Source organism: Ranitomeya imitator, chromosome 1 (genome assembly GCF_032444005.1).
Source record: "Ranitomeya imitator isolate aRanImi1 chromosome 1, aRanImi1.pri, whole genome shotgun sequence".
NCBI lineage: Eukaryota > Metazoa > Chordata > Amphibia > Anura > Dendrobatidae > Ranitomeya > Ranitomeya imitator.
The window spans coordinates 362555953-362620004 of NC_091282.1; the positions used below are offsets into that span (position 1 = coordinate 362555953).

Genomic DNA, 64052 nt, shown 5'->3' on the forward strand with positions numbered 1-64052 from the left:
AATTGCAAAAGAAATGTAGGCTTGGAATACAAGAATGTGTTTTATTAAATGTGGAATTATTAGAAACATAATTAGAAGTAAATATATTGTTTATTATTGGTGGATATAAAGTTGATATAATTAATAACAGTATGATTATAACTGTTTAAACAGATAAATAATTTTTTTATTTTTTTTTATTGAGAAAATAGACTATACAGCATTTCCTCCTGTTTTTATCCTAGATTTGGATATACTCATTCCTTTACCCTTTTAACCCCCGCTCCTTGCCCTTCCCCTGCCTATCTCCCATTACAATAAATATGTGTTAAGTGTAGTAAAATATTGAGAAGTTATACTTAAAAGATAGAAGTGACATGAGACATGCACAGTTGTTATTGTTGTTAAAAAAAAAAGTTTTTTTTTTCTTTTTGAAAAAATAAGTAAAAATCTATTGAAACAAAATACTTGAAGAAGTCACATCCTTACGCCGAACAGGATATGCCCTTGAGATTGGTGTTTCAACAAGACAACAACCCTATACACACACCAGTAAACGAGCAAAATCTTAGTTCCAGTCCAACAAAATTGAGGTTATGGAGTGGCCAGCCCAATCCTCAGACCTTAATCCAATAGAACACTTCTGTGGTGACATTAAAAATGCAGTTTCTGAGGCAAAGCCAACAAATGCCAAAAAATTGTGGGATGTAGTCCAAGCATCCTGGGCTGGAACAACAGTTGACAGGTGCCAGAAGTTGTGTGTTTTTTCTTTGTATTATTGCAGTCTGTACAAGCCGGGATGTGGCCTCCCTTTTCTGGACTGAAAACTATATAAGGCCTCCCCAGACTGGTGTTCCACAGTTGGGCCCAGTCCTTATGTCTGCCGTTATTCGTACAATGAGGTCAACATTGACACATGGTAAAGTTTTTAATATTAGACAGTGTAGGACTGTCCTGATCAGTTACATTGTCGTGGTGGGATGGCTTTTATGCTATTTTTGATCAAAAACAGTATTACTAAAAATTCTGTGTTATTTAAATGCACTTTTTGCTTTTTACTTAGTTACAGCAGGGTTTTTGTTAATTTTTTCTCTTGTAGGTTTTAGATGTTTTGTGGCGAATATGAACCTGCGTTTGTGTTGCATGTGTACCAACTCAAGTCAAGCAAGCACTGTTTGGCTTTTTGACTGCAAAATAGGCTGGAATCGAGAGAGCATGCCATGTTGCTTTTGGAGAGCCCCTGATATGTAACAGTGGAAACCCCCCACATCTGATCCTATTATGAAATCTGAGCCCCCACGGAATTTATCTAGATGTGTGATGAGCACCTTGATCCCCCAAGTGCTTCACAGAATCGGCCCAACTGAGGCTCCATAGGCCAGTGACGTCACTCATTGCTCTGCAGTCGGCCATTTTCCACGTGCATCTAGGGACGCCTCTGGCGCTACACGTAGCAACTGTAGTCTCCAACTAAAGTACCCGCAGCTATTGACATCGGCTGACGCCGGGAATCACACGCTTACCCTCCGGGTGGACGGGAACTGCCTCCAGCTGCAGCGGACACCTATGTATGCAGGTCCGATATCTTGATCTTAAGAAAGCAGACCAGCCGTTCCACGTTCTTCACACGGCTTCATTCAATAGGTACGCAAGGTAATACAGCACCAACCGTTACCATTCACTACTTTGATATTACTATAAAGGCTCAGCAGTTTAGCCACAAGTGGGTGGATTACATATACAGAGGGTCAGTGTATCCCTCCCTTACTGTATATATGGTGGCCGACTAACTGGTGTATACATCACCAGTGTATAGTAAGTGGCGGTTGCTCTCAAGCATAAGGAGATTCTTTATGACACACTAGGACCGTGAACTTGGTCTAGTCCTAGCCACTTGTAGCACGGTATTTCTAATTTTTTTTATTGAATATGAACATGCGTTTGTGTTGCATGTGTACCAACTCAAGTCAAGCAAGCACCGTTTGACTTTTTGACTGCAAAATAGGCTGGAATCGAGAGAGCATGCCATGTTGCTTTTGGAGAGCCCCTGATATGTAACAGTGGAAACCCCCACATCTGATCCTATTATGAAATCTGAGCCCCCACGGAATTTATCTAGATGTGTGATGAGCACCTTGAACCCCCAGGTGCTTCACAGAAATTTATAACGTTGAGCCATGAAAAAAAAAACAAAAAAACACACTTATCTCCACAAAAATGTTCCTTTAGCTCCAATTTCTTATTTTCACAAGGTTAGCAGGAGAAAATGGACCTCAAAAATTGTGCAATTTCCCGAGTACGCCAATACCCTGTATGTGGTGGAAAACTACATTTTGGATGCACAGCAGGCTCAGAAGCGAAGGAGTGATGGTTTGGAGGGCAGACTTTGATGGAATGGTCTGCGCATGCCATGTCACGTTACTATTTTCATTTCCTTCTCCTCTGCTTCCCATCAGGTCTAATGGGTGCACAATCTAATATATCTCCCTGTTAATGATGTTATCGTATGAGGCCTTCCTGCTAGTTTCAGTCTAATTTGTGCACTGCTGGAGTGCGACCCCCATTGCTTGGCGAAGCCGATGGCGTCTCCACAGGCGGCGGGCTGGTCAATTGACATCGGCTCTGTTAATCTGTTGATCCCACGTAGGTATCACTGCACGTCATTGTGGCCACTCCCCCTCTAATGACTCTCTCGGCTATGCTGACAGCTTCAGGTGTTGGCTCTACATGTGCCAATGAAAGGCAGTGTTTCTACTACAGACTACCGAAATGGTGTCTGATTGGCCCCTTTTACATGGAAGCCATCGATACTCATCTGACAGTTAATCCACTGTGCTCCACCACTCCGCTATCCACTATCTTATGTGACACATGCTATCACATTATCGGGCCTCCTGATGAGCCAAGGCAGGCGAAACGCGTTGAGGCGTTCACTTTAGATGGCGGAGTGGTGGAGCACAGTGGATTAACTATCAGATGAGCATCGATGGCTTCCATGTATATCGGTGCATATGAAACTATTTATGCTGTTGGAGCTTTTCATTAAGACTGGTTATGCAACAGGGGAACACATGATTAGTGCTCCTGCCTGTTTAAATAATGAAGTGTATCCGTTTGGAGTGATTTCACTAGGGATAGTCATTGTGGAGCGGGGGCGCCACAACGTTCCCCCTTAGGGTGTCTACCTCCGCAGCCAGGCAGGGGCAGATATAGGTGCCTCAGCTAGGGTGGTACAGTTGTTCCCCATTAGTTTTCACTGTTTTTTTGTAGCACTTTTGTTATTTGGTTTTTGTTTATTTCGGTTGTTGTTTGTCACTATTGGTGGGGTTGGTTGCCTTGCTTTTAACTAATAATAAAAAGTTGTTTTATATATTGATGATTTCTATATGATTTTGATGATTGTACCTCGTGCCGATACAATTCCTTTGAGATTATTTCAGAAGTACTGGGACCCTCACCTTCCCGAGTGCCAAACTTTAGGGGCTTGATGACTACCTCCTGAAACTGAAGGAAGGTCCCCATATCACCTGCAGATCGAAACAGCACAAAAGCTTTGTACACTGCCATCTGTACAATGTGCACAGGCAATGTTTTGTACCATACTTTAGCTTTTCGCATGGCACTGTGTGGTTTGAGGAACTGATCTGAGAGATCAACACCCCCCCCCCATGTACTTATTATAATCCCGTATACAATCTGGCTTTGGGACTTACGTTTTGTTACGTCAGACAGATGAATGGTGGTCATGATCAAGAAATCCATCTTATCCTTGTATTTGACCACCAGCATGTTGCCCTTTCTCATGCATATTAGGGAAGCATCTGTTTTTTTTTTAGCACGTGCCATATGCAACTGTCCCTCTGAGGCCGGGATCACACTTTCGAGTGTGATGTGAGAAACTCGCATATAAATACCCAGCACTGCTGCCAGCACTCGGACTGGAGTGCGGCTGCATAGAAATACATGCAGCCGCACGCTCCAGTCTGAGTGCTGGCGGCAGTGCTGGGTATTGATGTGCAAGTTTCTCACATCACACTCGAAAGTGTGACCCTGGCCTGAGAGAGAGGGTCTTGAAGAGTGGGATGCTGGTGTAAAAGTTAGCTATGTAGAGTGGATAACCCTTAGGCTAGGTTCACATTGCGTTAACGGGTTAACGCTAACGGACTGCGTTGCACGGCGAAAATGTCGCAATTAACGCCGTGCAACGGGTCCGTTAGCGCACCCATTGACAGCAATGTGATTTCTGCTTGTAGCGCATCGCTAGCGCATGCCATTTTCGGCACGCGCTAGCGATGTGCCGTTCTTTTGTGACGGACCTCGGACGCTCGGGGATCTGCGCTAGCGGGGACAGCGAACGCGGGCACAAAATAAACATTGCGTTAGTGCAATCCGCTAGCGCTATGCGCTTAACGGATTGCCTAACGCAATGTGAACCTAGCCTTATGCAGCCGTGGGTGCAGCAATTCCCACTCGCCCCCAGGACAGGAGGGTGGGGGTCAATATGGGTGTCCTTCACTTTGTTGACCCTAACTTTGTGGGTGTTCTCTGAGGTACTCTTGCACTTGTCCCGGCCCTCTTACTGGGCAAGTATTGGCAGAATTTTAGCCTCTTTTTAAAATTAACCAAAAATTCATCTATAGAGGTGTTCCTTTGAGGGTTGTACGCCTCAGCAAATTTTTTGCTGAAGTGGTCAACTACTGGCAGAATTTTTTATAGACGATCAAAAGTTATGACTCGGGGAGGACACTGCGTATTATCACTATAATGAAATTTTTTTTTTGATAGCTTCAAATTGTGTCCTTGTCATGTCTATATGGAATGCTGGTGTACTGTAGAGTATATCAGTACTCCAGTATTGTCAAAGTTGTGGTTTTATGACAATGCCCATATTCAGCACAATGCCCCAAAAGGCCATAATTTCTGTTGCATTTACAGGGGTCTATCTGGTGTATGAGGACGTGGAATTTTGGGTGAAAAATTGATGGGCATACAAATTTGTCTAAGATTTATTATTTCCTCGCTGAAAAAGTAATTGAAAAAGTGAATTTCAGTGAGGCTAGTGGTGTCAAACTGGATTCCTGAGCTGTCCATGAAATCTGGAATAAAAGGCTGATAATTTTCAGGGGGTGGAGTCCATATAGGAACGATTGCCTCTTTCCTAGAGTGCCTTACTGGGGTTTCCTCCTCACTAGATGAGAAGGAGAAAGAGGAATGTTGGATTTTCCTCACTGTCTGAATCAGTGTTGGAGGCAAGGAATAGTGTCTTGCTGAAGGGGCCATTTTTATTTTATTCTTCAAAACACTGGGAATGTGGGTGTACGTGGTGCTTGTATAAGTTGACTGTGTGGGGCTTGTGTAAATGGTAATATTTATGCAAAACAAAAAATAGAGAAAATATTTTAAAACAATTTAGAAGAAAAATGTAGAATAAAAAAAATGAAAAGAAAAATCAGTAGATGTAAAAAAAAAAGGCTTGTATAAAAAAATTAGTGAGTTTCACTACATTAATGCCCTACCAACAAAGTTACTAGACACTTTTTTTTTTGCAAAAGAAAAATGGACATCAGTAACACGTACGCTCCCCTAATACCCGGCGATCGTGTTTTTATTTTGCAAAAAAAAATAAAAAATTACATCCCTACCTATAAAGCTACTCTGTACCAACTACTTTTTTTTTCTAAAAGAAAATCGGACGTCACTAACCCCGTAACGTCTGCTACTCTAATGCGCCACCTCCCTACCTATAAAAAGGTACACTGTGCTATTTTTTCTTTAAAAAAAATAAATACAAATTGGACGTCACTTACACTGCTACGTCCACTACTCTATATCTAAAAAATATAAAGTCCCTTGGGGCAGACTTTTATCAGCAGCGTTACTAATTGGAGCACTGCGGCCATGGGAAAAGCACAAATACTCAACGCAGGATGCTGCTGGGGGGAGGAAAGGCAGAAAAGTGTGAAATACAATTGAGAGCGGGCAGTGTTGGAGGTTTGGGGATGGGGAACTGCTGCTCCTGTGATAACAGGTTGGTCACACAGGAGCCAGCACGCAGCACAGGAGACAGATTGCAGGAGGTAGGAGATCACACTGGCCACCAATGATATTCTCTCTTTCAGGTAACACAGGGGGTATACAACAGCTCTGCATGCCAACTCTAAGGTAAACTTGGTGAGCATAGTAGATTAACCCCCTTTGGTGCTGATTGGTCAGTAACAATTGTTCAGCCTATCAGCACCAAAGGGGTTAACCAGCCGAAGTGATGTCACGATCATCCCATCCATTGTGACTGGTGCTGTCTTAGACAGCACAGCATGGCTCATTGTTTTGTTTTTTTCAAATTTTGAGACATCACTGTGATTGGCTGGTCAGAATTGACCAGTAAATCACAAAGATTGCTGATGCAGGTGGGAGGCAGTACAGCCCCTCGGGGCGACGTGCAGGGATGGCCTGTTGTCAGAAAACAGCGGCACCCTGTACATGTAGTTTGCTTGGAAGGACAGCAGCTCAGACAGTGCAGTACATATTCGGCGCATGTCGGGAAGGTGTTAAAACGTTTGCCAATCTCAAAGCCGGCACGAACGTAGCACTTTCAGATTCGTGTTCTGACGCCGGAGTATTTTCCACAAAATTCAGTAAATGACCAAGTTTCCACTATGGTTGCCATCTTTCCGGCAGTTCCGATTGCGGCAAGATCATTACCGTTGGTCACAGTGCTGCTGGGACACACTGTCAGATATCAGAGTGCCCCCGCAACTGTAACCTCCAGACAGAGAGCCACGGATCCCACGCTGTCATATGACAGAATGAGCCCGCAGCTGCGATTGGAAGTAAAAAATTTACCTCCGGTCACTGGCATTAGCTGACGGGTCTACTACTCCCATCAGCCGAAGCCTGCTGCTGACAATAACAGCGAGAGCAGGCACGGCTTATTGGAATTTTCATCAGCCAGCGACCGCGTTCTAAATAATTAAAAAGAAAAAAAACGCTGTGGGTTCCCCTGTATTTTTAATAACCAGCCAGGAAAAACTGACAGCTGCGGCCTGCATCCCTCAGGTGTCAGCTTTGCAAGGTTAGGTTGGTTATCAAAAATAGAAGGGTCCCCACACTTTTTTTTTTAAATTTAAATAAATAATAATAATAAAAAAAAGTGGGAGTCCCCCCCATTTTTGACAAGTCGCGACTCTCTGACCGGCAGTAATGATTTTACAGCCGATCAGAGGCGGTGTTTGCCGCGCGGTCATGCACATGACAGCGTGACAAACACTGGATGTTGTGGCCCCCCCATTCAAGTGAATGGGGCCTGGATTCAGGTACAGATCTGGTACCTCAACCTTATCTTTAACTGTTTGCCAAACCCGAACATCCAGGGGTTCGTTCATCTCTAATTCTCACCAGATGTCAGTAATAACCCATGCAATGCAAAGACAGGCAAAGAAATCAAACCATGGATGGATGTCCATAAATTATGTGTAATAATGGGAAATGACACAGGAAAAAGTATTGAACACGCTTACTGAAATTTAATACTTTGTAAAAAAAGCCTTTGTTGGCGATGACAGCTTCAAGACTCATCCTGTGTGGAGAAATTAGTCGCATGCATTGCTCAGGTGTGATTCTGGCCTATTATTCCACACAAACACTCTTCAAATCCTGAAAGTCTCATGGGCTCCTTCTATGAACTCTGAGCTTTAGTTCCTTCCATAAATTTTCTATTGGATTCAGGTCAGGTGATTGGCTCAGCCATTCTAGTAGCATTTCTCCGATACGAATTGAGTTTCCTTGGCTGTGTGTTTGGGATCATAGTCTTCTTGAAATGTCCACCCTTGTTTCATCTTCATCATCCTAGTAGATGGCAGATTTTTATCAAGACTGTCTCTGTACATTTGTCCATTCATCCTTCCTTCAATTACATGACTTTTTCCAGTGCTCTATGGAGAAAACCAGCTCCACACCATGATGTTCCCACCTCAAAACGTCACTGTTGGTATGGCGTTTTAACATGGTGTGTATTATGGCATCCAAAGAGTTCAATTTTGGGCTCATCTGACCAGGCTATAATCTCCCGGTATTTCCCAGGCTTGATAAAATGTTGTTGAGCAAACTTTAAACACGCTTGAACATGCTTTTTGTTTAGCAATGGAGTATTGCGTATTGAGTGTGCATAAAGGACATGGAAGTTGAATGCATTAGTTATGGTTTTATTTGAAACAATTGTACCTGCTGATTTCTTGGACAACTCTTCTGATTATTTTTAGTGAAATTATGGTGTTTTCACTTCCGGATTATCGCACCAACAGTGCTCACTGGAACCTTCAGTAGTTTAGATATTCTTATATTGATGCCAACAGTACATTTTGCAATAATAAGGTTGCAAAGGCATTGAGGCAGCTCACTGGTTTTATCCATCATGAGCTATCAGTTGAACCAAAGGATATTATTTTTCACTAAGTGGCAGGATTGCTTTCTACTTACTGATACATTTTTAGCTAGTGTCATGACTTTCCATGGCTTTTTATCACTCTCTTGCTTCTTGTGTTCAATACTTTTTCACTGTGGAATTTCTCAATATTACACATAACTTCATTCATGGACATCTGTGTTTTGATTTCTTTCCCTGTGTGGATTGGATGGCTTGCTACAGACATTTGCTGAGATTTTCATGTCAATAGCACCTTTAGAAATATATCTACTTAGAAAATTGGAGACATGTTCAATACTTATGGTGTTACAAACCTTGTTCTGAGTAGTCTATCATCTCTGTCAGACCATAACAGCAGTAGCGCATTGTATCCTTCTGACCGGAGCATTCAATCAAGGCTGGCTGTCTTTTCACAAACGCATATATTTAGGTTATGTGCACTCCAAGATCTGTAACAGCATTCCCGATAGGCTGTGGAGTGCATAGATGGTGTATGTTGCCGGCGCTGATCCTTTCTTTTGATCTTGTGAACAGTGCACCCAATGCTCCCATCACGATGGCTGCATTATTTACTAACTGAAAATGGAGCATCGGTTCTGACGGTAACACCAGCTATGTGCTTCACAAGCTGTCAGCGCTGGCTGTAGTATCCATACTTTCAAAAAGGAGCAGCGTGTGCCGCACTAATGCTGTCTATGCGCTCCCTGATTGTGTAAGTAGAGCTGGTTACGGGGATCCAGGCATAAAGACTAATGTTCATATTCCAATTAGGACTTGTTTTCAGCTCTCAGGCCCCCTTAGGGAGCACAGAGATAATGTTATTGACGGCACTGACTTTCACTTTTGCTCTAGTGTATAATAACCACCCAAACACAATGATAATGGACCTACCAGAGATAAGCACCACAACAGGAATATATCACTTAAAATCTGCTTTTATTACATCATTAGAGTAGCAACAATACAATCATTAAAAAAATATATATCATATAAAAACAAACAAACAATCAGTACGCACCACAGGACATATGAGAATAATATAATAACAGCAAATACCCAGAATATATAAGTTTAGATCCCTACCACGGATGAAAAAATATATTCTATTATTGATCACACTTGGTCTAAAAAAATGATCTATCTAAAAAGGTGCATATAGTAGGCAAAGATGTCAAGCTAAAAACAGGATTACATAGCAGAATTTATATGTGCTGTCTATTAGTGCTTATATATAAAGAATAGTCCTAGTCTTTAAAAATGCTAAGTGCTGTGTTTATAACCAATAATCCAATGCGTATTACTATGTAATATATATATTATTTACCTATAAAATCCAAAGATATAATTCCGTGCAAACAACTAAAATGGACTGCCAATTACTTAAAAGCATGTGTGAATGTGTAAAAAAGAAAACAACTAGAAAGTGCAATGTGCCAAGACAATTTATATATATATGAATATATTATATAAGCATCTGCAAATGCCTACCAACTCAGATAAAAAAGTGCTAAATGCTATGTAGAAATATATGACCAGATGCTCCTTGCCACAACAAATGCCTATATAAAAAATGAGCCTAAAACCAATAAGTGCTGCGTGCTGTGCTTAAGACACCCATATATTAGTGCCAAAAGAAGAAAGATGTCAGAAGAGCTGCCTACCCACTGCAGATAATCATGAAGCAGGGGAGTACTTGAAAACACAAAGTGCTCGGAGGGGATCTAAAATAGTATTATCATCGTTTAATACCTTGGGTAGCTGGGTCCTGTGGTCGCACACCCCCTCCGAGCACTTTGTGTTTTCAAGTAGTCCCCTGCTTCATGATTATCTGCAGTGGGTAGGCAGCTCTTCTGACATCTTTCTTCTTTTGGCACTAATATATGGGTGTCCTAAGCACAGCACGCAGCACTTATTGGTTTTAGGCTCATTTTTTATATAGGCATTTGTTGTGGCAAGGAGCATCTGGTCATATATTTCTACATAGCATTTAGCACTTTTTTTATCTGAGTTGGTAGGCATTTGCAGATGCTTATATAATATATTCATATATATATAAATTGTCTTGGCACATTGCACTTTCTAGTTGTTTTCTTTTTTACACATTCACACATGCTTTTAAGTAATTGGCAGTCCATTTTAGTTGTTTGCACGGAATTATATCTTTTTGGATTTTATAGGTAAATAATATATATATTACATAGTAATACGCATTGGATTATTGGTTATAAACACAGCACTTAGCATTTTTAAAGACTAGGACTATTCTTTATATATAAGCACTAATAGACAGCACATATAAACTCTGCTATGTAATCCTGTTTTTAGCTTGACATCTTTGCCTACTATATGCACCTTTTTAGATAGATCATTTTTTTAGACCAAGTGTGATCAATAATAGAATATATTTTTTCATCCGTGGTAGGGATCTAAACTTATATATTCTGGGTATTTGCTGTTATTATATTATTCTCATATGTCCTGTGCTGCGTACTGATTGTTTGTTTGTTTTTATATGATATATATTTTTTTAATGATTGTATTGTTGCTACTCTAATAATGTAATAAAAGCAGATTTTAAGTGATATATTCCTGTTGTGGTGCTTATCTCTGGTAGGTCCATTATCATTTTGTTTGGGTGGTTCTTACCCTTTAGTGGTGGTGGTCATCACATATTTTCACAGAGTACCTAAAATCAATACACAAATAGTTTATATATTTATATCTCTTGTAAAGCATATCTTTTGATATTGTGTGGTACTTCTGTGTTTCAATAATATCTAGTGTATAATGCAGCCATGGTTTCTAATACGGTGAGGTACGTGACTATACTTTACCTGTACTGAAGTTTGGTGCAGGTAAAGTGTATACAAGCTCACAATTGTGTGAGGAATTGTGATGAGCGAGTGTACTCGTTAATCGGGTTTTCCCCGAGCACGCTTGGGTGATCTCAAAGTATTTATGACTGCTCGGAGATTTAGTTTTCCTTGCAGCAGCTGGATGTTTTGCGACTGTTAGACAGTTTGATTACATGTGGGGATTCCATAGCAACCAGGCAACCCCCACATGTACTCAGGCTGGCTAATAGCTGTAAATCATTCAGCTGAGGTGATGAAAACTAAATCTTCGAACACTAACAAATACTCGGAGGTCACCCGAGCGTGCTTGGGAGAACCCGAGCAACGAGTACACTCGCTCATCACTAGTCAGGAATCATAGTAGTCAACAATAAATATGTTCTTCAGGTTGGCAGAAGCGGTTGCTACATTGTCCATAAAATCAAAAGGGAGCATCAGTGCCGTCAATAACATGGTCTAACTCTCCAAGCCAGAGTATCAGGAGGGTGGACAACAGAGGTCCCAATATGATGATGAACGACATTCTATTGTCAGCGCTCTTGACACCTTGGGGAGTGTATAGACATTGTTATTGCCAGTACCGATGCCGTTTGATATTGTGGACAATTTAGCCAGATCCTCTGAGGAGCATATAGACCGTGTTGGGTTTCCTTGCAGTCACTGGGTTTGGGATGTCACTGAAAGTGTCAGGATAGTGACAAAAAGTAAGGAACTCTGGGAAAAGAAGGAAGAACAGCCTAAAGAAAGTCACGTCATGCTGGGCGGTTGACCCGCCAATGCATGTGCTCCAAGTGAAACAGTCACAAATCTTCTGCTTACTGATGTACTATCAGAAATCAGCGCTTTTACAGGACAGCACAGAGAATGCTTTGTAGTTTATGGCTCCCATGTAGGCTGTGTTTTGGTTTATTCAGTTTTGTGGGACAAGCCCTTTACCTAAATACGCAGTACATTTTTCTTAAAAAAAAATGCATTGCAAAATGTATTGTCTTTGCACAAACTATTGACTTGTGGAAAACATTAAATGGGAGGTTTCATAGTAGCGTAAAACAATGTTTTGTGGTGGTTGAGCGAGATGAAAATAAGTGCCTGAGCAGCCCGTGCGAGCTTAACGTCAGTCACTTCAGGTTTAATTTTGTGAATGCATTACCAAAGTGGAATGACATCATAAAAGCACTATTTACACTGAATCAAATACCAGGCGAGACACCTGGAACCGTATATAAAAAAAAAAAAAAAAAAAAAAAAAAAAAAAAAAAAACAGTTCTCATCCTTTGTTCTCTCCCAAGACAGCGGAGGCAGTCACATATTCTTTGGTTTTGAAATCACTCCATCTGGATACTGTTGCTTAAATCGAGCTACTACATCTGGATCCAACAAATGGATCCCGTCCAGCTGATTCCCTAAAGTGATCCTAAAAAAAGAGAAAGTTTTAAAATGCTGGAATTAGATGCTGAATTGAAAGGGGTGAAGATTTTCTATATAATTGTTACACGCTCAATCACAAGACAAATGCTTCTTAATGCAAGGAAACATCTCTATGGCTGGAGTCATACACAGTTTTGCTCTGATTATAGTAGTTTTACAAGTCCTTTATGCTGTGATTAAATAGAAATACATCATGTTCTATTCACCAAAATGAGAACGATTTATAAAAACTGGTGCAAAGGTAACAGAGCTGCTGCCCATAGCAGTTCATTCTAAATACATTTTCTAAGGCAATTAGGAAAATGAAAGCAGCAATCCGGAGCTTTGGGCACCGTGTGAAGGAAAGTAGCTGGGATTACATTCTATGGTGGAAAGACCACAAAACGTTTCAGAAAAAAACACAAGTGCCCATGAATTACAAAAGCAAGTCCGGCCTCAACAAAAGTCCAAGAATCTGAGCTGCCAGCTAAATAAGATTACAGCTGCATTGATAATATGCCCATGAAACGCTAGCCAAAGACTGGGGAAGTGAAAGAAGAATGTGTAAAACTGGTCCGAGTATGGACCATGATGTACGGACTGGCTGCAGGTTTCCTGAGCCAGACTCAGCCAATAGTATAGATCTATGAAAATTATATAATGTGCCTGTGCATTCGGGTTAGGAGATCTGCCGCCAGTCTACATCACACTCTGTAATTACACTGGGAAACACAGATATGGAAAACCAGCCGTAGTCGCTCCTTATTAACAACCAAAATACTAACCAATTTGGTTGCACATTATGTGGACGTCCAAACAGCTCAATCTTTCGAGTTCCAGGAGAAAGACGTTCAATCATTCCATATATCTCATCAGGTTTGTGACTAGTAGATCGGACCTAGGTGAATGACCACACCGTTACCATTTACATCAAAATTAATTTGATCACATCATTTAGAAGTAGAGAACAAGAACTGATTGATGATGCGCTGTGCGACCACTTATTATTTATTTATATAGCACCATTAATTCCATGGTGCTGTACATGAGACGGGGTTACATCAAAATACAAATATCACTTACAGTAAACAAACTAACAACGACAGACTGATACAGAGGGAAGAGGACCCTGCCCTTGCGGACTTACATTCTACAGGATTATATATACTATATTATTATAGTTTCCCCTTCAACCAAGGAGACATTGACAGAGATTCCTCTCTAGAAGCATTTACTTTTTACTCTCTATGACACGGCCTAATCATAATAAAAAAAAATAATAATAAAAAAAAAAATTATATATATATATATATAGATAGATAGATAGATAGATAGATAGATAGATAGATATATACACACACAGTACAGACCTAAAGTTTGGACACACAGTCTCATTTAAAGATTTTTCTGTATTTTCATGACTATGAAAATTGTACATTCACATTGAAGTCATCAAAACTATGAAGTAACACGTGGAATTATATACTTAACAAAAAAGTGTGAAACTACTGAAACCGGTTTTTACGTACCGGTAATAGGATTTTACAGAGTCCACGACAGCACCCACAATGAGAGAGGGGATCCGCCCACCTTCCGGAAAGGAACCTACAGGTTAAAAAGGGGCGGTCCCCCTCGCCCTCCAGTTTGTGTTCCAGAGTACAAGGGATACCGCCAATGCATCAGTACATGACAATATTATCTTAAACACTACTAAATACCACCACCTCTATAGAGTGATCTCTAAGGCACACCTTCCAACAGAGTGCAGGAATAAGTAACTAAATACGGGGGGGGGGGGGGGGGGGAATGTATGGGTGCTGTCGTGGACTCTGTAAAATCCTATTACCGGTACGTAAAAACCGGTTTTCCTATCGCCACGACAGCACCCACAACGAGAGACTTTCAAAGACTATTTAACTGGGAGGGACCACAGCACTAAGTACTGAACGGCCAAACTGTAAGCTGGAATTAGCAGATAGATCAAGGCGATAGTGCTTATAAAAGGTGGAAGGTGATGACCAAGTTGCCGCCTTACATATCATTTCAATGGGGACATCTGCCTTCTCCGCCCAGGATGATGCCATAGCCCGAGTGGAGTGCGCCCTGATGCCTTCTGGTGGTGTTACTCCCCTGGCAGAGTAGGCAAGACATATCGCTTCTCTAATCCATCTAGCGATAGAGTTCTTCGTGACACCAGAACTCTTTTTCTGATTCTGGAAAGAAATAAACAGAGCCCTACTCTGTCTCCAGCTTTGTGTCCTATCCAGGTATTCTAATATCGCCCTCTTTACATCTAGGGTATGATATTTTTTCTCCTCTTCTGAACCTGGATTTTCATAGAAAGATGGTAAATAAATCTCCTGACTTCTATGAAATTTAGTTGCTACTTTTGGTAAATATGCAGGATCAGGCTTTAAGACAATCTAATCCTGGAGAATTATTAGATAGGGAGGATCTACTGATAACGCGTGTATATCACTGACCCTCCTGGCAGACGTTAATGCTAAAAGTAGAGCTGTCTTTAAAGTTAAATTTTTTATCGAAATAGAGTCTAATGGCTCAAAAGGAGGTTCGGTCAACGCCTCAAGCACCAAATTTAGATTCCAAGGGGGGTATTCTTACAATATGGATTGGGTTAGAACGCTGACATGCCTTAATAAATCTAGCAACCCATCTATTACCAGCTATATCACTGTTATATAGAGCTCCCAAGGCTGAAACATGAACTCTCAGAGTGTTGACCGCTAAGCCCAATTCCCAGCCTTTCTGAAGGAATTCTAAAATAGCTGAAATCGGAGCCTTATCTCCTAATGGTTGCTGATAAAACATAAGGAATTTTTTCCAAATTTTTGTATAGATCTTCATAGTAACCTCCTTCCTGCTTTTCAATAAGGTATTAATTAAAGCATTAGAGACAGAAGCTCCCTCTCAAGTTCCAAGCCGTTAAGTGAAGAGTCTCCAAATTTGGATGACGAAATGGACCTTGAGAAAGGAGTTCCGGAACTACTGGCAGCACCCAGGGATCGGTCACAGACATTGTCCTGAGGAGAGAAAACCAAGGCCTCCTGGGCCAGAAGGGGGCAATTAGGATCACTCTGGCTCCTTCCTCCCGGATCTTCCTGAGAACTATCGGAATCAGACACATAGGGGGAAAGGCATATGCCAGCTGGAAGTCCCAACGGACACGAAGGGAATCCACTATGAATGGTTGGTGTGCTATGTGTAAGGATGCGAACCTCCTGACCTTCCTGTTCTTCCTCGTAGCAAATAGATCTATTATCGGTAATCCCCACAGATTGACTATTTGATCGAATATGTGTTGGTCTAGGGACCACTCTCCCTGACGCAGGGAATGGCGACTGAGATAGTCCGCCTCTATATTGAGTTCCCCTTTTATATGAACTGCCGACAGGGATTGTAAGTGATTCTCGGCCAGAGACAATATCTGTGCTGTAGTGGTCATTAGGGATCGTGATCTTGTCCCCCCCTGATGATTGATGTAGGCCACCACAGTCATATTGTCTGTTTGTATCTGTACATGTGAATTCCTCAGGGATGGTAATAAGCAAAGAAGAGCCTGTTTGACTGTAGCAAGCTCTCTTAGATTTGAGGAATTCTGGGACTCTTGAATCGACCATCGCCCTTGGGTTAGAATGTCTCCCATATGGGCTCCCCAACCGAACGGACTGGCATCTGTTGTAATTATGTTGTCCGGAGTGATGGTCCAGAGAACTCCTTTTGACAAATGTGCCAGATTGAGCCACCATCTCAGATCGTGAAGAGTGGCGGGTGATAGACTGAACTTTCTGCTCAGAGCACCGTGAAGATCTTTTTCTGCTTGAAGAACCTCGTATTGAAGCATTCGGGTATGAGCCTGAGCCCATCTCACCGCCGAAATACACGCAGTCAAAGATCCCAGTAGAGACATTGCGTCTCTTAAACTTAAGTTTGGAACTTCTCTTACGGCCGTGATCCTTTGAATGATCTTCTGCTTCTTCTCTTCTGGTAGGAAGGATGACTGATCTTCTGAGTCTAGAAGAACTCCTAGGAACATCTGACGTCTTGTGGGTTCCAGTTTTGACTTTTCCCAGTTGATAATCCATCCGAGTTCCTGTAGGGATGATATTATGGCATTTACCCTAGACGTACACTGAGCAATTGAATTTCCGACTATCAAAAAATCATCTAGATAAGGCACTACAAGGGTTTCCTTTTCCCTGATATGGGCCATTACTTCCGAAACAACCTTTGTAAAAACTCTAGGTGCCATGGACAGGCCAAAGGGCATTGCCAAAAATTGAAAATGTTTAATCTGATGGTTTACCCATACTGCCATCCTGAGGAATTGCTGGTGATTTCTGTGAACTGGAAGATGGTAGTACGCATCTTTTAGATCCAAGACCGACATGTAGCACCTAGGAAACAAAAGCTTAGTTGTTGATTTAATGGATTCCATCTTAAAAGCGTGGTACTGAAGATATTTATTCAATTTTCGTAAATTTATGATAGTCCTAAAGGACCCATCAGGTTTAGAGATTAAGAATAGCGGAGAATAAAAGCCCGTCTTCTCCTGATGTTTTGGTACTTCTTCAATAACTCGCTTTGTAAGCAATTGTTGAATCTCTAATTCTAAGGCCTGTTGTTGGTCCGGCGTGTCCAGTGATGTTATAACAAAATGTTTTGGGGGAGTTCTCAAAAATTCTAATTTTAATCCTGACTCGACGACTCCCATTATCCAGGCGCTAGAAGTTATCCTTTTCCATTCTGCTGAGAAGAACCGTAGTCTTCCCCCTACTGGTAGATCTGTTCTATCTGTAATTACGTCTACGTCTTGAGAAAGAGGAAGGATTTTTATAGTATCCACCTTTCTTCTTTTGGTCCGACGTCTCCCAGTCACGATTATATCCCTGCTGGTCTGACTGGAATTTTCTGAAGGGCATGCGTCTCCGGAAGGCATTCCTAAAAGTAGGATTAAATGTTTTAGGAAAACCCTTCTTTCTGTCTTCTGCCTTTGCAAGGATGTCATCCAGCACCGGACCGAATAGGTAGTCACCCCTACACGGAATGGAGCATAACTTGGCTTTTGCCTGAGCATCCCCCTTCCAGGTCTTTAGCCAAAGTGCCCGTCGGGCTGCATTTGAGAGACCCGCCGATCTTGCAGCCAATTTCAGGGAATCAATCGAGGCATCCGCTAGATAAGCCGCTCCTTCTCTGACCTGAGACAGGGAGTTTAACAATTTGTCCCTGGGTACTTTAGCTTTAAGCTGTTCTTCCAGCTGAGTTACCCAGACCATAACTGATCTTGCCGTACAGGTGCCTGCGATTGCGGGCTTAAAGGCTCCAGATGATGCCTCCCACACCTTCTTAAGGAGCATGTCAGCCTTCCTGTCTGAAGGATCCTTAAGAAGTCCTACATCCTCTAATGGTAGCGAGGCTGTTTTCGAGGTAGAGGCTACTGCCGCATCTACTTTTGGGATCTTCATCCACTGGGATAAGGTGTCATCCTCAAAGGGGTACCTTCTCTTTGCAGCCGAAGGCAAGAACCCTTTATCTAGCTTGTCCCACTCCCGTTTGACCAGCTCTTTAATGGTATCTACCACCGGGAAAGCTTTGCGACTTCTCTGGCTCAGCCCTGCGAACATGATTTCCTGGGTTGTTTTCGGTTCTTTACTCTCCGCCACACCCATAGTCGCACGGACTGCCTTAAAGTTTCCATATTATCGGTGGCAAAGCAAGGCCTTCCCTCCTCATCTGAGGAGGATGGTGATGAACTCTCCGAGCACTCGCCCTCTTGCAACGAAGGGCTGGAATCGGATACCATTTCCATACTACTCTTCTCATGCCGCTTAGATTTAAGGGAAGATTTTATTTCTTCCCTAATTACTTCCCTCAAATCCGATACACGGAGGGGGGCCTCTTCCTCTAACGTACGGCATATACACGTCTGACATAATTTCTTTACATAGGTGTCAGGTAGTGGCTCCGTGCATAACGCCACTGCTTATGTTTAGACTTTGAGACCTTCTTCCCCTATAACAAAGCATAGTATAGAAGACAGTTGTATCAGCCAATAGCTCAGATATAACACTCACCACCGCTGATGAAAATAGAGTATCGGTTTCTGAGGGGGTGAGGTGCGACGTGACGTCGGGTTGCCAGGGTCCTGCTGCCCGCGTGCCACATCTCCACTATGAGATCTGCTGCTGCTCCTCTGCTCTGCTAGCTGTCGGTGTTCGGCATCTCCTGTGGAAGACATGTTGCCGCACACCACTCACCAAGCGCTGCCTTCTTTTCAAAGGTCCCGCGCTCCTCCTCCCGGCCTCCTCCGGAAGTCGTTGGTTCACTTCCGGGTCATAAGCGCCGACCTGCTCCCGCAGCGTCGCGCGCGTGTGGACGACCCAGGGCGGCATGCCTTCCCCCGGGAACGCCACTTCTAACGCTCGGCCATGCCGCTCCTTGCCAGACGGGGGGGGGGGAAGCTGACACAGGACTTCCCCCCGACGCTGCTTCCGGGCCCCCGACTCTGCCGTTCTCCCTGGACACCGCACAGAGGCTTGGCGGACCCGGGTAGGTGGACGAGACCTGTAGGCTCCCGCCGTCCGGACAGGAACCCAAACTGGAGGGCGAGGGGGACCGCCCCTTTTTAACCTGTAGGTTCCTGTCCGGAAGGTGGGCGGATCCCCTCTCTCGTTGTGGGTGCTGTCGTGGCGATAGGAAAATTATGTCTTATATTCTAGGTTCTTCAAAGTAGCCACCTTTTGCTTTGATGACTGCTTTGCACACTCTTGGCATTCTCTTGATGGGCTTCAAGAGGTAGTCACCGGGAATGGTCTTCCAACAATCTTGAAGGAGTTCCCAGAGATGCTTAGCACTTGTTGGCCCTTTTCCTTCACTCTCTGCGGTCCAGCTCACGTCAAACCATCTCGATTGGGTTCAGGTCTGGTGACTGTGGAGGCCAGGTCATCTGGCGTAGCACCCCATCACTCTCCTCGGTCAAATAGCCCTTACACAGCCTGGAGGTGTGTTTGGGGTCATTGTCCTGTTGAAAAATAAATGATGGTCCAACTAAACGCAAACCGGATAGAAGAGCATGCGCTGGAAGATGCTGTGGTAGCCATGCTGGTTCAGTATGCCTTCAATTTTGAATAAATCCCCAACAGTGTCACCAGCAAATAAGTGGGATTTCTTGCCTTATAAATTGGGACCATCACTTGTGCTGTGCAGAAGTCTGGTGGATACACAGCTGATAGTCCTACTGAATAGACTGTTAGAATTTGTATTATGGCAAAAAAAAAAAGAAGCTAAGTAAAGAAAAATGAGTGGCCATCATTACTTTAAGAAATGAAGGTCAGTCAGTCTGAAAAATTGGGAATACTTTGAAAGTGTCCCCAAGTGCAGTGGCAAAAACCATCAAGCGCTACAAAGAAACTGGCTCACATGAGGACCGCCCCAGGAAAGGAAGACCAAAATTCACCTCTGCTTCTGAGGATAAGTTTATCCGAGTCACCAGCCTCAGAAATCGCAGGTTAACAGCACCTCAGATTAGAGACCAGGTCAATGCCATAGAGAGTTCTAGCAGCAGACACATCTCTACAACAACTGTTAAGAGGAGACTTTGTGCAGCAGGCCTTCATGGTATAATAGCTGCTAGGAAACCACTGCTAAGGAGAGGCAACAAGCAGAAGAGACTTGTTTGGGCTAAAGAACACAAGGAATGGACATTAGACTAGTGGAAATCTGTGCTTTGGTCTGATGAGTCCAAATTTGAGATCTTTGGTTCCAACCACCGTGTCTTTGTGCGACGCAGAAAAGGTGAACGGATGGACTCTACATGCATGGTTCCCACTGTGAAGCATGGAGGAGGTGGTGTGGGGGTGCTTTGCTGGTGACACTGTTGGGGATTTATTCAAAATTGAAGGCATACTGAGCCAGCATGGCTACCACAGCATCTTGCAGCGGCATGCTATTCCATCCGGTCTGCGTTTAGTTGGACCATCATTTATTTTTCAACAGGACAATGACCCAAAACACACCTCCAGGCTGTGTAAGGGCTATTTTACCAAGAAGGAGAGTGATGGGGTGCTACGCCAGATGACCTGGCCTCCAGTCACCAGACCTGAACCCAATCGAGATGGTTAGGGGTGAGCTGGACCGCAGAGTGAAGGCAAAAGGGCCAACAAGTGCTAAGCATCTCTGGGAACTCCTTCAAGATTGTAGGAAGACCATTATGGGGGACTACCTCTTGAAGCTCATCAAGAGAATGCCAAGAGTGTGCAAAGCAGTCATCAAAGCATAAGGTGGCTACTTTGAAGAACCTAGAATATAAGACATAATTTCAGTTGTTTCACACTTTTTTGTTAAGTATATAATTCCACATGTGTTAATTCATAGTTTTGATGCCTTCAGTGTGAATGTACAATTCTCATAGTCATGAAAATACTGAAAAATCTTTAAATGAGAAGGTGTGTCCATACTTATAAGTGTGTGTGTGTGTGTGTGTGTATATATACATATACACACACACACGTGTGTATGTATATATATATATATATATATATATACATATACATATATACATACATACACACTATATACACGCATGCATACATACTCTATAGGAGCCATGATATATGCAAGCACTGAAAACATTGAATCTAAATTGTATTTAATTCAGTAGGATGAACTTACAAAAAAATGGAGGTTTTTAGAGCATAAATTGGCCATTCCATGTGTGCCCATAACTGCGGCAAGGTGACCTCCCTCTGATGGGTCCCTGTTCTACTGTACATACCTCTCTTGATCTATTAGCCTACAGTTAAATGGACAAAACATGTCTCTACCAGGCCATGAGCTTACAATTCAATGGGTAAGTAGAACTAATATACATCACCTGCTTGGTCAATGGGAGGAGTGCAGAGTCAGGCTGGAGGCAGCCACACCCCAATAGTAAGATATAAAGATAAAACCTGACTAGCACCTCCTAGGTGTGAACAGGTGCCAGCTGCGATAGCTGCTATCTTGGCTCCTATAGAGTGCTGCTGTGTTTTCTTTTTCTATATAAAGCAGCTATCGCAGCTGGCACCTGTTCACAACACAAAAACTCAAATTTATCAACATCTACACCGCAGCTGAGAGGCATACAGGTAAGAATATTTTAACCATTTTGCTGCCAGTATGCCCACAGTAATAGATTAAAAGCGTCCCAGGGGGTGACAGATTCCCTTTAAGATTGAAAAGCCTTTTAGAGGTGAAAAAGTAAATGTCCTGTTAGTTAAAAAGGAAATTTGCATATTGGCCATCCTAAATATCAAAGGCCCATATCTTTTGCAACTCAATGGAGAAGAAAAAAAAAAATAAATTAGCCCCTTTGATAGTGAAATATTATGTTTAAAATTTAAATAAAAAAGTAAAAAAGTTAAGAAAGGTTTTTTTTAACCCCTCTGTGACCTTAGACGTACTATCCCGTCGAGGTGCCCTGGGCTTATCTGACCCTGGACGGGATAGTACGTCATAGCCGATCGGCCGCGCTCACGGGGGGAGCGCGGCCGATCGCGGCCGGGTGTCAGCTGCTTATCGCAGCTGACATCCGGCACTATGTGCCAGGAGCGGTCACGGACCGCCCCCGGCACATTAACCCCTGGCACACCGCGATCAAAGATGATCGCGATGTGCCGGCGGTGCAGGGAAGCACCGCGCAGGGAGGGGGCTCCCTGCGGGCTTCCCTGAGCCCCCCGCAGCAACGCGATGTGATCGCGTTGCTGCGAGGGTCTCCTCACCTCCCTCCCTGCTCGAGCCCCGGATCCAAGATGGCCGCGGATCCGGGTCCTGCAGGGAGGGAGGTGGCTTCACAGAAGCCTGCTTAGAGCAGGCACTGTGAAGGCTGCAGCGCTGCATGTCAGATCAGTGATCTGACAGAGTGCTGTGCAAACTGTCAGATCACTGATCTGTGATGTCCCCCCCTGGGACAAAGTAAAAAAGTAAAAAAATTTTTTTCCAAATGTGTAAAAAAAATAAAAAAAAATATTCCAAAATAATGAAAAAAAAAAAAAAATATTATTCCCATAAATACATTTCTTCATCTAAATAAAAAAAAAAACCAATAAAAGTACACATATTTAGTATCGCCGCGTCCGTAACGACCCGACCTATAAAACTGTCCCACTAGTTAACCCCTTCAGTAAACACCGTAAGAAAAAAAAAAAAAAAAAAACGAGGCAAAAAACAACGCTTTATTATCATACCGCCGAACAAAAAGTGGAATAACACGCGATCAAAAGGACAGATATAAATAACCATGGTACCGCTGAAAGCGTCATATTGTCCCGCAAAAAAAGAGCCGCCATACAGCATCATCAGCAAAAAAATAAAAAAGTTATAGTCCTGAGAATAAAGCGATGCAAAAATAATTATTTTTTCTGTAAAATAGTTTTTATCGTATAAAAGCACCAAACCATAAAAAAATGATATAAATGAGGTATCGCTGTAATCGTACTGACCCGAAGAATAAAATTGATTTATCAATTTTACCAAACGCGGAACGGTATAAACGCCTCCCCCAATAGAAATTCATGAATAGCTGGCTTTTGGTCATTCTTCCTCACAAAAATCGGAATAAAAAGCGATAAAAAAATGTCACGTGCCCAAAAATGTTTTCAATAAAAACGTCAACTCGTCCCGCAAAAAACAAGACCTCACATGACTCTGTGGACCAAAATATGGAAAAATTATAGCTCTCAAAATGTGGTATTGCAAAAAATATTTTTTGCAATAAAAAGGGTCTTTCAGTGTGTGACGGCTGCCAATCATAAAAATCCGCTAAAAAACCCGCTATAAAAGTAAATCAAACCCCCCTTCATCACCCCCTTAGTTAGGGAAAAATAAAAAAAAATGTATTTATTTCCATTTTCCCATTAGGGCTAGGGTTAGGGCTAGGATTAGGGTTAGGGTTAGGGCTAGGGTTAGGGCTAGGGCTAGGGTTAGGGCTAGGGTTAGGGCTAGGGTTAGGGCTAGGGTTAGGGCTAGGGTTAGGGCTAGGGTTAGGGCTAGGGTTAGGGCTAGGGTTAGGGCTAGGGTTAGGGTTAGGGTTGGGGCTACAGTTAGGGTTGGGGCTAAAGTTAGGGTTTAGATTACATTTACAGTTGGGAATAGGGTTGGGATTATGGTTAGGGGTGTGTCAGGGTTAGAGGTGTGGTTAGGGTTACCGTTGGAATTAGGGTTAGGGGTGTGTTTAGATTAGGGTTTCAGTTATAATTGGGGGGTTTCCACTGTTTCGGCACATCAGGGGCTCTCCAAACACGACATGGCGTCCGATCTCAATTCCAGCCAATTCTGCGTTGAAAAAGTAAAACAGTGCTCCTTCCCTTCCGAGCTCTCCTGTGTGCCCAAACAGGGGTTTACCCCAACATATGGGGTATCAGCGTACTCAGGACAAATTGGACAACAACTTTTGTGGACCAATTTCTCCTGTTACCCTTGGGAAAATACAAAACTGGGGGCTAAAAAATAATTTTTGTGGGAAAACAAAAAGATTTTTTATTTTCACGGCTCTGCGTTATAAACTGTAGTGAAACACTTGGGGGTTCAAAGTTCTCACAACACATCTAGATAAGTTCATTGAGGGGTCTAGTTTCCAATATGGGGTCACTTGTGGGGGGGTTTCTACTGTTTAGGTACATTAGGGGCTCTGCAAACGCAATGTGACGCCTGCAGACCAATCCATCTAAGTCTGCATTCCAAATGATGCTCCTTCCCTTCCGAGCCCTCCCATGCGCCCAAACGGTGGTTCCCCCCCACATATCGGGTATCAGCGTACTCAGGACAAATTGGACAACAACATTTAGGGTCCAATTTCTCCTGCTAATCTTGGAAAAATACAAAACTGGGGGCTAAAATATAATTTTTGTGGAAAAAAAAATATTTTTTATTTGCACAGCTCTGCGTTATAAACTGTAGTGAAATACTTGGGGGTTCAAAGCTCTCACAACACATCAAGATGAGTTCCTTAGGGGGTCTACTTTCCAAAATGGTGTCACTTGTGGGGGGTTTCTACTGTTTAGGTACATTAGGGGCTCTGCAAACGCAATGTGACGCCTGCAAACCATTCCATCTAAGTCTGCATTCCAAATGGCGCTCCTTCCCTTCCGAACCCTCCCATGCGCCCAAACGGTGGTTCCCCCCCCACATATGGGGTATCAGCGTACTCAGGACAAATTGGACAACAACTTTTTGGGTCCAATTTCTCCTGTTACCCTTGGTAAAATAAAACAAATTGGAGCTGAAGTAAATTTTTTGTGTAAAAAAGTTAAATGTTCATTTTTATTTAAACATTCCAAAAATTCCTATTAAACACCTGAAGGGTTAATAAACTTCTTGAATGTGGTTTTGAGCACCTTGAGGGGTGCAGTTTTTAGAATGGTGTCACACTTGGGCATTTTCTATCATATAGACCCCTCAAAATGACTTCAAATGAGACGTGGTCCCTAAAAAAAAATGGTGTTGTAAAAATGAGAAATTGCTGGTCAACTTTTAACCCTTATAACTCCCTAACAAAAAAAAAAATTGGTTCCAAAATTATGCTGATGTAAAGGAGACATGTGGGAAATGTTACTTATTAAGTATTTTGTGTGACATATCTCTGTGATTTAATTGCATAAAAATTCAAAGTTTGAAAATTGCGAAATTTTCAAAATTTTCGCCAAATTTCCGTTTTTTTCACAAATAAACGCAGGTACTATCAAAGAAATTTTACCACTATCATGAAGTACAATATGTCACGAGAAAACAATGTCAGAATCACCAGGATCCGTTGAAGCGTTTCGGAGTTATAACCTCATAAAGGGACAGTGGTCAGAATTGTAAAAATTGGCCTGGTCATTAACGTGCAAACCACCCTTGGGGGTAAAGGGGTTAAAGGGGTTGACCAGTCTTCTGATGAAAGTCTGAAAAAACTCTACGGGATTGCAAACATCTGAATCGGCACACACTGTCAAGATTCTCCAACGTTGCCAATAAGATTGGACAATTTACATAAATGCATTTACGGACAAACCAGATGTGCTTGGCCTCATTTAATACAAGTGAATTCAGCAAAGGACAGACAAGTATAGTTGGAATCTTTTCTTGCACAGGATAGAATATCATGAGCATCTTACCTCTGCCACAATGACATCACAATCTAGACCCCGATTAAATCCTTGAGGGCTTCCTTTGACGCCCACCTACAAAATAAAGCTTGCATTTATCAAGAAAGTGGCACACGTGAGACAAAAAAGAAAAACAAAAAACAAAACAACTGCTGATCAATGACAGCTATCATTACCAGACAGTGCTCCTTGCCATGATTAAGCCAATGACCAGTGCGTCCAGTTCGAATAATTCGCTGTAACTGGTTGGTTTTCACCCAAATTATTTCATCCACTCGCTCATATCTGTATTTATGTAATACAAGAGAGATAGGAGCTGTAAATTCCCCAGAAAATGACAATTATCGCATAACTAGATGGTGGCCCGATTCTAACGCATCGGGTATTCTAGAATATGTATGTATGTATGTATATAGCAGCCACATAGTATATAGCACAGGCCACGTAGTATATAGGAGTACTACGTGGCCTGTGGTATATACCATATGGCTGCTATATACATACATACATACATATTGTAGAATACCTGATGCGTTAATATAGGCCGCAGTAAATAACACAGCCCACAGTATATAGCAGCCACGCAGTATATAACACAGCCCATGTAGTATGTAACACTGGCCACGTAATATATAGCACAGCCCACATAGTATCTAACAGTGGCCACGTAGTATATAGCACGCAGTATAGAACACGGCCACGTAGTATATAACACTGCCCACGTAGTATATAGCAGCCATGTAGTATATAACGCAGCCCACACAGTATAGCACACAGCCCACATAGTATCTAACACTGGCCAGGTAGTATATAGCAGCCACCCGGTATATAACACAGCCCACGTAGTATTTAGCAGTGTGGGCACCATATCCCTGTTAAAAAAAATAATTAAAGGCTGCCGCCATCTTGCGTTGCCAGGATGCATTGCGAAATTACCCAGATCACTTAGCGGTCTCGCGAGACCGCTAAGTCTTCTGGGTAATTTCGCAATGCATCTCTGGGAAAGGAAGCTGGCGGCAGGCGCGAGCACATCGTCGGACTACGGAAGGTGAGAATAGCAGATTTTTTTTGTTATTTTTAACATTAGATCTTTTTACTATTGATGCTGCATAGGCAGCATCAATAGTAAAAACTTGGTCACACAGGGTTAATAGCGGCGGTAACGAAGTTACCAGCGGCATAACGCGGTCCGTTACCGCTAGCATTAACCCTGTGTGAGTGGTGACTGGAGGGATGTATGGAGCGGGCGCCGGGCACTGACTGCAGGGGAGTAGGGAGGGACTAATCGGACTGTGGCCGTCGCTGATTGGTCGCGGTAGCCATGACAGGCAGCTGGCGAGACCAATCAGCTACTTGAATTTCCATGACAGACAGAGGCCGGGACCAATGAATATCCATGACAGACAGAAAGACAGAAGGACAGACGGAAGTGACCCTTAGACAATTATATAGTAGAAGTTCACATAACATGTACACGACTAGTAAATGTAATTATCTTATATAATGGTGGATGCGTCCTTCTGTCCAAAGCCTGCACAATGTGATGCCAGAGTCCGTGCGTGCGCATACCGCACTATGGCGTCACTTTATTGAAGACACTGTGCTTTCAGACAGACACAGTGTCTTTAATAAAATGGCACCAGGTAGTGTGGTATAAGCACATGATGACTCGGGCACCATTTTATTGAAGAATTCTACTACAACATTGCAGTACGCATATGCCGGCCATCGACATTATCCGTAAGGCTGGCACATTCAAACTGTTATGTTGATGTTGTAGTACATTAAGTCAATTAAATGGAACCAGAATCAGTGTGCGCATCTCGCGATCTCCGGCACCATTTTATTGAAGACACTGTATAAATATACCAATAAAAATGCTCACCACCCGGGAATAGAATGGGTTCAATAGCTGGAATATTACATTATGAATAAGCATGTACAACAGTTTAGTGCTGCAACTATTTTGTATACAGTAATATCTAAAGTGCAGAACAATTAAAAAGCGGCCGGCTGAATTACACAGCATTGGGCATGGTGTCTCCAGCCTCCGTGTGGAGCACCAGATGATAAGCCTAAGCAATACCTGTATACAGTGGCTTGCAAAAGTATTCACCCCCTTGGCTTTTTACATTGCAACCTGTGTTTACAAAAATATGTAATATGATTTGTGTGTGATGCATCAGCACTAAATAGTCTAAGTTGGTGAAGTGAGAAAAATATAGGCATAAATTAAATTTATGAGATCAAATAACTAACAAATTGGCATGTGCATATGTATTCACCCTTTTGCGATGAAGCCCCTAAAAATTTCTGGTGCAAGCAGTTATCTTCCTTTCACTAAGAATGTGACTTATGAAGTCCACCTTATGCAATCTAAGTGTCCCATGGTCGGTCAGTATATTCACACCTTTTCTGGGAGGCCGCAGAGGCTGCAACACCATTAAGCAAGAAGCACCATTAACCTAATAGCACCATGAAGGCGAAGGAGATCTCCAAACAAGTCAGACAAAGTTGTTGAGAAATACAGGTCAAGTCAGGGTTAAAATTAAAAAAAAAAAAATAACAATCCCTGATTATCCCTCGGAGCGCCATCAAATCCATTATCATCAAATGGAAAGAACATGGTACCACAATAAACCTTACAAGAGAGCAGGGCTGTGGAGTCAGTAAGCCGAATCTGCAACTCCCTCATACATGGCTCATGTTTCAGTGATGCATTTACTGTAGTAAAATTAGCTAACTAGATAGAACAAACTATTTTTACTGGAATACAACTTTAGAACACACACAAAAAACTTTAATAAATTGTAAATATGCAATAAACTATGCAGTAAGAGGGAAAAACAGTTTTCAACAAAACGTACTAAACATTTGTGCAGTCTATGAATTTGTTGTAAGAAACAGTATCGCCCCCATCAGGTCCTCCTTCATAGGTGACCTCAAATCTGATCTAATTATTTCAAGGATAGAGAACGACCTCTCTACACTAACTTGGGTTCTACTTTTTTGAGACCACGTGAAAATGTTTTGCTGAAATATGGTCAATCTGTTTGCTATGGGAGTTGAATCTTTTTCCCTGCGGCAACGTTTACCTGCTACAGGTCATCCAAATACCTTATCTTCAGCCTCATCGGATGAGGAGTTTAATTTGGAAAGGTATCAGTAGCACTGTTAAGACCAAAGTCCTCTTGCTCTTCAGGCTATGTGCACACGTTCAGGTTTTTTCGCGTTTTTTCGTGCTAAAAACGCTATAAAAACTCATTAAAAACGCATACATTATGCATTCTATCATTTAGAATGCATTCTGCATGTTTTGTGCACATGGATGCGTTTTTTTCCACGAAAAAAACGCATCGCGGTAAAACAATGAGCATGTTCATTATTTTTGCGGATTTTCTGCGTTTTCCCCACAATTCTATGCATTTGGGAAAAAACGCGTGAAAAACGCACCAAAAACGCGTGAAAAACGCAGTAAAAACGCATGCGGATTTCTGGCAGAAATGTCCGGTTTTTGTCAGGAAAATTTCTGCAAGAAATCCTGACGTGTGCACATACCTTAAGGCTATATTCACACTTTGCGGATTTTGCTGCGGATCCGCAGCGGATTTGACCGCTGCGGATCCGCAGCAGTTTCCCATGAGTTTACATTTCAATGTAAACCTATGGGAAACAAAAAACGCTGTGCACATGCTGCAGAAAAATCCGCGCGGAAACGCTGCGGATTACATTCCGCAGCATGTCACTTCTTTTCTGCGGATTTTCAGCTGCTCCAATAGAAAACTGCAGTTGAAAATCCGCAGAAGAAAACGCAGTAAAAACCGCGATAAATCCGCAGTGAAAACGCGCTGCGGTTTTCACTGCGGATTTTGGAATTCTGCTGCGGAAAAATCCGCAGTGGAATCTGCAAAGTGTGAACATAGCCTAACAGTCCTGCAGCCCACTCATCCTAACTGCTACTTCAGTCAGAGCTATTTTTCCTTTAGTAGCGGTTGATCATCCAGCAATATACGGTGACTCGGGTCCACATAAACAGCTGTCAGAAGAATTTTCTAATAGCAGTGTCTCTCTTCGTTTCATTGAAACAGCGATGCCATCCGAGATTAAAACTCCTCTTTGGGACAAGCAAACCGCAAGTTCTTCTACTCCTTTATGAAAATGCCAGCAGTTTAAATACTCAGCTTAAATTTTTTAGTCACTGTAAATGGGTGATGAAGCAATTCCTTCAATTCAGCCACCTGTGTTCATTGCCCTTTATTTGGTGTTTCCCAGACGTTTGGCCATGTCTAAAAGAAAGGGTTTTAGCTCAAACAATCACTTAATGATTAAACAGATGCTGCTCCATCAAGTGGCCTGATCCACAATTGCCCATTTTCCAGCACGTCTCCAAGATGGAATCAATTTTACAGGTTCTGGCAGCAATAACCAATTTCCTCACTTTGCCAACTACAGTGCCATCATGTCCTTCTTGCAGACTATCTCTTATTGCCAGATGCAATGTGTGCACAACAGCACATGTGATTAGTGATGAGCGAGTATACTCGTTGCTCGGGTTTTCCCCGAGCACGCTCGGGTAACCTCCAAGTATTTGTTAACGTTTGGAAATTTAGTTTTCATCACGGCAGTTGAATGATTTACAGCTATTAGCCAGGCTGAAACGTGTGGAGGTTGCCTGGTTACTAGGTAATCCCCACATGTAATCAAGCTGGCTAATAGCTGTAAATCATGCTGCTGAGGCGATGAAAACATCGCCGAGCAGTCATAAATACTCGGAGACCACCCGAGCAATGAGTACACTCACTCATCACTACATGTGATGAATATGAGAAAGCTTTAAAGCAGCTTCAATAATATCTTCTAACTGTAAAGTATTTTGCTGTTCTTCTGTAGTCATATCTGCTTGTTCCTTAGTTACAGGACTGTGGCCTTCCATCTCAAACAGATTGAATCTGAAGTTATCTTCTAGCTGGTGTTCAACTTCATTATTCTCACTCATCAGTTTAAAGGGAACCTGTCACCCCGTTTTTTCAATATGAGCTAAAAAATAGCGTTCAATAGGGCCTGACTGTGCTTTACAATAGTGCCTTTACTATCCCCTGATTCCCGACCTTTGCTGCCAAAATACCTTAGTAAACTCGCCGTTTTCAGCTGTCAATCACCCCGGTCCGGTCGGCGATGCCAAATCTCCGATTCTCCCCACCTTCGGCTTTTCACTAAGAAACTTCTTCTCGGCGTTGGCGTTGTATTTCGCGCCTGCGCATTAAAAGTGTCATCTCGCGCCTGCGCATTATGCTTTGCCCAACTGTGGGCATAGCATACAGCACATCATTGTGCATGCGCAGGTTTTCACTGTACCCTGTGTGCCCCGGAAAAGTTTACAGGCGTCCAGGACAACAATTTGCATATCCAGACTTCCGGGGCACAGAGGTTACAGTGAAAACCCGCGCATGCGCAACAATGTATTGTATACTTTGCCAACAGTTGGGCAATACATACTGCGCATGCGCTAGAGCCTAATGCACTGCGCAACCGCAAAAAAACAGCGAGTTTACTAAGGTATTTTGGCAGCAAAGGTATAGGGATATCAGGGATAATAAAGGCACTATTGTAAAGCACAGCTCAGGCCCTATTGAACGCGATTTTAAGCTTAAGAAAAAGCTTAAAAGCTTAAGCTTAAGTAAAAAACGGGGTGACAGGTTCCCTTTAACTGTACTTCTGTTTGAAGTATTGTCAGTTACAATAGCAAGAACCTGTTCTTTTTTGAGTTCACAATTTTGCAGTACTTTTTCCACTAAGGCCTGGAGAAACTTTTTAGAGAAATATCAAAGGTCTTTTGAGAGTCTTTAAGATCCAATTGTCTAATACTTTCTGTTTCCAGAAAAAAACCAAGCTTGCGAGCCATTACTCCATTAACAGCTATAAAAGCTGGTTGTGCTAATAATGATGTTACACCGTCTTTAACAAACAGCTCTTTGAGCTTTTAAACATATCTTTGCTACAGTAACTTCATCACTTATAAAATATCTTGTAACAGGCTCTTTCCTTCTCCTTTGCATGACATGCTGGGCACTGGTTCCTTGGTGTCGCCGTGATCTTTCCCAGTCACAGCTTTGAAAACTTCTGTGTGTAAGCGTTGGACACCTGATTATCGGGATCGCTCCAGGTATCCTGTAAACACTATAGCTATTCGGATAAGCTATTCGATCATCCCTAATCACGATGCTTCACAGTCTATGAAGAGGGGAGGTGAGAGAGAGCAAGTTTGTGCTGACTCATACCTCAGAAAGAAACAAACTGCTATCAGAGATAATAACATGAAGAGCATCAGATCAACTATCCTCTCCAACCATGAGCTGAGAGAAAAAGCAAACTAAAACATGAAGCACACAAAGAAAATATATATACTGGACTATTGATTTATGCACAATTATTGAAAGTTTAGATATGCTATAAGATGTACTTGCCTTAATCCTATTTTCCGGTTCACACTAGCTGAGTAAATGGCTGCAGGCATTCCTTATCGGTGCCTTTTTGCTCTCATCTGTAGAGGAGGAGCTTTACTACTGAGCATGTATATAAAGTGCAGCACAGTTTGATCTCAACTAAAAGCAGAGATCCTTAAATCAGGAATATAACAGACATTTATAGGACATTTTATAACTTTCCCAAATTCTTATGAAAAAATATTTAGCACATACTGTACCCACTGTATTATATATTTTAGGAGACGGAGTTGGTCCATTTTATATAGACTACACAGCCTAGCAAAAGAGAGGACCAGTCACAAAAACTTTCAGCCCAGGCAAAGAGGGCATTAATCAGAGAGGCAGCAGAGAAACCAAAGGTAACCCTGAAGGAGCTGCAAAACCTGGAGTATCTGTCCATATGACAGCAATAAGGCTGTATACTCCATAGAGGCGGCCTTTATGGAAGAGAGGGCAGAAAAAAGCCATTACTTACACAAAACATTACACATGGTTTGAGTCTGACAAAAGACACATGGGATACTCCACAAATGTATGCAGGAAGGTGCTGTGGTCAGTTGAGACCAAAATCTAACTTTCTGGCCACCAAGAATACCATCCCCCACAGTGAAAAATGGTGGTTGCAGGATCATGCTGTGGGGATGTTCTTTAGTAGTAGGGACAGGAAAAATGATCCAAGTTGAGGGGAAGAAGGATAGTACAAAATAGAGATATTCTTGAGCAAAACCTGTTGCAGTATGTCAGTGATTTGAGACTAAGACGGAGGTTCACATTCAACAAGACAATGACCCAAAGCATACAGCTAAAGCAACACTTGAATGGTTGAAGGGGAAACGTGTAAATATTTTTAGTGGCCTAGTGAAATCTCACACCTTAATTCCATTGCGAATCTGTGGTCAGACTTGAAGATTGCTGTTCACCAGAGGAAACCATCTAACTTGCAGGAACTGGAGCAGTTTTGCCTTGAGGAATGAGCAAAAATAGGGATTTTTGTGTACTCACTGTAAAATCCTTTTATCCGAGCCAATCATAGGGGGACACAGGACCATGGGTGTTATGCTGCTGCCACTAGGAGGACACTAAGTTAACACATAAAGAATAACTCCTCCCCTGCAGTATACACAGTAGGAGCTTAACATTTAGCTAGAAGGAACTATGTCAAAACCAAGTCAACACAGAAAAAACTAAAGCCATTAGGCTAACAGGGTGTGTGCTGTGTCCCCCAATGATTGGCTCGGAGAAAAGGATTTTACGGTGAGTACACAAAAATCCCTATTTCTCCTACGCCTCATTGGGGGACACAGGACCATGGGACGTCCTAAAGCAGTCCCTGGGTGGGAAACAATCTACTGCAATTGCTCCTTGTACCCACAAGTTACAGATGCGGTACTGCCGCCTGCAAAATTCTTCTGCCGACGGACACATCTGCTGAGGCCTGAGAATGGACATCGTAATGTTTCGTAAACGTATGCAGGCTAGACCAGGTCGCAGCCCTGCAGACTTGTGCTGCCGACGCCTGGTGCCGGATGGCCCAAGACGCACCCACTGACCGAGTAGAATGAGCATTAATCCCTGCTGGGACGGAGTGACCTCTAACTCGGTAGGACTCCTGGATAGCTGAACGAATCCACTTGGCTATCGTAGCCTTGGAAGCGGCTAGGCCTTTCCTTGGCCCTTCTGGGAGCACAAACAGGACATCTGACCTGCGGAAAGACGCCGTCCTCGAGACGTATCTCCTAAGAGCTCTCATCAAATCCAGTGTGTGGAGAGCCTTCTCGGTGCGATGTACCGGCGCCGGGCAAAGTGAAGGCAAGACAATCTCTTCATTGAGGTGGAAAGATGAGGCAACTTTCGGTAGAAAAGACAGGGATGTTCTCAAAACCACCTTATCCTGATGAAAAATGAGGAAAGGTACTTGGCAAGACAAGGCTGCCAGTTCTGAAACTCGACGGATGGACGTGACCGCAACCAGGAAGGCAACCTTCCATGACAGAAAAGACAGGGAAACGTCCTGCAGACGCTCAAAAGGAGCCTCCTGCAAGACTCCGAGGACCAAATTAAGGTCCCATGGTTCCAACGGCATCTTATAGGGCCGCACCACATGGGAGAGTCCCTGAATGAACGTCTTCACCTCTAATCTGTTGGCAATTTTACGTTGGAACAGGACTGACAAGGCTGAAATCTGCCTTTTGAGAGAACTAAGGGCCAGACCTAAGTCCAAACCCGACTGAAGGAATTCGAGGATGGAAAGAACTGAAAGTTCAAGAGGAGAGCGTCCTCGGTCCTGGCACCATGAGAAGGTCTTTCAAATGTGATGATATATACGCACGGACGTATCTAAAGACATGAATCTTTTCGGCCAACCACCGGATGGCAAGTTGCCATAACACAGCATAATATATAATGATAGTGGGAAAAATGAGGAGATCTAAAAAGCCACAATGCTAAATGCTATGTGTGTACAATTCCTTTAAACACGCCAAAAGGTCAGTGGAATGAATATGGCTGAAAATATAATACCGATGACAACACCTAAGCAGCGGTATGATGTGCCAAGTGAAAAACTACCACTTATAAACAAACCTATAGTTGGCGGATGCTGTATAGCTATAAAAGGAAAAGAAACCTCAGAACATAATTACCACAGGAGAAGCACACAGGAGCCTGCCAAATCCCCTACGCACGTTTCGATTGAATTCTTCTTCCGGGGGCGCCACTATCATTATATACTATGCTGTGTTATGGCAACTTATCATCCGGTGGTTGGCTGAAAAGATTCAGGTCTTTAGATGCATAGGAGATGCTCACATGTGACCTGTTTATTTGATCGGAGGTACTTTCTTATTATATAATTGGTTTGTATATATATGTGCTTGAGATTTTTTAATCATTTTTTATACCAATAAAATTAATTTTCCAGTTCACCACCTGACAGCACCATTGGAGGACGTCCTTCTTACCCTCAGTGGGACAGGAACAACAAGCGGTTAAAAGGACCCTCCCCACTCCACCCACCTGTGTTTTTCCTGTCCCACTGCGGATAGGAACGGCAAGCGTATCATCCGACGGTGCTGTGCAGATGGTGGGGATCGGGGGGCCCAGCCTTTCCCTTCCCTGCCGCAAGATATCTGCGGCTTATACCTGTCATGGGGGGTCCCTCAGCCTCCCCAGTGTAGCACTGCTCCTGGGGTCGGGTCCGCTTCCTCCGTATAGGGGGCTCTCGGTCCGGGCGCCTGTCTGCCGGGGAGTCAGAGCAATGGTCGCTCCAGCACACGACCAGCTCCAGCGTGCGGCCGCAGCTTCGCCGAGAGACCGCTTCCAAGCGGCCACTTCCGGGTCCAGCAGCCGCATCACTTTCGGCCGCGGCCAGCATGGAGAATGGCGCCGGCAGCAGCGCCGGCCTCAGGGAGGAGATCAGCGCCGTTGACCGCAGCGGCGGTAAGGAGGGCAGGATCAACCAGGTAAATCCTATATAAACGTACCAAAGGGGTCTTTATGCCGCTGGCCATCCTGACAAAAGAGCACTCGGTTATACGGTTTGAATTGTCCTCACTATGGAGGAGACAGCCAGACCTGAGGGGACTGACCAGCTTCAGGGGCACGTGAGTAGGCTATTTTAAAGCCTTACCACAAAGCTCACCCCTCCCCCTGCTTCCTATTTTAGTATTCCCTATGTATCAGAAGATATGAGCATAGCCAATCTCTCCTTTAAAACTGCCTTCCTGATTGCCATCACATCAGCTAAAAGACTGGGGAAGATGCAGGCTCTTTCCACTCAGAGCCCATATCTTCAGATCTTTGACCACAGGATAGTCTTAAGACTTAATCCAGCTTTTCTCCCCAAGGTAGTGTCCTCAGCCAATATAAATCAGGAGATAATTCTTCCTTCATTCTGCCAACAACCTAGAAATTCAAAAGAAGGGGTCTACCATAACCTTGACATTAGGGAGACTGTTCTAAAATACCTGGGGGCGATGGAAGGTTGGAGACAGGACACTAACTTATTTGTACAGTACGGTGGCCCAAATAGGGGTTGTAAGGCAGCAAAATCAACCATTGCTAGGTGGATCAAAACCATGATAAACCTAGCTTATACAGACCAAGGGAAACTCTTAGGGCCCATTCAACCCGAGCTATCTCTACATCATGGGCGGAGAAGGGGGGAGCCTCAGCTGAGCAAATTTGTAGGGCGGCGACTTGGACCAGTCTACCTACCTTTGCTAGACACTATAAATTAGATGTCTCATCAGATCAGTTAGCTTTTGGTAGAAAAGTATTACATGCAGTAGTCCCACCCTAGTTAACATCCTTTGGCATTTCTCCAATGGTGCTGTCAGGTGGTGAACTGGAAAACGGTAATTAGTTCTTACCGGTAATTGTATTTCCAGGAATCCACCTGACAGCACTACTAGTTCCCTCCCACTGCAAGTTTATACTATTGTCTAATGTGATGTAATATTGGTGTATAACTGTTAATAAACACTCTTTTTGCATCCATTCAGATGTGGTACTTAGAAAATCACTGGTGGGTGGAGTGGGTCCTTTTAACCGCTTGTTGTTCCTGTGCCACTGAGGGTAAGAAGGACGTCCTCCAATGGTGCAGTCAGGTGGATTCCTGGAAATACAATTACCGGTAAGAACTAATTACCGTTTGTGACGGGGTGTACGGCAGAGCAAGAAGGGACAACAGGCCGAGGGATGATTCAACAGATTTATTATCAAGAACGCTGGAACAACACATGCAGGTAGATCTACAGAGTCCACAATTAGTCCAATGGAACAGGTTCAGGGGCACCTCCCGATAATCCTTGTGCCAGGTAACAAAGCAATAGTCCACAATTAGTCCAAGGGATCCCAAAACAATCTCACGAACGACGAGATATGTCCTCAGCTCAAGTCTCGCCCCGTTCGCTTCCGCAGTCCCAGATGGGCGTGGGGTCTTGCCTCAGCTAAGAATCCCCACTCCTTCTCCTTCAAGGATCAACTCATATCTGATCTCAAAATAAGAATGGATTGTCTGAGCTCCTGGGATCTGCCAATGAAGGGGGTAGGGGTTACACCTTCTATTCAATGGTTGGGTCCACCAGAAGATTCTAGACTGGTGGGCTCCAGGCAGTCTATGTAATATGTACATTTGACTAACCACCTGCTGTGAGGAAGAATGGCTATTCCTCCACTAGTGATGTTGACAAAGCTTAATTACATTAGAGCTTAGGGCTGCAAGTATTGGGGGAAGGAGACATTGTTACAGGTGAACTCCCAGCCAAGAAAATACATAAATTACAGCTAATAGAAACCAGAGAACAGTTACATACATCAAATGGCATATTATTCAAATACAGGACAGGGCAAAAGTACATATCATGACAATCCCTTCCCCTCCCAATTTGTGTACGTACCAGGGACCTCTACAGGTCGCTGGTTAAGTACACACAGGCAGAGCGTAACTTACATGTGGCTTCATGCAGCCACGAATTGGCATCGTAGCTCTCCCACATCATTGCCCAGGAGAACATCTACAGGCAGACCACCCATCACCCCAACCACACATCGCCTGACCCCAAAAGCAAAGTTCAGATCCACAGTGGCTGTGGAAATAGTCCTCCATTGTCCACCAGCCAGTTCAATGACAATCCCAGGTCCTCTATGGATTGCCTCAGGCCGAACCACTCGGGGATCAGCCAGTGTGAGGAAAGCCCCTGAGTCACAAAATCCAATAAGTCTCTGTCCATCCAGCACGACCTCCTGCAAGTGCTTACCTCGATGAGCAGAAGTCGTCATAGCTGCAGGTCGCACACCATAAACTCCTAGCGGTGCAACATGGGTGGGTGAGGCACTAGGCCAGTCCTCACGTAGTGGTGACACGTCGTCCTCCATGGCACTTGGGTGTACATAATTAATAATACGACTGGGTACAGGATTAATCCTCATTTGAACAGCTGGGCAGGAGGCTTGCAGATGCCCCGGCTGTCCACATCGATAGCATCTCTGCTGGGTCTCACTCCATCCAAGGCGTCCTCTTGGGCGAGGGGTAAGGGAACCTGGAGGCCGGCTTCCACCTGAAGGTGCTGTAGGGGTTTGAGGACGACTTCTCCATGAGCTGGCTGGGCATGAGGCCTGCAGATGCCCCAGATGCCCACAACCATAACACCTGCGCTCTGCTACTTCCTCTCCTCGTCGTATTCCAGAAAACGCAGTAGAAGCAACTGGAGGCACATTTACACGGGTATCAGCATGAGGTGGTGGCTTAGAGGAACGGGGAACAATGGGGACAGAAGAACAGGGGGCCACCGGTGTTGTGGAGCTGGTAGGCCTCTCTCCATCCTCCAACAGAACCCTCCACTGAGGTTTGATGGTGAGAGCCTCATCAGCTAGAGCTGCAGCTTCCTCCACAGTGGCTGGTCTCCTCTCACGCACCCATTCCCGGGTCTCAGCAGGGCACTTGAAGTAAAACTGCTCTTTTAGGATAACCTGGAGGAAGGTCTCCCAGGTTAAGGCCTCATCTGCCTCCAGCCAGCGATGACATATCTGTTTGAGTCTGTGGGCATACATCTTGAAAGACACTTCCTCATCACAGGCTAAAGTATGGAACTGAGTCCTGTAAGTGTCTGGGGTAACAGCATAATGTTCTAGAATAGTCCGTTTAATCTCCGCATACTCACAGTTCCCCTGAGGGTCCATAGCTCTATAGGCTGCGGCAGCTCCACCCTCTAAGAGCCCCACCAGATGTCGGACTCAGTCCCTTTCAATGACTTCCATTAATTGACACTGATGCTCAAAGTCCTGGAAGAAGCCCTCAATGTCACCTGCAGCCTCATTAAAGGGCTTGAAGTCTTTGCGGGACACTCTGGGGAGTCCCCTCATGGTGGGTGCTGGGGTTAGAGTCTGTCTGGAGCTTCTAGCTGCTTCCAAAGCGATCTGCCTCTCCAGCAATGCCATCTCCTGAGCTCTGTCCTCGGCTCTGTGAATGGCCTCCCTCTCCCTCTCCTGAGCTCTGTGAATGGCCTCCATCTTATAGTCTATGGTGGCCGCTTCTCCCAGCAATGCCAACTCCACACAACCCACTGACTTTTTTGGGTATTTACCACCGGCTCCAGTCTTTCCTCCATTTGCTGTGAGGGTCCTTCCTCAGCGTCATCTTGCAGGCGAACTCCTTCCAAAGCCTCAATAAGCTGCTCCTTGGAGAGTCCCTTAAAACGGACTCCTACTTCACGGGCCTTTGATTGTAGGCTCCCCAAAGTCCAGTTCTTGTACTCTGCGGTGTTGGTTCCCGATGTTGGGCCATTGTCCTCCATTCCTTCTGCTCTGATCCCACTGCTGCCACCAGTTTGTGACGGGGTGTACGGCAGAGCAAGAAGGGGCAACAGGCCAACAGATTTATTATCAAGAACGCTGGAACAACACATGCAGGTAGATCTACAGAGTCCACAATTAGTCCAATGGAACAGGTTCAGGGGCACCTCCCGATAATCCTTGTGCCAGGTAACAAAGCAATAGTCCACAATTAGTAGCAAAACACGGCAGAGGTTCTTACCTGCCTAGGCCTCCAAACAAATGCACTAACAGGATGCAGTGGACCCATGTGGTAAAATAGAAACACATGGGGTGCATTTGGATAGCGCTGGGCAGACCCGCCTGATCTAATAGAAGGGTGTCACTACTAGGCCTGCCTGGATGCTGTGCATCTCCATTGTGTGAACAGCGCCACATACAAGTTTTTATGTGCAGCTACGTGCCAAGCAGCCACCCCCTCCATTAGTTTGGTAGCTGGTGAGTGGCTGCGTCATCGGTTATGCTGCACCTGTGTTTCTATTTTACCACATGGGTCCACTGGATCCTGTTAGTGCATTTGTTTGGAGGCCTAGGCAGGTAAGAACCTCTGCCGTGTTTTGCTGTTTTTTCAAATTTTTGGAGGATCTCTGAATCCTCTTTTTGTACTTTTGCGGTTTAGAGATAGTCCACAATTAGTCCAAGGCATCCCAAAACAATCTCACGAACGACGAGATATGTCCTCAGCTCAAGTCTCGCCCCGTTCGCTTCCGCAGTCCCAGATGGGCGTGGGGTCTTGCCTTGGCTAAGAATCCCCACTCCTTCTCCTTCAAGGATCAACTCACATCTGATCTCAAAATAAGAATGGATTGTCTGAGCTCCTGGGATCCGCCCATGAAGGGGGTAGGGGTTACACCTTCTATTCAATGGTTGGGTCCACCAGAAGATTCTAGACTGGTGGGCTCCAGGCAGTCTATGTAATATGTACATTTGACTAACCACCTGCTGTGAGGAAGAATGGCTATTCCTCCACTAGTGATGTTAACAAAGCTTAATTACATTAGAGCTTAGGGCTGCAAGTATTGGGGGAAGGAGACATTAACATAGTAACATAGTAACATAGTTAGTAAGGCCGAAAAAAGACATTTGTCCATCCAGTTCAGCCTATATTCCATCATAATAAATACCCAGATCTACGTCCTTCTACAGAACCTAATAATTGTATGATACAATATTGTTCTGCTCCAGGAAGACATCCAGGCCTCTCTTGAACCCCTTGTTCTTACAGGTGAACTCCCAGCCAAGAAAATACATAAATTACAGCTAATAGAAACCAGAGAACAGTTACATACATCAAATGGCATATTATTCAAATACAGGACAGGGCAAAAGTACATATCATGACACCGTTATCTTTGAACTTTACAATCGTGTGGCCTGTCTAATTATGGTTGGCCTTTTGTGCTTATGATACCTTGAATGTGTTCTTTCTACTAATTGGACTAATATGTTTACCTATCTAGTTTATAGTGTCTGGCAAAAGTAGAAAGACTAGTCCAAGATCTGCTCTGCTGAAGCTCCCCCCTTCTCTGCCCATGATGTAGCAATAGTTCGGGTCGAGTGGGCTCTAAGGATATCTGGGGAATCCTTCCCCTGGGCTGTATACGCTAGGTTTACAGTAGTCTTAATCCACCTAGCAATGGTTGACTTCGCTGCCTGACCACCTTTATTTGGTCCCCCATACTGTATGAACAGGTTCGTGTCTCGTCTCCAACCTTCAGTCGCCCCTAGGTATTTCAGAACTGTCTCTCTAACGTCAAGGTTATGATAGACCCCTTCCTTCGAGTTTCTAGGGTGTTGGCAGAATGAGGGAAGAATTACTTCTTGGTTTATGATTGTTCAAGGTGAAAATATATGTCTTTATACTCTTTTGTACTTTTAGATATTCTTATGCTGCAAAACAATAAGTTTTTCCCCTTTATGTTTGCTAATGCAAATTTAATTGTATTTAAGATGGCTGCCAGTATTCACCTTTGCCCTAGTTTTCGTTCTTGCCAAAAAGCTACTTTCGTTTCTGAAGCTAAAGTATCGTTTCTGGTGAAATGGAAACTTAAAGTGACGTGGAGGAAGGAGGATCCATCATATGACGTCAGAGCCAACCAGAAAGACTGAATACTAGATACATTGCTTAAACCCTGCCTATCTCCGCCCTCTGCACACCTTCCCCCAATAGATCATATAATGTTGTGTATTAGAAAATAACAAGTCAGTTGCTGTGACGTTGCTACACTATGTAGACACACGAGCATGCAATGAGTTTGAACCAGCATTTTGTCTGACTCATTCTTATCCGGTACCAATGCTTTTATTCTAATTTGGAATGACTGGTGAAGGAAGGATATTGTCGTGACGACCCCGACAATTGTAGATGAGACTACCTTGGGGAGAAAGGCTGGATTAAGTCTTAAGACTATTCTGTCGTCAAAGATCCGGAGGTACGGATCCTGTATGGATAGAGCCTGCATTTCCCCCAATCTCTTAGCTGAAGTGATGGCCACTAGGAAAGCTGTTTTAAAAGAGAGATTGGCTATGTCCATGTCCTCGGATAGTAAATATGGGGATCTGCACAGTGCATTAAGGACCAAATTCAGGTCCCAAGGAGGAGACGATTTCCTCACAAGAGGTCTCATTCTTTGTATGGCCCTAACAAATCTTGCTATCCAAGGATGGGAGGCTAATGAGGAGTCAAAAAACACACTATGGGCCGAAATCTGTACTTTTAAAGTACTAGGTCGGAGGCCTTTTTAAAATCCAAGTTGTACAAAAAAAAAAAATCAAGGATTTTAGGAATGTCTGGTTTTGAGGTATCTATAGGAATCTCTCCTAGGAAGGAACAACACCGCTTCCAGATCTTGTTATAGATCGCAGAAGTCACCGGTTTCCTGCTTGCCTGGAGTGTGGTGATAACCTCTTCTGACAGGCGTCTGGATCTTAAAGAGTCAGGCGTTCAGGATCCAGGCAGAGAGCTGTAGTGAATCCGGATTGCTGTGTAACACTGGACTTTGGCACAGAAGGTCCTGCCTCTTCGGCAGGAGGATAGGTGTCTCGGTAGTCATTCTGGATAGAAGAGAAAACCAGCTCCTCTTGGGCCAAATGGAACCATCAGGATTACCGTTGCTCTTTCGTCCCGTATCTTCCTGAGTGTTCTCGGGATCAGTGGCAGGGGTGGAAAAGCGTACAGAAGACCTTCTCCCCAATGTTGAGACATTGCGTCGACTCCCGCTGCTCTCTCTAGAGGATTGAGAGAAAAATGCTCTGGCCTTTGCATTTGATCTGGTGGCAGAGATCCACTAGAGACGTCCCCCACCGCTGGCACAGATTGCTGAACACTTCTGGATTCAATTCCCATTCTCTGGGATCTACTGTCGTTCTGCTTAGAAAATCTGCTACCTGGTTTTTGGCACCCTCCAGGTGAACTGCCGAGGTGGACTTGACGGATTTTTCTGCCCATCTGAAAATCTGGTCTGCCAAGTGCTGTAGAGATGGGTGTCTTGGGCCTCAGAAATGCCACTGCTTTACATTGTCGGACAGAATCCTCACGTGTCTGTCTATGACCTGAGACTGGGCCTGGTACAGCACTTTCCAAATTGCATACAGTTAAGTTTGATGACCTGGCCGACACTTCTGGACTCCACTTCCCTTGGTAGTATGTTCTTCCCATGTGTCCGCCCCATCCGTACTGACTGGCGTCTGTGGTAACGGTGACACAGGGATAGAGGATCCATGGAACTCCCACCTTCAGGTTTTCCGGGACGGTCCACCAAGTTAGGGACTTCTTTACCGAAGGAGAAAGAACCATCTTCTCCAGAGAATTTTGCCTTCTGTTCCAAGATTTCAGGATTTGCTTATGTAACCCCCATGAGTGAAATTGGCTCCATTTCACACAGGGAATACAGGCCGTCATTAAGCCTAGGACTCTCATTGCTTCCCTTATAGAGGGAGTGCTTTTCCTGAACCGATATATGTTCTCGATTAACGACTTCTGTCTTTCCTCTGGTAGAAAAGATGTTCTGGTGTTGGAATCTAATATGACCCCCAAAAATTTTATTCTGGAATTTGGAAATAGGCATGGACTTTTCCCAATTCACTATCCACCCCAGATCTTGTAGAATGGAGAGTGTGAAGTCGCGGTCGATCTTGAGAAGTCTCTCTGACCTCGCCATTATCAAAAAGTCGTCCAGGTATGGTACTATGGCAATACCTTGATTCCTTAGATAGGCGACTACTTCTGACATTAGTTTGGTAAATTTCCTTGGGGCCGAGGCTAGGCCGAAGGGGAGACACTTGAATTGAAAGTGATAAACTACCCCTCTGTTCGTCAGGGCGAATCTCAAGAATTTCTGGTAACAAGCGTGTATTGGGACATGGTAGTATGCACTCTTTAGATCCAAGGTGCACATCACCATGTCCTTGTCTATGAGAGGTATTGTGGACTTTATAGACTCCATCCTGAATCTCTTGTATCTTATCCATTTGTTCAGGGGTTTCAGATTTATAATCGTCCGGGAGTCTCCAGATGGTTTTTTTTAATTGAAAATAGGTGTGAATAATGGCCCTTGCCTCTCTCTGAGATGGGTACTGGGACGATTGCTTCTATTTCTAACAACTCCTGCATGTCTGGCCACATAGAGTTTAAGAAGGGAGAACATCTGGTTACTACGAACCTTTCTGGAGGAGGACTGGTGAATTCTAATTTGTAACCGTGAGCAATCACCTGCAGAATCCAAGGGTTTTTGGATATTTTCTGCCAACCCCCCAAAAACCTTTGTAATCGACCTCCCACTCTGATGTCATTTATTCGGTTTCTCTGAACCCTGGAAGATGGAGTCTCTACCTTTTCCACCCTTGGGATAGGACCATCTCGTGTAACATGTTGTCCCCTTAAAAATATAATTTTAATCAAATAACCATAAAAATACCAGTTCCCAGTGAGACAGACAAAAATAGCTACAAAAAGAATCTAATAGTGCACCTAACCTAATATGCTAACCCTATGCTTACCTGCTGTCCCTTCCTAACAGTGGAGGTTGGCACCCTGATAGAGTATTTGGCGCCCCCACTCCGCGGCGGCTAACACCTGCTCACCCTGTTAAATCACTAGCAAAACTATAGGAGGGAAAACAATGAGCAAATAAAAGGGATGAAAGAAAGCATAAGGTAAGAAAAACTAAGGTGCACAAAATAATTATATATCAAAATCCTGCATTGAGATCCTGTCTAGGACAATCAAAATGCTAAACAAATGAGCAAAGATAAACAACTGTATGCTCATAGCGTTTAATATTACAGTCCTACTATACACCCCACAAAGATAGAGCTATGTGCATAGTTAACGGAATGATAGTAGCAAGGGAGATATATAAACAAATGACCTGGTTCAGTATAAATAAAGCTTGTGCACGGCAGCACCTCATAGATAGCCATTAACAGTAGTCAAAAACAGTGCAGTTTAAGTACTCCAGCATAGCAGACAACATCCGTAATAATATAGAAACTCATAATGCTATACAGGAAAAAATGGTAGAATGCACTCAGCCGCAATCTGGTGAAATGGGATAATAAAGGCTGACAAAAATACTGATAACCAATGATAGGTGCTTATAATCATGCACAGTCAGGTAGACAGAGGTAGATAATTCCAAGGACAGCAAGCAGAAAGGGTGTTAACCCCCCAAAATAGACACTTGGCTGTCAACCAACGCCCTGACGCGTTTCCCCGTCATACGGTTCCTCAGGGGGCAGAGATGATGAACCGGAGGTCAGAGATGCAGGTGCCCTGATGCCTGGGCAAACCTGAGGTTATCAGTATTTTTGCAGAGGTCATTTTCACACCTTCAGGAACCTTAAAGCGTACTACCAGCTGTTTCCCCGTGATTCTGGCCCAAAATGTGACTCCTCCACCTCCTTGCTGACGTCGCAGCCTTGTTGGGACATGGTGGCAATCCACCAACCATCCACTACTCCATCCATCTGGACCATCCAGGGTTGCTTGACACTCATCAGTAAACAAGACTATTTGGAAATTAGTGTTCATGTATGTCTGGGCCCACTTTAACCATTTCTGCTGGTGAACACTGTTGAAGGGTGGCTGAATATTAGGTTTATGCACAACAGCAAGCCTTTGAAGGATCCTACACCTTGAGGTTCGAGGGACTCCAGAGGCACCAGCAGTTTCAAATAACTGTTTGCTGCTTTCTAATGGTATTTTGGCAGCTGCTCTCTTAATCCCATAAATTTGTCTGGCAGAAACCTTCCTCGTTATGCCTTTATCTGCATGAACTCTGTCTGTGCCCTGTTTCAGTCACAAATCTCTTCACACTATGATGATCACTCTTAAATTTTCATGGAATATCTAATGTTTTCATACCTTGTCCAAGGCATTGCACTATTTAATGCTTTTCAGCAGCAGAGAGATCCTTTTTAGTTCCCATATTACTTGAAACCTGTGGCCTGCTTATTAATGTGGAACATAATTTTTAAGTAGTAGAATCACCTGGAACACTAATTATCACGTGTTTAAGATTGATTTCAGTGATCCATTGAGCCCTGAGACAATACCATCCATGAGTTTATTTGAAAAAACAAAACAATTAAATCTTTATGACTATTTTGCATAATAATTTGGAACACAGTGTAGTAATGGTAGGGATTTGAGGACAACATCTCTAGAAGTTTTAGCCCTGAGATGTTCTTCCAGATCATCCATCCATAAATGCATGGACCGGGCTACCGAGGTTGCTGCTATATTATCACGTATTATTGCAGCCGAGGATTCCCAAGTTCTCCTCAACAGTACATCTGCTTTGGGATCCATCGGATCCTTCAACGCGGAGGAGTCTTCAAACGGAATCGCCGTCTTCTTTGCCACTTTTGCTAATGGCACATCTATCTTAGGAACTTCATCCCAAAGCTTTATATCGTCTGGATTATAAGGTAAACGGAGTCTAAAGTCTCTAGGTACCACTAGCCTTTTCTCCGCCTCCTGCCATTCCTCTAATATCATGGAATGAATAGGATTATTAACCGGGAAAACTATAGTGAGTTGAGCATGCGACCGCCAAACATCTCAACTTGGATTGAGGTTTCCTCCTGAGTGTCCTGTAACTGCATGGTGTTACGTACCGCATGTAGGAGTTCATCCGTATCTGCTGCTGAGAAGAGATATTTCTTTCCTCTTCCTAATGGTTCTTCCCTTTCTTCCTGATCTGACCCCTCCGTATTTTCTTGGTCAGAAGAAGGGCTGGACTCCCTCGGTCTTTTCCGCGATGTTTGCGGTTCTGGCTGGCTGGCTGGCCTGTGGAAGATTCAGGCTCGAGATGGATGCCTGAACCTCCTGACGTATCATTGCTCTCATATTAGTTAATAATGAGGTCGGTTCTTCGCCGACGATCTTAGATGTGCATGACTTGCAGAGCGGTTTCCGCCAGTTCTCCGGGAATCTAGCTGCGCAAATGGGACATTTATTCTTCCCAGCCTTTTTCTTTTCAGATGCGAGGTTGGGAGGCTCTCCCTAAAATATACAGAGATCACCGAATAGGGGGGGTAGGGAACAGGCAGGAAGCATTGTAGTATGGCTTTGAATAGCCTACTCACTTGTCCCTGTGACAGCTCTGGCGGATTCCTCCATTATAAAAGTACAATAGCCGGGTGCTCCTTATCAGGATGGCCGGCGGCACATAAATCCACATACCCCTTTTTATATTGTTCTTTACCTGGTTGATCCTGCCCTCCTTACCGCGTCCCACGCGGTCTGATCGTGCTGGAAGGCCTCTCCTGAGGTCGGCGCTGTCGATGGCATACCTCTGTCCAGCGCTCGTCGCAACCAGAAGTGACGCGGCCGTTGGCCGGAAGTGACGCGGCCGCTGGTCCTGGAGCCAGCAGCGGCTGCCGCGCTGAGGGAAGCGTTCGCCGGGAATGGACACAGCCGCATGCTGGGATCGGCCGCCATGTTGGAGATGGCCCCCGCATACACCCCCCAGCAAACAGGCGCCCGGACCGAGAGCCCCCAGTATGGAGGAACGGATCCGACCCCAGGAGCAGCGCTACACTGGGGAGGCTGAGGGACCCCCCATCGCAGGTATCAGCCGCAGATATCTTGCGGCAGGGAAGGGAAAGGCTGAGGCCTTGGCGGCTGAGGAAATCTGCCTCCCAATTTTCCACTCCCGGGATGATAACGTTGATATCATTGAGCCATTTTCCTCGGTCCAACGAAGGATGTGTCCTACCTCGGACATGGCTGCTTTGCTGCGTGTTCCCCCCTGCCGGTTGATGTATGCCACTGCCGTGGCATTGTCGGACTGAATCCTCATGGGACGACCCGTCAGAAAAGGATGGAATTGAATAAGAGCCAACCTGATTGCCCGTATTTCCAGGATGTTGATGGGCAGGCGAGATTCCTGAAGATACCAGCGGCCCCGAGCAGTGGGATGGTGGAACACTGCTCCCCAGCCCAGAAGACTGGCATCTGTTGTCACAACTAGCCAATGTACTGGGAGAAAGGACTTCCCTTGATTCAGGGAGGACTTCAAAGTCCACCACCTGAGAGACTGTCTGACTCGCTGGGGAAGAAGGAAACGACAATCGAGAGATAACGGGTTCCTGTCCCACACCGCCAGGAGTGCATGTTGTAAGTGGCGGAGGTTAAGTTTAGCGAATGGGACCGCCTCCATAGCTGCTACCATCCTACCGAGGACTCTCATACTGAAACGAAGAGAGTGAGTATGAGGTTGGGAGAGCTTCTGAGCTTCCCGCTGTAAGACTGAGATTTTTTCCGGGGGAAGAAGTACCAACCCCTGGGACGAGTCCAATATCATTCCTAGAAAGGAAATTCGCTGAGCCGGTAGTGGGGAAGATTTTTTGAAATTTATCTTCCAACCCAGGCGAGAAAGAGTATTGTGATGGTCATGGCCTCCTTGCAGGTGTGGAAAGAGGGGCCTTTGATGAGGATATCGTCGAGATACCGTAACACTACCACACCTCGGGTATGAAGGATGGCCATGGCGGCCGCCATGACCTTGGTGAATACCCTGGGAGCGGTAGCGAGGCCGAAGGGCAGAGTAGCAAACTGGAAGTGATCTTCCTGAACTGCGAAGCGAACAAACCTTTGGTGAGAAGGGAATATGGGAGGTACGTGTCCTGGATGTCTATGGACGCCAGGAACTCGCCTTTCTCCATGGAGGCGATGACAGAACGAAGCGATTCCATCCGGAACCGTCGCACCCTGACAAATTTGTTCAGCAGTTTTAGGTCCAGTATGGGCCGTACTGTACCATCCTTCTTTGGAACAATGAACAGGTTTGAATAAAAACCTTGAAACCTTTCGCTTTGAAGAACTGGGATAAAAATCCCGTCTTCTTTTAGAGAGTTTATGGCCTGGAAGAACTCTGATGCCTTTGTCCTGGGAGGAGAAGACAGGAAAAAGCGATTTGTTGGAAGAGAAAGAAAATCTATCTTGTATCCGGAGGACACTCTGTCGCGGACCCATCCGTCGTGAACGACCGAGAGCCACGTGTCGCTGAAGGAAAGCAGACGGCCGCCTACTTTGAGGGTGTCCTCCGGATACCGCAGGGAGTCATTTTATGGGAGACCTGCCCGGTCTGGACCCTCTGGACCCTGACTGCCTAGGCCTGCCTCTCCAAGACGGAGGTTTGTAAGAGGTTTGAGAACCTTTATCCCTATCCCTGCGTTGTGCCCAGCCAGGTCCGGAGGATGTGGAAGCAGAGGACCAATTTGAGTTGAAGCGAAAAAAAAAAAAAAAAATCAGGACAGGGCCTGTTGTTGCTGGTTCCAAAAGGGCCGAAAGGGTCTCTGTTGTGGTGTTGTGGAAGAAATTTACTCTTCCCTTCAGTGGCGTCGGAAATTAATTGGTTGAGCTTTTCGCCAAAAAGGTGACCGCCCTGATATAGAAGAGAAGTTAATTACTTTTTGGAAGTCAAATCCGCATGCCAGTCCCTGAGCCGTAAGGATCTCCGGATGGTGATGGCGTTTGCTGCTGCTTGAGAAGCACAGTTAGCAGCGTCTAGGGACGCGGTAACTACGAAATCTCCCGCTCTGGCTATCTGAGTAGCGAGGTCTGCTATCTCGGGGGGACGGTCGGTATCCAGCACGGCTGCGGACAAGGCCTCAGCCCAGTGGGTCATAGCCTTAGCCACCCACGTAGCAGCAAAGGATGGGAAGAGTGCAGCTGCTGAGGCTTCAAAGGCTGAACGCGCCATATTGTCAATCTGACGATCGGTTGGATTTTTAATAGAGGCGCCCTCCGAAAAGGATAAAATAGATATAGTAGCTAGGCATGAAACCGGAGGATCTACCAGGGAAGATTGAGACCAATCTTTTCTTAGATCCTGGGCAAAGGGATATTTTGATTCCATGGGCTTCTGCCCTGTGAATCGTTTATCGGGACAGATCCTGTGAGATTCAACAATTTCCTTAAATTCTGGATGAGTAGCGAATACCTTGTGAGCTCGCTTGGTCCTCTTAAAGAACACTGAATGATCTGTTTTAGATAAAGGTTCCTCCTCAAGTTTCAAAGCCTTATTCACTGACTCAGAGTCGAGAGTCTCCTGATCGTGATGAAATTCCTGATCTAGGGACGTGTCAGAATCGCCCGAGTGATGGAGCTCTTAGAACCCGAATCCCGGTGATGGTCTGGGGACATAGCATGAGAACTCTTTCTGGAAGGGCGAGAGCCCCCTTGGCAAGGTTCGACTCCTAGAGTACGAGGAGTTTTGAGGATCGGAAGCATGGTCCGTAAGAGTGCCCTGGTTAGAGGAGGGGTCTCGGAACGATTCAAACGCTTTTGACAGGGAAGCCATACACTGGGTAAGGGAGGTAGCCCACTCAGGGGCTCACTAGGTTCAGTATCAGTAACAGGTGGTTCCTGAACAGTCGCCGATTTACAAGCTGTGCATAGTGCAGTATTATGAACCCGGGGTAATGAGACCTTACAAGAGGTACATGCAACAAAAAATAATGTATGGGTTTTCCCAGACTTTTTGTGAGGCCTTGATTGAGACATAGTAACTTTGAGGAGAGCGCTTACTAGCAGGGGAAGGGTTAAGCTATGTATCTGCAGCTTACCCAGGTCCTGTGACTTGAGTCCCCAGGGGAGGTCTGCAATGTATGTGAAGGCTGTATATCGGTTGTGACCCCGGATCCAGAGATTAGGAAGGCTGGAAAAGCGCTGCAGGATCAGCGCTGGGTGTCCCAAGATGGCCGCCGAGATCTGTGAGAGCGCTTTTCATGGAACGAGAAGCGCTGGAAAAGATGAGCGGCGGTAATTGCCGGTGGACTCCGGCCTGTATGAGGAGAAAAGTAGGGGACTAAATTTAAAAAGCTTGCGGTTGCGGCCTATTGCCGGTAGCGGCGCCGCGACCGCTATTAGTACCATCCTGAGGTAGCGCTCGCACATAAAAAACGAGCGCTGCGGATCACCCACGGACCCGCGCTTAGCCCTTTAGAGGTGCGGACCTTCCATACCCCGGGGACCAGGACCCCCCCAGTGCCTCGGCCCCCGCAGTGTACTCACTGTAGATGCGGTGGGCCGGTGCTCAATCCATTGTCGCCATAGACAGGGAGGGGGTGGAGAGCTTCTGCCGCCTTGCGTCATCCGCTATATCAGTGGTGATGAGAGGGGGGCTGCACGGACGCCATACCCATTATGTCCGGCTATGCACCTGGCTCCAGGAGACGTAGATGGAGGGCTACTCCATGTGGTCGCCTGCTATGGAGGGGGGAGATCGGAACGCGAAGGAACCGTCACGGCATCCAACGTTGCAGGAAAGGATACGGGAGGAATGCTCCACGTACTTGCCTGCTGATGGTTTGGGGGAGATTGGAACCTAGAAAGGATTCGTCGCCCCCATTCGCTCCGTTAAGGGAAAAAAATAGAACAAAAAATAAAAAATTTAAATAAAAACGGTGGGGTCTGAAACAGACCCAAGTGCCTCCTACAGACACTAAGTAAGAACTGGTTCACTTAGAGCCAGCAGGAGGGTGTATACTGCATTGGAGGAGGTATTCTGTATGTGTTAACTTAGTGTCCTCCTAGTGGCAGCAGCATAACACCCATGGTCCTGTGTCCGCCAATGAGGCGTAGGAGAAATCCCAGTGGCAAAATATGGAAAGCTCATAGAGACTTAAGGCCCCTTCACATTAAGCGACGCTGCAGCGATACCGACAACGATCCGGATCGCTGCAGCGTCGCTGTTTGGTCGCTGGAGAGCTGTCACACAGACCGCTCTCCAGCGACCAACGATGCCGGTAACCAGGGTAAACATCGGGTAACTAAGCGCAGGGCCGCGCTTAGTAACCCGATGTTTACCCTGGTTACCATGCTAAAAGTAAAAAAAAACAAACACTAGATACTTACCTACAGCCGTCTGTCCTCCAGCGCTGCGCTCTGCTTCTCTGCACTCCTCCTGTACTGGCTGTGAGCCGGAAAGCAGAGCGGTGATGTCACCGCTCTGCTTTCCGGCTCACAGCCAGTACAGGAAGAGTGCAGAGCACAGCGCTGGAGGACAGACGGCTGTAGGTAAGTATCTAGTGTTTGTTTTTTTTTACTTTTAGCATGGTAACCAGGGTAAACATCGGGTTACTATGCGCGGCCCTGCGCTTAGTTACCCGATGTTTACCCTGGTTACCAGTGAAGACATCGCTGGATCGGTGTCACACACGCCGATCCAGCGATGTCAGCAGGAGTCCAGCGACGAAATAAAGTTCTGGACTTTATTCAGCGACCAACGATCTCCCAGCAGGGGCCTGATCGTTGGTCGCTGTCACACAACGATTTCATTAACGATATCGTTGCTACGTCACAAATAGCAACGATATCGTTAACAATATCGTTATGTGTGAAGGTACCTTTATCCAAAGGGACAGCTGTAATTGCTGTAAAAGGAGGCTCTACAAAGTACTGACTTCAGGGGGTGAATAGTTATGCACACTCAAGTTTCCAGTTATTTTGTCCTATTTATTGTCTGCTTCACTAGAACTGATGCAAATGCTCAAAAAAAAAAAAAAAAAAAGTAAAATTCCAGGTTGCAAGGTAGCTAAGCACGAAAAATGCCAAGGTGGGGGTGGGTGTGTGTGTTCATACTTCTCTGCAAGCCACTGTATGTGTCAATACTATGTGCGGCAATGTGATCACATCCAAGTTGCTACCCTTATCGCTTCAGCTGATCTAATAACACCACAAATATAACAGTTGCAATAAAGTGATTAAGAAAAAGGTCATAAGATTTAAACTCATTACCCAAACTTTTTAAGAATTCAGTTTGTATATTCAGTATTAGCTGCATTAAGCCTAGAGGTGCAGCGTTGAGGTGTATATAATGCTTTCATTATGATGTCTGTCTCATAATTACCTTACAAATTGTCCAGATCTATGGCTTTATAGTGAGGAGTTCATGGCACAAGTTTTTGACTGTAATCATTATCTCAAAGGGGACGCCAGTCATTTTCCCCTACAGCAGACATACAGACTTAAAATTGGTCACCAAAACAAATTTTATATGACCATTAATTCCAACTAAATAATATTTTAAAATCGTTTAACAAAACTTACTCAGTTCACATTCTATTTCCCAATCTTGGTTTAACCCCCCATATGAAATTCAACAAATCAATGCACATATCAACCATGATTTAGTTATTAGAAGGAAAAAAAAAGGATCACTCACCCCCACAACTTTAGGCATTCCCGACCCAGTTCCATAGCCCTATAATCAGAAATATTATTTAAGCAAAACTGTATGCATCCATAACACAAGAGACCTCAGTAGATTTTCAGATCTGGCTTGAAAAAAACGAAAGCTGAATTCAAATAGGTTTTTATTGGCAGCATCAACAGCTCTTGTCTGCAGCAGGTTCCATCCATGAGGCCCATTGTTTGGTTAGGCAGATGCCAGTCACTTGTATAGACTGGATTACTATTAGAGATGGGTGTTGTACGTCATTTATCATTTTCAATAAACTTTCTTCCTCCTGTCTAGAGCAGAGTAAAATGAGGACTGCATAGGATACTACATTAATTGGGTCATCCACTACGGTTTTGTTTTAAAAATGGGCCCACGGTAGTCAGGGCTGCGGAGTCGGTAAGCCAAGCCTCTGATTCAGTTTCCCTGACTCTAAAGCACTGCCTCACTTCAGGGCATGTACATAAAGTGCAGCAGAGATTAATCTCGCCTAAACCTCCGACTCCACAGTACTGCCTCACCACAGAGCATGTATATAAAGTGCAGCACAGATTCATCTCACCTAAACCTTCGACCCCACAGCACTGGTCACTACAGAGCATGTACATAATGTGCGGCACAGATTCATCTCACCTAAACCTCCGACTCCACAGCACTGGTCACTACTGAGCATATACATAAAGTGCAGCACAGATCCGTCTCACCTAAACCTCCGACTCCACAGCACTGGTCACTACTGAGCATATACATAAAGTGCAACACAGATCCGTCTCACCTAAACCTCCGACTCCACAGCACTGGTCACTACTGAGCATATACATAAAGTGCAACACAGATCCGTCTCACCTAAACCTCCGACTCCACAGCACTGGTCACTACTGAGCATATACATAAAGTGCAGCACAGATCCGTCTCACCTAAACCTCCGACTCCACAGCACTGGTCACTACTGAGCATATACATAAAGTGCAGCACAAATTCATCTCACCTAAACCTCCGACTCCACAGCACTGGTCACTACTGAGCATGTACATAATGTGCAGCACAGATTCATCTCAACTAAACCTCCGTCTCCACAGCACTGGTCACTACAGAGCATGTACATAATGTGCAGCACAGATTCATCTCACCTAATCCTCCGTCTCCACAGCACTGGTCACTACAGAGCATGTACATAATGTGCAGCACAGATTCATCTCACCTAAACCTCCGACCCCACAGCACTGGTCACTTCAGGGCATGTACATAAAGTGCAGCACAGATTCATCTCCACTAAAAGCAGAGATCCTTATCTCAGGAACAAAGCAGACATTTCATGACTTTCCCAAATTCTAATGAAAACATTTACAGCACATCATGCACTGAACTACTGAACTCAATTTATTATAAATTGCAGGAGTCAGAGTTCGTCCATTTTATACCGACTCCAAAATGGACACCGACTGTGGACACTGATGTGGACTCATGGAAAATGATGACACAGAAGTTTGGCTTTCGACTCCACAACCCTGCCTTTAAAATGAACCTGTCAGCAGGACTGTGCTCAGTAAACTATAAATACCCCCCTCCCCCGAACAGGCCACCCCAAAGCACAAGAATTTCATTAACTGAAAGCTGCAAATAAAGATTAAACAAGCACAAGACAGATTTCATCAACCCAGGTATCATTTTAATCAGTACAACAGCGCCAACCTGACAGTGTCTGTAGCTAACTGAGCAAAATCCTGCTCACAGGTTCGCTTTAACATGGAACTATTTAGCTGTACAAAAATTGTGTGGGGAGAACCATGAAGTGGGCCAGGGTCCAATCATGCTGTCCTATTGACAATAGTGAATAGACATATTCCTGTTAAACTAATTACAATGAGGCCACCACTGTTACCACCATTATATTCTGCCATTTACCTGCCTGTGACCCAGAGGAAAAGAAAGCCATCGTCCTGCAGTACTGGGATCTGGAGCTTCCTCATCTCATCATCAGTCAAAGTTCCATATGGCAACTCCATGTGAATATCCCATGGTGGGTCAGCCATCACAACTGAGAATTTTCCTAAGATGCTCATGTCCAAGTATCGTATATCACACCGGATCCACTAATTCATAAAAAAGATAAAAGAATAAAGTACATACCCCATTAAACATATTAGAGCCGTGGTCTAATAACTGCATACATCATTGTGTGAACTCTGACAGGATGGAATTTCTCTACATGGCAACTGTTTCTTTGCCGATTCAACTTTTATATAGAAGAAGCCGATCATGTGATCAACAATACAATATGGGACAAGAAAGTATATAAAGGTAAAATACCTTTATTGACAAGTGGTAAGAGGTAGCACCACATACAAGAGGTGCCCGCACCATTAATAAAAAGAAAACAATCATATTCAGTAAAACAATTATTATAAAAACCAAGGCAGAAAATAAATGATGTATATCAATGTGAGTATATATCACAAATGGTATATTATGTGTTTCAGTGTGCACAACAATTATATTCCAAGTCCATACAGGAGGTGCTGTGCCCAACAATAGCAATGAGAGCTCAGGACTAGAAGGAAAAAAAGGGCAAGATATACCGATATGTGAGGGTCAGTTTATATGTGCTCATTAACCCCTTCTATTTTTGGTTTTGCGTGTTTTGCTCCACTTCTTCCCAGAGTCATAACTTTTCTATTTTTCTGTCAATATGACCATGTGAAGGCTTGTTTTTTGCAGGACGAGATGTACTTTTGAACGACGCCATCGGTTTTAAAATATCGTGTCCTGGTAAACAGGAAACAAATTCAAAGTACGGTGAAATTGCAAAAAAAGTGCAATCCCACAGTTTTTTTTTTTTTTACCAGGTTCACTAAATGCTAAAGCTGACCTGCGATTATGATTCTCCAGATCACTACGTGTTCATAGACACCAAACATGTCTAGGTTCTTTTTTTTTTATATAACTGGTGACATTTTTTTTTCAAACTTTGATTAAAAAAATGCACCATATTCCGATACCCCTAGTGTCTCCACTTTTCGTGATCTCGGGTTGGGTGAGGGCTTATTTTTTGCGTGCCGAGCTGACGTTTTTAATTATACCATTTTGGTACAGATACAATCTTCTGATCGCCTGTTATTACATTTTAATGCAATGACGCGGCGACCAAAAAAATGTAATTCTGGAGTTTTTACGGTTTTTTTTTTTTTCTCGCTACGCAGTTTAGCGGTCAGGTTAATTCTTTTTTAGAGAGATCTGGCAATTCTGAATGTTGCGATACCAAATATGTGTATGTTTGATTTTTTTTTTATTGTTTTATTTTGAATGGGGTGAAAGGGAGGTGATTTGAACTTTTATATTTTTAAAGACATTTTTTTTTCACTTTTGACATGCCTCCATAGTCTCCATGGGAGACTAGAAGACGCCATAATCTGATTGGCAAACGATCTCCAATTCAGCACAGCTATTCCAAGGAGCTAGGAAGTAAAACTTTTACTGGCAAGGAAGAGAAGCTTTGGCCAGATTTTATAGCTAGATGAAATGACCAGGTTGGGAACAACTGTAAGATGGAGCTGCAAGTTTCTAACCAGCATAGAAAGGGTTGTTAACTTACACAGCATAAAAGGAAACAAAATCCATTTAATATGAAACAAACACACAGGCTAAATGGAAGAGCTGCAATTCAGAATACGTAGTGATCTTTAAACCCCAGATCTCCCAGGAGGAAATGACCCACTCCTGCCACCAAGGGAGAAATGAGATTACACAGTGCATAATAAACTCAATTCTCGGTCTGTGTAACACAAGGTAAAGGACAGACCCTCCATCGGGACCCCCAATGCTGCAATCAGGGTTTTCTAGTTCAGAACCGATTTTTGAATATTATAAAATTTGACTATTTGCACCTTTTCAACTGGTTCCCTATTACCTACAAAGTTCGGTTGCACAAATCTCACCTGTGCAGGGAACAGACGTCCTACACTCGCGTCTCCCACACCTTTCACCAGAGGCATATCTTGGCTTAGAGTAGACTCTGATCCGGCAGTGGTTCCAGCAGGCTCTACATATGCATCAATCTCATAGTGCACATATTTACAAGTGTCCATGTGAAAACACGTATTGAGGAAGGAGCAGTCGCCAAGAGATTCATCCGTGTGTATGTTTATTATACGCCTATACAAAGAAAAAAAGACAAGTGATTCAAAGGACCAATCATAATATAAGTATCGTACATAAACAGATAAAACCTGACAAAGCAACTGCTTATCTCGATCATATTTCTTACAGACTCCAAGCTTGGTTTGTGATTCTTTCACAGAAGTCTAACAGAAAGAAGTTGCTCTGTAAAATATAATCCCCTGACATCTAACCTCCCCACCCCACAACTGACCCCCCCAGGTGTAGCCATCAACAGTACTAGACCAACAGGTAAGAAAGAAAAAGAAGCAAGCTGGCTATTGTGTAACTAAAGTAAGCTGCAGATCCCTACCACACTACTCCTTCTAGAAGACATGAACAGCATTACTAAAGTGTCACCTGAAGTGGAGCTTCTTACAAGGAGCGTCAGCCCCAGATGCTTTCTTACACTCTTCTTTAGTCCCATAGTCACAAAACTCCTGGACTTGAGCCCTGCCTCGAGAGCGGAACTTCTCCACAATAGATTGCTCCTTTGCCGTACTGGTGTGCAGTAGTTCAAGAATCTCCTGGCTTACCTAAAATATCACAATATGAATAGTAGCAGATGTAGCACAATTAGTAGCAGTTTTAGGACAACGTATGAGAAAGGAGAAGTCACCTTCTTGCTCTGCTGCTCTTTGGTGGACTGCTGACTTAACAAGCTCTCAATTTCCAGGTCCACATGAGACGCGTGTTTTCTTGCCTTCTTCTGTGGCTCTGATACTTTCTTCTCCTTTGAAATACCTGCAGCAGAAGTGGATGGCGAAGAAGAACAGGAATCAATTTCCTGAATCCTTCTCTTTTTCGTTCCTGGAGCAACAGTTGAGGTTTTTCTTTCTGCAACAGCTCCCATCATAGCTGAGAGCTTGGAGTGGTCGGCAAAAGTCACTAAAGTGGGTCGGTCATCATCTTCATGCTCGATATCTTTCACTTCAATCAACTCTTGAGCAGCAAATTTTTGCAAAAGGCTTTCAACAGCCTGTCTTGAAACCGAGAAGTCTGGCTACATTGATAAAAGAGAAATAAGTCACAATTATTCTTAATGAGTCAGATGAATAGATTTTATACAAGTTGTGTTGAAGGGGTATTCCCATTCCGCTCACTTCCACACTGGGAAGTAAGCAGAGGAGACCTCACGTCTACGTATACCTGCCGTTTGCGGAGGAGCAAGTGACCTCACGTCTACGGATACCTGCCATTTGCGGATGAGCAGGTGATCTCAAATCTACGGATACCTGCCATTTGCGGATGAGCAGGTGACCTCACATCTACGGATACCTGCCATTTGCGGATGAGCAGGTGACCTCACATCTACGGATACCTGCCATTTGCGGATGAGCAGGTGACCTCACATCTACGGATTCCTGCCATTTGCGGATGAGCAGGTGACCTCACGTCTACGGATTCCTGCCGTTGGCGGATGAGCAGGTGACCTCACGTCTACGGATTCCTGCCGTTTGCGGAGGAGCAGGTGACCTCACGTCTACGGATTCGTGCCGTTTGTGGAGGAGCAGGTGACCTCACGTCTACGAATACCTGCTGTTTGCGGATGAGCAGGTGACCTCAAACCTACTGATACCTGCAGTTGCGGATGAGCAGGTGACCTCACACCAGTAATAAAAATTTGACTTAAGAAATCTTATTTACATGCTGAGGATATTTTTGGCATGTAATTTGAGGTGCTGTGTTGATTTTTATGAGGATTACATTGCCTTGTTGAGGACAGAGCAAATTCCTGCAGTGCACAGGCGCTGGGCCTCTCTGATCTTTCGTGTCGCCTGCGCACTGCAGGAATTTGCTCTGCCCTCAACAAGGCAGAGAATGACGCCTGCGCAGGAGCGCAACACAAAGCAAGCAGGATGACGACATCGCCTGAAGATAGGAGGCGCCAGACCCAGACCTGCGACACCCATCGGACCGGACCGCCCCTGGGTGAGTATAATAAAACTTGTTTTTCTTCTCTTTCAGGTCAGATCCGGGGCTTATATACAGCATTATAGAATGCTGTAAATAAGCCCGAAAGGCAGTGGCCGCATCTTATAGCGGCAAAACGAGGCGACAGGTTCCCTTTAACTACAGCAAATGGTGCAGTAGAATCTATCTCTTGCCGACAGATGCTACTGTGCATGCGTCGCCAGGATTTTGTTGGAGGAAAAAATAATTTGGCTGCAGCAAAATGATGAAAGGGCTTGAGCTGCAGCATCTATCGACAAGTGATTGATGCTACTGTGCATGTGCCGCTGCCACTTTGCTGTAGTTCATTGTTTTTTCTTAAAGACCACAATATGAACTATGCAATCACAGTATGTAAAATAGGAGGCAGGTCAGTGAAGGAGCAGAGCACCACATAAAGAATCCCCCTCCCATAGGCCACCCTGAAGAACAAGCAGATCATTAACTGAAAACTACTACTACAGATTACACAAGAACCACAAGACGGATTTCATCACCCAGGTATAGTTTTTATCAGTGTAAGGGTACGTGCCCACGATCAGGACCTGCTGCGGGTTTGATGCGGTGTATTTATGCGGCATCAAACCCGCAGCAGCCAGCTGGGACATCATTGTGGAGAGGATTTCTGTCTGTATGATCTCGGTAGACAGACCAACAGCTTAGGAATGGTGTGATGAAGAGCAGGGGAGTGTGTGACATGCCTCCTTCCTTGGCTGCCATCACACAGCATGTGCCCTCACCGTGGTGATGGCCTGCTGGATGGACGCGGAGTCTGCCGGCAGCACCAGGCCCAGGTCTGACAGGTGGTGCAGGAGCTTCCTCTCCAGCTCGGGGTCGGGGGTCACCTCTCCTTTCGGCGGCTGACAGGCCCCTGCAGGGACCGGGCTGTCACTGCGGAGAGCAGGCGCCAGTGCGGCCTCCGGGTTCTGCAGATCTGAGGAGAAACAACAGACGTGAGTGGCTATCCCGCCGGCCAGCAGGGCCGTGCCCAGCGCGGAGCCCCCTCACCGAGCGCCAGCTGAGAGCTGACATCTTTCCTCCTGCGCTGCAGCCTCTCCCGCAGATAGTCCAGCTGCTTCTTGTGGGCCTGTATGGAGCTCCACGTATCCGACATTATGCAGCGCCACCCTCCGGACACTACCCGCCGCCTCTGTGCCGGTTACCGCACGGGAGCACTAGACAAACCGGATGTTGACAACGCGCACCGGAAGTGACCGATACAAACTTACTAGCGCGTCTCTCTTAGCCAATAAGGCGAAGCATCAGAATTAACCAATGACAGTGCATCTCTTAGTTCGTCCGATGAGAGGAGACCTCAGATTGGTCACGGTGTGGTGGTGGTTGGGGTGGGGCAGTAGTGCGGTGAGGCGACGCTGCTCCTCTCCGTTCTGTTCCTCTGGTGCAGCTATGTGAGCGCAGTTCCCGCGTTGGCCAGTAGATGTCAGTGCAGGTTGCACTCCGTCATTGCTAGTGCTGGTGCCCGTGTGACTGCTCACCATCATATTACTAGCATTGTCAATGTTTTGTCCTGTTCTCGGAATGTAGACTATTTTTCCATCAGTCTAAAGGCTGCCGTCACACTATCAGTATTTGGTCAGTATTTTACATCAGTATTTGTAGCCAAAACCAGGAGTGGGTGATAAATACAGAAGTGGTAACTATGTTTCTATTAGGCCGGCTTCACACTCAGCGTATGAAAATACGGTCCGTATATTACGGCCGTAATACGCTGAAAAGTCCCGAAAATAGTGGCCCGTAGCTCCTCCGTAGGCAGGGTGTGTCAGCGTTTTTTGCGCATGGCATCCTCCGTATGTAATCCGTATGGCATCCGTACTGCGTGGTTTTCTCGCAGGCTTGCAAAACCGACATACGGATATAGAAGGGATCCATGTGTCCCAAAAAGAAAAAAATATATATATACATATATATATATATATATATATATATATATATAGTCAGTAGACACATATATGTATATATATTAATACTTATTCCAGCGCTATACAGCTTGAAAGCCGGTAATTCAATTACCGGCTTTTTCTTTCTCCTTCCTAAAACCCGACATGATTTGAGACATGGTTTACATACAGTAAACAATGTCTTCTCTCCATTTTTTTTGCAGATTCCACACTACTAATGTCAGTAGTGTGTATCTGCAAAATTTGGCCATTCTAGCTCTTAAAATAAAGGGTTAAATGGCGGAAAAAATTGGCGTGGGCTCCCGCGCAATTTTCTCCGCCAGAGTAGTAAAGCCAGTGACTGAGGGCAGATATTAATAGCCTGGAGAGGGTCCACGGTTATTGGCCCCCCCCTGGCTAAAAATATCTGCCCCCAGCCACCCCAGAAAAGGCACATCTGGAAGATGCGCCTATTCTGGCACTTGGCCACTCTCTTCCCATTCCCGTGTAGCGGTGGGATATGGGGTAATGAAGGGTTAATGCCACCTTGCTATTGTAAGGTGACATTAAGCCTAATTAATAATGGAGAGGCGTCAATTATGACACCTATCCATTATTAATCCAATTGTAGTAAAGGGTTAAATAAAACACAAACACATTATTTAAAATTATTTTAATGAAATAAAAACAATGGGTGTTGGAGTATTTTATTCTACGCCCAATCCAGTCACTGAAGACCCTCGTTCTGTAAGTAAAAAAACATAATAAACCAACAATATACTTACCCTCCGCAGATCTGTAACGTCCAACGATGTAAATCCTTCTGAAGGGGTTAAAACATTTTGCAGCAAGGAGTTCCGCTAATGCAGGCTGCTCCTTGCTGCAAAACCCCGGGGAATGAGGCTAAATATAGATCAATGATCTATATTTAGCTTCATTTGCGGTGAGGCGCCCTCTGCTGGATGTTCATAGATCGTGGGAACTTTCCTAGAAAGCTTTCCTTTCCCAGGCTTTTCTCTCTAACAGCGCTGCGTATTTCTCGCAAGTCACACTGCTTGTCCGTGTGTAATCCATATTTTTCACGCTTCCATAGACTTTCATTGGCGTATTTCTTGCGCAGTACGGTGACAAACGCAGCATGCTGCGATTTTGTACGGCCGTAGAAAGCCGTATAATACTGATCAGTAAAATACGGCAGATAGGAGCAGGGGCATAGAGAATAATTGTGCCGTATTTTTTGCGAGTTTTACGGACGTAGTTTCTGCGCTCTTACGTCCGTAAAACTCGCAAGTGTGAAGCCGGCCTAATACTTTTCCTCTATTTGTTCCACTCCTGGTTTTGGCTACAAATACTGAGGCAAAATACTGACCAAATACTGATAGTGTGACGGCAGCCTAACTCATTTGTGGCCCCGTTTTTAATTCTGCGGCTCATTTTTGCTTATTGGGCTCCGTTCACATGATGCGTGTTTGATGAGATTTTGATGTTGCAGATTTTCTGCACCTATTAGATTATTTCCATCTTTTTCCATGTGTTTCTGAGGCATTTGTGATGCTTTGGCTTTTGCCTTCTTTAGGTATGCTTAGCCTTAGGATAAATCCTAAGTATCGGAAAGGTGCAGGACCACCGCAGACCCCACTATTGACTCCAGATGGAACCATTGCACAGAGCTGAACAGCACACATGTGTAGCAGTCACTTCTAAGAGCTGCAGATCAACTCCTGTTCACCAGACTGAGATCTGGTCTGCACTGCCTGGTAGTACAGCGCCGGTTAAAGGGAATCCGTCAGCAGGTTTTTGTTTTTTAGCCTGAAAGCAGCATAATATAGGGCAAGAGAGCCTGATTCCAGAGATGTATCACTTACTAGGCTGTGAGCTGTAGTTTCAGTACACTCAGTGTTTTATCAGCAAGTGATTATCACTAGAGGACTACAACTCACATGCAGCACAGTCAGACTAATCTGTGTAACCCCACCCCCATCACTGACTGGCAGCGTGCTGACACTATACAGACTATGCAGTATACTGGCAATCAGGGGTGTGGGTCAGGTTATACACTGCTCAGCATTCTGACCTCTGCTACATCTACAATAGAGAAAACAGGAATTCTATCAAAACTACACCAAGCAGTCCAGTAAGTGACACATTGCTGAAACCAGGATCTCTGCCCCTATATCATGGTGCTTTCATATTACACAGCGAAAACCTGCTGACAGATTCCACTTTATGCTTCCATCTGGCCTCAAGCGGAGCTAATAGTAGCTGAGTGATGGACATTCACCAGTCTGATATTGATGACCACATTGATGCAGTAAGCGCCTGTACTTGGTTTGACCAGTCATTCTGTGCTGACAGTCTCTTTAAAGGGAACCTGTCACCCCGTTTTTTCAGATTGAGATATAAATACTGTTAAATAGGGCCTGCGCTGTGCGTTACAATAGTGTATGTAGTGTACCCTGATTCCCCACCTATGCTGCAAAATACATTACCAAAGTCGCCGTTTTCGCCTGTCAATCAGGCTGGTCTGGTCAGATGGGCGTGGTGACATCGCTCTTTTCTTCCCCAGCTTTACGTTGGTGGCGTAGTGGTGTGCGCATGTCGCAGTGACGAATCCACTGCGCGCACGTGAAGAAGCAGCGCGCGATCTGCGCTATTACCCCCTGTCATCGGTGGGGGCGGCCATCTTCCTGGGGCCGCGCGTGCGCAGATGGAGTGCTCTGCTGCACGGGGCTT

General features: G+C 44.5%; 1 protein-coding gene across 1 annotated transcript; it reads right to left on the bottom strand.

Annotated features, from left to right (window-relative positions):
- Window positions 1-12357: 12357 nt before the first annotated feature.
- On the bottom strand, window positions 12358-60641 carry METTL3 (methyltransferase 3, N6-adenosine-methyltransferase complex catalytic subunit). Its single transcript, XM_069761297.1, has 11 exons — window positions 60430-60641; window positions 60162-60355; window positions 58088-58471; window positions 57829-58004; window positions 57249-57465; window positions 55219-55406; window positions 53299-53337; window positions 25982-26090; window positions 25815-25880; window positions 13449-13561; window positions 12358-12670 (listed from the first exon to the last, which is right to left on the bottom strand). The coding sequence occupies exons 1-11, from the start codon at window positions 60533-60535 to the stop codon at window positions 12559-12561; spliced, it is 1704 nt and encodes a 567-aa protein (XP_069617398.1). The 5' UTR covers window positions 60536-60641; the 3' UTR covers window positions 12358-12558.
- Between the last annotated feature and the right edge of the window lie 3411 nt (window positions 60642-64052).

Excerpts from the sequence above, each read along its gene's own strand:
- METTL3 (XM_069761297.1), bottom strand. The coding sequence starts at position 60,535 with ATGTCGGATACGTGGAGCTCCATACAGGCCCACAAGAAGCAGCTGGAC. Across the intron at positions 58,005-58,087 it reads AAGAGCAGCAGAGCAAGAAG|GTAAGCCAGGAGATTCTTGA; the intron begins GTGACTTCTCCT and ends GTGATATTTTAG. Across the intron at positions 13,562-25,814 it reads GTGATGTCATTGTGGCAGAG|GTCCGATCTACTAGTCACAA; the intron begins GTAAGATGCTCA and ends TCATTCACCTAG.